This window comes from Hippocampus guttulatus, chromosome 6, assembly GCF_054856545.1.
Source record: "Hippocampus guttulatus isolate MCC_2025c chromosome 6, RoL_Hgut_1.0, whole genome shotgun sequence".
NCBI lineage: Eukaryota > Metazoa > Chordata > Actinopteri > Syngnathiformes > Syngnathidae > Hippocampus > Hippocampus guttulatus.
In genome coordinates, this window is record NC_141266.1 from 7362477 (window position 1) to 7424440 (window position 61964).

Here is a 61964-nt window from a genome sequence, read left to right on the forward strand (position 1 = left end):
CATGAAGAGATCCTCGCGGCCGTCGCGTGATGGGATTTGTATGTTTTTCTGTCTTGCAATGTCTTCATGTGGACCATTTTATTTATACCTTTGATTTTTTTTTCAGTGTGCAAGGGGAGTGACCACTTCAGATCTAACAATTAATCAAGGGGAGTTCCATCAATTTCTACCGATTTAAAATCGCAAGTTGGCATATCTATCTATCTATCTATCTATCTATCTATCGATCTATCTATCTATCGATCTATCTATCTATCTATCGATCTATCTATCTATCTATCTATCTATCTATCTATCTATCTATCTATCTATCTATCTATCTATCTATCTATCTATCTATCTATCTATCTATCTATCTATCTATCCGCAGCTTTGTACATACATAAGTTCCTGGAAGCAAGGCTAAGTAAATGACTCCTGATGACATTATTTGCAGCAAAAAGGGGGTGTAGGTCACACAGTATTTCGAAATGAGGTCACCATTCAGGGCAAAGGCATATTTAATTCTGATGGTTCAAGTTGTGGTGCCCCCGCAAAGGCCATTCATAGTTGTCTGTTCAGGAGCAAAGGTCCAAGGTCACTGTCCAGACATGGGGTTTGGTCGATGCAAAGCACCAAGAAGGCGTCAAGGTTTAAGGGTGAGAGAGAGGGTCACAGGCGTAGCCGTTTTTCCAATGGCCACCCTCCACCATGTAATCCTTATCTCTTACCATGTCTAAGAGGGAGATCGGCAATCGGTTCTGTAAACTCTTCTTTCTTTGTTGCAAGAAAGACAATTTTCACATTTGGAAAACTTAAAATACTTTTATTGAATTGCCCAACTTATTTTTTATTTTTATTTTTTTTAGCTTTGTTGCCATGAAGTTTTGAATTGTCACAATTTATTTTTTATTTTTTTTAACAGTGGATTTCTTTGGCGCTGATTCATGTTTTGGGCTACCATTTTGAGACCTACTTCTGCAATGAGAAGTCAGATTCTCAAATTAAATCTAACTATATGTTCATGATATTCATCAGAGTAAAGAAACTGATCATGTTTATGGTTTCTTCCAATAAGCCCCAATGACTTTCCAAGTTATCACAAGACCAACAAGAATAACTACCCACAGTGCCACACTGATAGATAATCCATCCATCCATCCATCATCTGAACTGCTTAGCCTCACGAAGGTCACTGGCATACTAAAGCCTAATCCAGCTGTCTTTGGGCAGTCGGCGGGGTACCCCCTGAACTGCTTGCCAGCTAATCACAGGGCACACATAGACAAACAACCATTCGCACTCACAATCAATCACACTTAGGTACAATTTAGAGTGTTCAATCATCCTACCGAAATTAAGATGAAAGCCATATATAAATTATTTCAATGCCAAAATATCCAAATCAATTGAAATAATAAACAAACCTTTTCAATCAAGCTTCACGATATACCCTGTACTATTCCTGCATACTTCCATATCCCACCTACTGTATGGAAGTATGGGGCAACTCGTACAAAACAAACACCTATTCTGTCTTCACCCTGCAAAAAAGAGCCATTCTTATAATTCATAAAACACTTTACAGAGAGCACATAGACCCACTATTGATCAATTTGCAGATACTAAAATTCCATGATCAAAGTTGCCATGAAATTCTCCAAATCATACAGAACGAAAAAAATAATAATAATAATAATAAATAAATGTTACCTACCAGCCGTAAACACAACCACCGTATTTCATCCAAAAGTGGAAGCCGATGGAAGAACAGCAATATTGAGATTAAGTCATGTGACCCCTTAACCAAACGAAAGAAAACATTAAGAAACTCAGTACTGAAAAATATGAAATGTAATAGTGAACATGGGATTGTTTTGTTTTACATTTGCTAGACCCAAAATCTTGGTTTTCTTTTTGAGTCATATATACTGTATATATACAGTATATCCATCCATCCATTTTCTGTCGCGCTTTATCCTCACTAGGGTCGCGGGGGGTGCTGGAGCCTATCCCAGCCGTCTTCGGGCAGTAGGCGGGGGACACCCTGAATCAGTTGCCAGCCAATCGCAGGGCACACAGAGACGAACAACCATCCACGCCCACACTCACACCCAGGGACAATTTAGAACGTCCAAACAGCCTGCCATGCATGTTTTTGGAATGTGGGAGGAAACCGGAGCACCCGGAGAAAACCCACGCAGGCCCGGGGAGAACATGCAAACTCCACACAGGGAGGCCGGAGCTGGAATTGAACCCGGTACCTCTGCACTGTGAAGTAGACGTGCTAACCACTGGACTACCGGGCCGCCCTATATATATATATATATATATATATATATATATATTCAAACTTATTCATTTATTGACTTTTCAAAACTTTCCTTTTTCTTTCCTCCTCGTTTCTTTTAACCTTCATTGTATAATGATTGATTGGTGGGAAAATGATGCATCATGATGCAATTGTGATGATTTTTACTCCTCTAGACAGAGCTCTCAGTTTAAAGATAAAGACAGGTGCATTGGAAATTTACTACATTCCCACTACATCTTGAAACCAAGAGTGCTATCGAGAGGAGTCAAAAATGATCACAAGTGCTTCATGAAGCTACATTTGTCCATCACTATTGGAAATATAAATGGTTTTTTGAGATGTGAGCTGTCATTCGGTCATTTTTTCTCTCCTTGATTTGCGAGTGCACATTTGATTTACCTGCACTGTATGGTAACAGAGACCTTGACTCACTTCACAACAAGCAAGAATTTGGCAGACAGAATTAAAATGCAATTATTCAATAAAGAGGCTGTGAACGTGAATGTGAATAATCGTTTGCCTAAAAGCACCCCGGGATTGGCTGGCAACCAGTCCAAGGTGTATCACGCATCTTGTTCAAAGTCAGCTGAGATTACAAAAATGCCTGAACATAAAAGCTGAAGTATTTTCGTCATACCTTGATCTCAAACCCCACAGCAAAACTCGAGGAATTGGCATCACTTGTCACCGAAGCTGGTTGCAAAAATAGAGGGGATGTTGCAACACCATTAGGAACCAATTTCTCTATAGCTTGCTGGGACATCTGTGAATTGAATAAGCCATCCTTCCAACCATCAACACAAAGGTTTCACCAGATCCACACTACTTCTAAGGTTGACACAACGGCACGGGGCATTAGCCAGAAATGATGATCAGGCCTCGGAAAGTCAGAGCAGGGAGTATAGATGCAAAACTGATGTAATCTGCTCTGATGGGTGGAGGGACTTTAATTGAATGCCAAGCAGAAGCTGGAGGGTGACCTGATGAGGGCAGTGGAGGGACAAAGAACCCTGGCAAGATTTGACACAAATTAGTACTTATTAGTCTGGTCTGTTTTTGGCACATTAAAATCAAGAGTTTGCAGAAATGCAGAAAAAAGAAAATGGAATTAACTATTACTGAGGGGAAATAAGGATGCAGAACATGGGGGTGGGTGAGTGCAGTCTGAATTTTACAGTTGACATAGCACAGTGATATGAGGGGAGAAAATAGTGGTCAGGCCTGCTAACGGGGATTATCTATTGTTACCTAAAGCATTACTTGATCAACCATTATACAGCAAGCAGTCCTCTTAGCCATCCTTTGCATAAAACACTTAGTTGTCTCTGGATTAGGGCGAAAATATCATAGAAAACAGTGGCCTCCAAAAATGGTTACCGTATTTTCCACACTAAAAAGCGCACTGGACTATGAGGCGCACCTTCAATGAATGGCCTATTTTGTCATTTTTGTCATATATTGGATGCACCACTATATATATATTGGATGCATCACTTTATAAGACGCAATCTACAATGCATACAAATCCACTAGATCAAGCTACGCTCAAGGAAATGCCAACAGATCACTACACTACACTACACCCTGATTTATATAGTGACGATCAGATATCATTAAAACTTATTTAATAAAGAAGCGACACAGTTCACTTAACCAACAGCAAGTTATAACATTGACTCGTTAACATTGAACGCTCTTGCCGCTGCTCTATTTCCGTGTTCAACTGCGAAACCGATCGCCTTAAGTTTGAACTCTGCGTTGTAAGCATGTCTCTAGCAAGGAGCCATTTTGGGGTTGACATATTACCGTAATGACCATACACAAAGTGCATCGGATTTTAAGGCGCGCCGTGAGCTTTTAAGAAAATGGTAGGCTTTTAGGTGCGCCTTTTAGTGCGGAAAATATGGTATATCTGAATTTGACCAATGCCAGTAGGTTCGCTCAACGTACCAAAGCAACAGCTATGACATTACTACACTTGTTTGGGATTATCACATCCTTTTGGCCTTAAAGTGTTTGACGTTCACACTCATCTTCCCATTTACACTTTGGCCCTTCTCAGTACTTTTTGGGTGAATTCCAGCTTGACCTTTGCATTCGGAGTGATTTGCATCTCTTGGTGAAACTTTCTGTGCTTTTGTTTCCAATCTGTCTCAAAACAATACATTGTGATATACCTTCACTCTTGCCCCCTTGACGTTATTTCTGCAGACAGGTTGATTTGAGGCCTTCTTCAGAGCTCTCAAATTTGGAATCAACTGCTGCTATTTTTTTCTTACCCATTTGTTGTATGTTGCTGAGTGTGTTTTTATTGTTTTGCTCTACAGGACATTCATGACACTGTGGCTGTGGGTGTACTGGCTAAGGACAATATTTTTGTTATATAGCTACAGTGTATCATATGATTGACTTTCCATCTTCTCTGCTTCCTGATTGTTTATTTTCATCCATAGACAACTCTCAGTGTTTTCTTGTTGCTAAACCCCACCTTGTCCACAGTAAATGCATTCATCAAAGGCAAAATCAAGGTGTAAAACTAAGCAGAGTTAGTACTACTTATTGTTTGCCTGATCAAACTGGCAATAATACATGCTGAAACACTTTAAAACTATGCATCCAGCTCAGATACCTGGAAATAAAAACTAGTGATGGTGATTTTTACTCCTCTAGACGGATTAAAGATAATTGCTAGTGCAATGGAAATGTATGGCATTTCCACTGCATCTTTACTTCAAGCGTGCCATCTAGAGGAATCAAACATCATCACAAGTGCTTCATGAAGCTTCATTTGTCTATTCATAATAAAAATGTCAAACTTGTCTCAGATAAATCCTTTGATTTCAAACCCAAATGATTTCAAGCTACAGCAGAAATAAATGTATTGGTCTTCCTCATCCACTAGTTTTGGGAGGAACGGCCACTTCGCTTCAGATCTTTCAGCAGCATCAAACTGAAATCAGACAGAGTCTTTTCCATCTCCCTTTGAAACCTCGGTGAGAGCAGTCCATTTAAAGCAGTAGACGGCAACAATTTCAAGAACAAGTGCAGGTAATCATACAGGAGATCATGAAGCATTCATTAACATTATCCGAGTGTGAGCAAGACAGCATACATTATCACCGAGGGCCAAATCCATAAAGAATGAATTTCAATCATTGGGCACGAAATGATCCCTTCATATTGCTCTGTCAATGCGTCCCCTCGCTAATAGACGCTTCAAGTGATAATTTTACACCAGATTTCTGTAGACGTTGTTTGCGCCCCCCAAACGGTGGGCCAAATCCACAAAGAATGAACTGTGGTCGCTGATAGCATCTTTAATTGTATTTCATTTGCATTGCATTTCATCTGCACATTGCTGCGTCTTAACATTCTATTCACAAAGGATATTGCGCTAATGATATACCAACCCAAAACATGCTAATTTAGGACCTCTTGTACTTTGTACATGTCGAGCGTTACCTCACATTGCTCAGATGTTGCAGGTTGTAATGTGTCCCCTCCAAAAATAAAAATAAATAAAAGATGCTTACACGGGCAACTGTCAAAGTTTATTTGCATTACTCACACTGCGTGTGACTTTCAACACTGGCGTTCGTGAATTAGATGTTGTTTTGTTTCTTTCTGCTTGGCTCTCGACAAAGGCGGACGCTTTTTGCACAGCTCCTGCCCTCACCCCCACCCTCTCCTTGCTCGCCACTTAGTCTTTGTGCTGTCTTTGTCTAACTTTTCCTAGCCTCCTACCGTATTTTCATCGGAAGAACTAACCATGGAATCAGTTGGCTGGTCTCTCGATGCAATCGACAAAATTTTTTTGACGAAAAGAGCAGGCAGTGGGGAGCCTGCTTGCCCTCCGGGGACATTTGCTGCCAGATACGCCCTGGATCCATGGAGAAAGTGGAGACCGGTGTGCCTGGCAATACTGTCCGTGGAGGATGTGGACATCTACATTATTGGCCTTATGATAACAGGTATGCTGCTGTTTGGTGTTGGCAGCTTTCTGTTCTATCGCAAAATTCAACCGACGGGAGCGGCTTTATTGGAAGTGAAGAAGCTGCCGGTCATTCTGGATGGTTTGGCGCGAATGTCCAACACTCAGACTCAAGCGGTGACTGAGCTCAACTGCAATGATGTGGTTTTGGAGCGACTCCGCGCGATCGACAACATCATGGAGAAGTTGGAATCTGCGCTGCGGAAAGAGTTTTCGGATTCGGCTGATCGGCGCCAGTGAAGAGATACAGACCAAGGACTCAAGGCTGTCTGAAATTGTTGGCGGCCATCCCTCCAAAACAAACAACACTATCTGGCCCTTTCCCCTGGATGGAAGCATGCATGGAATCTAGGGCCCCCACCATCACCCCCCTCCTTCTCGGCCATGGACTGATAAGCCGGGACTGTCTTCATGATGAGCAGACCTCGACGAAGCAGCTATGACCTGTACACGCATACACATACACAACTGGACAACCACACGCGCATACACATCCTTGTTATCACCGTCTTCATCGCTCCGATTCTTTTTCCCCCGTGATGTGGTTCGACATGCAGAGTGCTCGTGTCCGTGCAGCTGGTCATTTTCGGACGCGTCGCGGTCACCCCTCTCCACCCCCCCCCCCCCTTCCCATTCATCCTCCCCCTTATTACATGTTATGTCTTGTGACTTGTTGTAACTGTCATATGCTTATTTATGTGCTAGGGTCTTTTTTTATTCTGGACTTAAATTATCCTCAGAAGAGGATAGTTCGAGCGTGGTTTTTTTTCCCCTCTCCCTACTCAGCGTTTTCCTTTCTGAATTCTGATTGTAATTTCCCCATTGCGGGACAAATAAAGGATATCTTATCTTTATCAATGAGGATCATTTGCATGGAGGTGGACAATTTCTCTGCCAAATATACTGCATGCATATAACCTAATTTAAATAATACCACCGGATGACCGAGACGCATTCGGCTTGGTGTCTCAGTTAGTGATGCATTTCAGCATCTGCTTTCTGTTCGCTCAATTTTTACCTGTGAGCACCACGCAGTCCTTCAGTGAATCCGGCCCCGAGTGTCAAGAATTGTCTTGAGGTAATAAAAATATATATAATTAAAAATTAAAAAATAGCAGCCAACAACGTTTGGTGATTTTGAAAAAAGAATCATAAAAATGGGGGGGGGGGGGCGGGGGGGGGGAGACACTGAAAACCAATGAAATTCTTTACTGATGCATGTAGAAAGATCAGACTCTTTCATTTAACATTGGCATAATCTATGTTGACATTTGCTGGGAATTAATTCAATTCATTATAAAACTGAACAACAATACATGATTTTTCTATCCATTGACTTTGCGCTTGCGGATATGTTTCATTGAACAGAAAACAAGGTCCTTGGTCTCACACTTACAAGCGATACAGAAATCTGCTGATATTGCATTAAGGGTTGGTGGTACAGTAGTGATCATTCAACGTGCATCATAAATACACTCATCTCAGTTTTCAGAGTGTGTCATCTGAGCCAACAGAAGTGGGGGTTTTTTCCCCAGTAAACAAGCTATCAAAAACATAGTGTTGTGGGACAGAAAGGAGAGAAAAATCTTTTATAAATCAAAACTTTAATCATTCAGAGGTTTACAAATAAAAGAACAACCACATTTTCCAGCACAGCATATTTACATCAACTTGAAATTTAGAATTGTTCACAATATTCAATACACCACTTTATTTTAACATTGCATAGTGCACCGTTGTTTAAATACCTTGCATTATTTAAAGTCCAGGGTAATAAAACAAGGGCATCTTCTGCATATCATATATTAATATTTAATAATCACCAGTCTTGAATGTTACAGGTAGTAAATGGATTGTCAATAATTAGAGATCACACTCAATTCACAATATTTCAAGTATTATTGCCGTATTGATTATTAAGGCGATCATTCGGAAAACAAGCTGATGTGTGTTTAGCGAATAAATCTGTTTTGGGATTCATAGATGGGAAAAAAAGTGACCAAATGATAAAACAAGAGAGGGAAAAAAAGTTAACGAACACTATTATTCCATACTGTATGTAAATTACAGATAACTGTCAGCCAAAGAAAACAATGGAAAAAAAACCTTGAGTTTTCTGCTGAACTTTTAGTTTTGGTGTTCCTTTTTTGCCCAGTCTTGCCATCCACCCGGGTAATGCTGAACACTGGAATAGGGGACAGAATGAGATAGTGAAATGAGGGGTGGGGAGAGAAGTCATGGGTTATAAATACATTTTTTCCCCCTTTAGATAGTACAGTAGTAACATTGTGTTGGCATTTGTGAACAACTGGTTGACAATGGGAACTGTGAGCATAGAACGTAAAACTTCTCCAACTCCTCCAACTCCTCCAAATTATGGTAAACTCAATTGAGATAGAAAGAGCGTATGAAACCAAGTTTCTCGGATTAGTAATAGACTCAAAACTATGTTGGAAGCCACATATCGATAACGTAAAAAGAAAAATAGCCAAAAACGTAGGGATCCTCTACAAAACACAAGGATTATTTAGCACAAGGAAGTGCTAAATAAGAGATCTTTGTACACATTATACACTTCATTATTATTACCATATATGACCTACTGTGTGGAAATATGGGGAAATGCCTGCAAAACAAACACACTCCCTATTCTCAACCTACAAAAAAAAGCAATTCGAATTATTAATAGATCAAAATATACGGAACCCACAAATCCACTATTTATCAAATTAAATACGATGAAATTTTATGACCTGGTTGACTTTAAAATCGCCCAATTAATGTACAAAGCACACAATAACCTGCTCTGCCAAAACATTCAGAAGTTTTTCGAAATTCGAGAAAGCAGCTATGATTTAAGAGGTACCAACTTATTCAAAAAACTCAAAACAAGAACAAACATCAAGCAAAGAAGTGTATCTATCAAAGGTGTTAATCTGTGGAATAATCTCGAAACGGACCTGAAAATGAGTAAATCGCTTGCTGAGTTCAAAAACAAATTCAAAAAAATAGTACAAACAACCTACATCAATCAGAGTTAAAATGATAAATTCAAAACATTAAATATAATGATAAATCAGAACTAAGTTGATAAATAGAGAAAGGTATATAAATATCCATTATGAATACAAGAGAAAATTGACACAAGAGTGTCAGGGTGTGGAAGTATATAATCCCGATACAAACCAAAAGTTGTAAAAATATCACGGTTAAGGGTAAAGTATGAGCCTTAATGGAGACTTCTTTCTTCTTACTTTTTTCTTTTCTGATTGATATAAAAATGATTTATTAGATACAATCACATAACGGGGTAGGACTAGATAAGTTTTTTACTTCTTCTTACTCCCTTGAACATAATAACTGTGTTGAATGTTGAAATTTCTTTCTTTTTACTTTTTTTATCTACCTTATTTTCTGTCAAATTATTACTGTATATATGTTTTATGTTCAATAAACAAACAAACAAACAAACAAACAATTGCTCCCTGACAAGTTGTGTCTTTAATATAATATCGTGTGTTTGTTGTACTCTATGTCAATGTTGTGACAGTTGAAATCAAATGGTCAAATTCTGTGCAATGCATTTAGGAGCTACAATGTCTTAGCTTTAATCATAAGAGTTGAGTCTTTTTTTTTTTAATACATTAGTAGTATGTAAGTAAAGCAAGCATGGTGGAGAAAATGAACACTTCCTGAAATAATTACCGGGTGCAATGTTTTCATTGAGATTATAGTGCAAGATAAGATCAGTAACATTTAACCTCCTTGTTCTAATAACAATTTCAGGTTCCAAGGAGTCACACTCAGTTCCATTAACATCCAGATTTTCCAGAATTCTGCAACACAACTAAGGAGTCTTACTCTTTGTATCCAAGTTCGGAGGCCATGTCAAGTGCATTCTTGCTCCTGATACCTGCCAGGCAGGTGAACACAATGTTGTCTATCTTCTGCGGTATCTCACCACCATACTTCTCATTGAACTCTTCCGGATCTAGCTGCAGAGCTGTGTTCACCTGACCCACTGCGAAGATGTGAATACACAAATGTTATTCTCAATGTTTGGCAACTGATGGAATGAGAACCCAAATGTAAGTGATAAACCTATTTTGGGTGAGCCACGGACAAGTAGTAAAAAATTGCAGGGGGTGGATTTCCAATGGCTCTGACATACTTAGATACATTTTGAGGTTACGAACGGCACACAATAAACTGAATTGCTGGAGGGGGCGCAAGAAGGCATGCTGGGTTACTCATCGTTTTTACATTGACGATGACACTGGATGGATGGATGTTTCATTTTTATGGGCCAGAAGTGTTTTTCATATTAATAATTACTATCATTGTGACTTTACTAATACATTAGCGTGGCCTGGTGGTCCAGTGGTGAGCGCGTCGACCTCACAGTGCAGAGATCGTGGGTTTGATCCCCGCTCTGGCCTCCCTGTGTGGAGTTTGCATGTTCTCCCCGGGCCTGCGTGGTTTTTCTCTGGGTACTGCGGTTTCCTCCCACATTCCAAAAACATGCATGGAAGGCTGAATGAAGACTCAAAACCAGCACTGATTTTTTGATTGGGAGGAATGTCGGCGCCATTTGACTGTCGTTGCTGGACATCCCCGGGGCGCTTGTGTCTTGCGCCTGAAGTAGGCAGCATTTTCACAGCCCCGCTTTGTTCAGCAAAAAGGTCGGTGCTGATGGACAGTCTGCGACTGGATGGATGCATGGATTGAGGAGCCGACGATGAGAAGAAAGGAGCGTCAGCGCAGAGCGCCGATGCGTATGTGGAACTGGGAGTCGCAGCTTGGAATTGAAGCGGACTTAAATGGGACAGGAGAAGAGAGCCAATCTCTCTTTTTCGTTAATGGATGCTCCAGCTTCTTGTTGCTTTCAAGCTTAGCTTGTAGCAGACATGTGCACATTGCAGCATGACGTCTTTGATCCACTGGTGAAAAGGACACTTTGATTCTCTCCTCTTTCATCTATAACTGCTTCAGACAACAAAGTGTATGCAGGAAAGTGGTTAAGATTGCACGATTGTCTGTGTCTCATGTGTTGTTTTGTATTATTTTGTCATTTTTTAACTTTCTTTTGATGGCGGCGCGGACACCCGTAGCAGCTCCTCTTGTTTTATGTTGTCTTGAGAGGGAAGAAATTTCATCTGTGCTGTATGTGCACATTTGACAATAAAGTTGTATCCAATCCAATCCAATCCAAAATTGTCCCTAGGTGTGAGTCTAAGCGCGGATGGTTGTTTGTCTCTATGTGCCCTGCGATTGACTGGCAATCGGTTAAGGGTGCCCCCCGCCTACTGCCCGAAGACGGCTGGGATAGGCTCCACCCCCCCTCCCCCCGCGACCCTTGTGAGGATAAAGTGGATCGGAAAATGGATGGATAATATCTTAGCATAGGTTTGTAATAGACTTCGGTTGCGCTCTGAGTTTTGAACAAATTTGGGCTATATCGCCGTCTACAGAGTGGAGCTTTGTCGAAAACTGAGGAACCCCACTACAGTGAAATAGTTAACATCTCCAGTTGGACTGCCTTTTATTTGGAAAATAACATAAATTAATTTTGATAGGCCTGCTTTAGACATGTCATTACTTGTGTGGTAATGATATATTCAGTATTTGCTACACCTCTGGCCCATTCTGGGGTTCCCACACGAGGGGTGTGCCAATTTGATATTGATGTGGCTATCGGTCCAATATCAGCCCCCAAAACTGTATCGGATTCTTCCGGTCTACATAAAAAATCTCTGATATTAGCAATCATATACAAGCGTCCTTTCCAGACTCCGCAGTCCTTTCCAAACTCCGCTCCTGCTCTTATATAATTTATGCAACCCAAGTGTTTTAAATAAATCTGTTATATTTTATCATACCTACAGTTGCTGACTATCATTCTTTGTTTGAATAGTACCACGTAATCGAGTCTAACATTTCATACAAAAAAAAATACATTAAAGCATGTGTCATTCCTGCTGATATCATATCTGACGATATCGTATTGGAGAGTACCTGAGGGCACAATATTGGTATTGTATCTGGAGTGAAAAAAGTTGTATTGGGACACCCCTATCTCAGACAGCATTCGGTAAGAGAACGTTTAATTGCTTCACACACGAGCTTCATGTTTATTTTGTAACAAACATGGTGCAGCTCAGCCTCTGGCTAGAGACTTTATGGCTAGATATACGTATTTGAGATACAGTCATTAACTAAATAAAGTGTTCCATTTTATATGTTAAGATGCAGTCATTAAATAAATAAAATGTTCCATTGTATATGTTAAATTGTGTGATGTTATGAATGAGAGGCAGTGTTAAAAATTCAACTACACTTGTAAGCGTATGCGCACTAAATTGTCGATGGAGGGGCAGTGGGTGCCATATAAAATTTAGCCTCGGGCGCCACGTTGTGGCTTGGATCCATTGGACCATCCACGGTCCACGTCTCTGTTACAAATAATTTCAATTATGGGAAATCAACACTTACAGGGGATGTTAATTGCGCCAGGGATGGAGCCGTATTCTCTGAGCTCCCATGGCTCTCTGACATCGATAATGACAGACTTCCCACCGGCCAAGAGCTTCTTCAACTGCTCATAAGACACATCCGAGCTCGGTGGCACCGAACTGAATCTGCGGCAACCCAGCCACGACTCTGGAGCTGAAGGACAACCAAACAACTTGCCACATATTGGAAATGCATGAGACAAAATTATTGTGGGTTGGGGTTTTTTTTGTCATGTACGTGCACCAAAACTGAGTGAACTGTTAATAGAGGAATGTAAAAAAAAAAAAAAAGCTTAACGTGACTGAATTCCGAAAACTATGACAAATTGTTCTTCAAATTCACTTGAACATCTCTACTTATGCCCACTTCAACCTTTGAAAATACCAAAGCAATCACCACATTAATTTGAATCTTCTGGGCATCGACCGGTAGCTTGTTCGTCCCATAGATGTACACTATAGAGAAAAAGCTAGAAAAAAAGACAACCAATCATCACCAAATTAATGCCCACATGCCCATCCGTGCCCACAATAATCTCTGAAAATATAAAAACAATCACCCCAATATTTTGGATTTTATGGTCATCAAGTGTTTTCCTCTTCTCTAAAAACATTTCAGCGTGATTTTATGTCATAAACCTACAACCAATCGCCACAATACACGTGGACATCACTAACTAACACTACGCCCACGTCAATGAAAATATCAAAACGATCGCGCTTATCTCAACTCCACACAGTAAGGGCGGAGCAGGGATCGAACCCTCAACCTCTGCAGTGTGAGGTCGACGGGCAAACCACTGGCCCACCGGGTCGCCCGCTTAGTGTCCATATAATCCAAAATACTCAGGCAACTGTCCATATTTTCGGAGATCAACGTGGGCATGTGTTGACATGTGCACATGAAATTTGGTGGCAATTGGTCGTAGTGTTCTAACATTGACACACGTTACGATTTTTTTACACGCACATTAAGCATTTTTAAGACTGTTCCCTGTTGACAACGCATAACAGGACACTCACTTGTGTCAAGACCATGAGTGTTGACAAAACCTGCCAGGTGGATTCGGCTGCTTGGGACCAAGGCACGATGAAGGACGTTACTGTCCCACAATAGTCGTGGGGCGACTCTGGAAAATCTCACGCACATTCGGAGAGCCATATGCAATAAGCAGCGTCTATAAAAAGACGAATTTCGCTTACAAAACACAAACACATTACTAACTGCGAGCTGAGCATGCGCATCCGCGCAGAGTACGAATCGCGTAGAGGACCAAAGAAAAGAGCACCACACCGTTTATGATCCTTACAACTTTAAACAGTTATATATCCACTATATAACTGGGTGCGTACTAAAATAGTGCATGATATGATTTATTAAATAATCTCGAAATACAGAAAAATCTAAAATTAAATGATAATGTTACTCAGAGAAGCCACTGCGCATTTCTACAAATGTGGCTCGTAACTTGATGAGTTGGCGTTTGAATGAAAACTTTGAATGGAACGCGTATTAAATTATTCTTTACTTTTCCGCCCATTTTATAAATCTTTAAAATTGGTGAGACAGTCAAACTACTTTCACAGAGACTTCCACTTTTCGGATGGGCGTTGAATGCAACACTACCGATTGCCATATTGCTTCCGAGTGCGTCACATGTTTACGTATTTGGATTGCTCGTTGATGCTATAAACTCTGGCAGCATTTAGTCAAGGTTAACAGTGGATGTATCTTGCTTACGTGTTATTCCACGTGTTCGGCTTTAGTTCTCAATACCTTTGTTTCCAAGCATATAGAAAGAAAACAGTTAGTTGCATTATTTGTGGCGGAAGCTTGTGGCTCGCCTATTTGCTAGCCAAGGAGAGTTAGCATCACTGGTCTTTGCTCACACTGTCCATCATTGGGACACAAAAAAATAAAGAGGTGAGTTCCTTAAGGCTCATGAATACCGAGTTTAATAAGCAAAGGGTCACTTCGTACATCTTGGGCATTAATCTTGGCTATTATATGCTTTAAAACTCATCTTAAAACTCATTATTTGGCTTTTGACTCAGAATGAGACTTGATTTTTTGGTTTGACTGTTTTTGTGCTTTCTGCTGTCTTCTTTATTCATTTGTTGTTTTATTGTTTGTTGCTGTATGAATTATTTTTGGCCTATGTACATTACATTGTATACAGCGGTGGTTCTATAAAGTGCTCTACAAGTACAGTTGAGTTGAGTTTAATTCAAATTGTGCTAATTAGGATCGGTAAGTGACCTTATTTTCTGAAGCACTTGGTGAATGCCGCAAATTAAATTTATGTTCCAGCCGAACAGAAAGTAATATGTAATGCAGTATACAGTATCTTGAATATTATCCAGATATCCGTTGTGAGCATGGATTAACTAGGAAGATTCTTTAATTAGTTAGATTTTTAAATGTTCTATTATATTGAAGTATTTTAGATTCATCGTTTGTATGTTTAAATGTCAAGAGGGTCAAGAGTCAAGAGGTAAATTGCTGTGGTGGACGTTGAAGATTCTTTAATTAGTTAGATTTTTAAATGTTCTATTATATTGAAGTATTTTAGATTCATCGTTCGTATGTTCAAATGTCAAGAGGGTCAAGAGTCAAGAGGTAAATTGCTGTGGTGGACGTTATGTACCAATTCTCAAGTTCTACACATTGTTTTTGTTGTCTGACATGACAAGTAAGGCTGGGTAATATGGTTTTCCAAATACAGTAAATCGCAGGTTTTGTTTTCCTCTCTACCAAAAATCTACCCACCACTTCACTTATATAACTTTTTTTTCTTTGTGCAATTTTATTTCCAAACATTAGCTTTACTCACTTTATCCAGAAATTATAGTGTTGTTTTTTTCTCTCTATAATATTATACTAAATGTTTCCATCGATGATCTGAATCCCTTATATTCTTGAAAAAAAATCATATTTGTCAAAACACGTATGTAGACATGATTACTAATAAATAAACAGAAAAAATGATTAACAAAATAACATCAAATGACCTGTCTGGCTCCATTTATTTGTATTTTGCGAAAAAAAAAATACCACAAGCAGGTGACCTCTGCACAATATATGTGGCATGGATGCACATACTGTCAGTCAGTCAGTCAAGTTTCCAACATATTAATCATGCACTGTTTTTGCAATGTATAAATGGACACTGTCTTTGGCATTGTTAAGCGCAACTGGCTCCGCAATATCCTATTGCTTTTTTGTCATATAGAACCTATTGTTGAAATGATTACTCATGTTATACAAATGCTTATTAACAAGAATTCAAGTCACCAGTTGCTTTTTTTTTCTTCCTGACAAATAGTCACTTAACATTTTGGAAAAGTCACTAAATATAGCAACAAATGTTTTGACACTGACTATACTTTTGCAAATCCGCTCCACTCTACTGCCACCCATGATGTCAGCGTAAGCTGCGCATGTTAGTGGGGATACACTTTGAACTGTGGAATCCGTTTAATTAAAACATACCGGTATATATAATAAAAATCATCCTGGTGTGAAATACTCTATAAAATTAATCACCCAGCCCCAATGGCAAGGGGAAAACAGCAATTTAGTACAATGTGCTTGTTTTGTGTCATAATGTCAATCTTAACCTGCAGAGTTCCAAATGCGCCTTAAGGAGCCCCTGCCCTTGACAGCCGCCAACATGACTAAGCGGACAAATAAACCTCGAAAACCTCGAGATGACGAATCATCAGATGAAGTCAGTGGTAAGTCACTTCAGTACAACATGTGTTTTTCTTTTTTTTGTTTGTTTTTTAAATAACTGATTATTGGCGATGCTTATTCGACTGTTTATGGGTTTGGGGTACAAAATATAATGAATATTTGATTAATGCCATGAAAAAAAAAGATTCTGCAAACAAATGAGTCATTTTCAGCCATCTCGTTACCTATGCGTCCCGCATCCTAGACGCATAATTTTCCCACGGGACGCACAGTTCCAAATAATGTGCGTTTTTGGGACGCAAGGAAATTTCTCAGTCAAAACAAAACAAAACAAAAAAAGCTACGGTACATCTTTTTTTCCAGCAACGATTGCAGTTTGATCATCACCGCCATTGTTGTTTTGATCTCGCGTGACGAGATTTCCGTTCTCGCGAGACGGGATTGGCGAGATCGGCCTTCACCTCACGGGAAGCAGACGATTGCCAAGTTGTGTAATGTTAAAACAAGTGTTTTGCGAACCAGTGTTGCGAAAGTTTATTGCCGAGATATCACAGAGGAAGCAGCTAAAGTTGGATAGCTTTTTGCGATGATAAATTGACTTTGAGAAGGCTTGCATCATTGGAAGCAGAGTAAAGAAAGGAGAATTTATGAAATCAAAGGCTGAACCATGGGATGAAATAAGAATCTATTTCCCAGCAAATCTTGTATGCCTGAATTATTTACATTTTTGCAGCATTTGTTTGTAAGAAATAAACCTATTATCAGTGTATATTGTTGTTGTTTGTGTTATTATCATATGCAATTGAATAAGTAGACCATTTCAGAATTCGAAATTTGGGACTCATACTTTATGATCAGCGAGTCCCTGGGACTCGCAGGGCTCAAACTGTAAAATTTTCACTGCATTTTTATCATTTGGTTGATCAGTTCACTTTTCACAAATGAAATATACTCGAAGTAGTGGTAAAAAAAATGAGTTTGTTGTTGCAATGTCTTGTTCACATGTTATGTATTTTAGTGTCACCATTGTAGAGGAGTTGTTGTTTCTAGTAGTGTATGGTGAATGTTTTTGATGCTTTTGTTTTTTGTGAATTTGGCACCCTTAGGTCCAATGTTAGTGAAATTATGATACTCTGGTTGGGCCTTGTTTGAATTTGGACCATTACGGTTCTTTGATTCAATTCCATTTCCTAACATTTCTCAATTTTGATTCTTTAAAAAAAAAGTCAGCTAAATGGAGATATTTTGGGGGTGAAATCATGTTAACCTCTGCTTTTTAATTTCATGAACTTTTTGCTGTGTGTGAAATTTACAATGAGTTACCTTTCATCCAGTCTATTCATGTCAAACCTATGAACATGATCTTTTCACAAGAGAACTTTATTTTTGAGAACCTCAAGAAAATACACTCATGCAACACAATTCATACACAAAGCATGTTATTGAACACCCATTGAAGTGCTAACCTAGTGTTTTTATTTAGAGGTAAAAAAATATACATGACAGACACAAAGCTGCATTTAATGGACATGTAAGGACACTCTGTATACTGTATTTACAGTATTCGTGTAAGCCAGAGGTGTCAAACTCCAGTCTGCAAGACTTAGAAGTTTAAGATGTTTCCCTCCTCCCACACACCTGATTCAAAATGACAAGCACTCCACTATGCAGAAGACTGGCTTGTTTAAAAAATATATTTTATTATTATTTTTAAACGAAGTTCAGCAAACCTTTAAATGCAACCGAACCGACCTAGTGGAGGGTGACGGCCGCCACCGTGGGGTCCCACTGGGCACCCCAGCTGGCGAGATCCACGTGAAGGGTCCGATGCTTGTATAGAGTTGCTGCCAAGAGTGCCTGGTAGGATGGAGCAGCAGAGCTGGGTGGGAATAGGAGTAGCCCGAGGGCTTAGGCATGCAGACTCGCTGAGCATGCGCATTTGCGCATGACTTGGTGCAAACAATTTTTTGAAACAAGGTACTTTTTATCACTAGTACATACATTTTTAACATTAGTTAGACATGAAATATAATTTTTTATAAGCATCTAGGTATGTGCATACATCTGTGATTTATATTTTTTATTTATACCTGTATTTTATTTTTTTTTCTGAATCCATGTACAATGCGGTGGGTCGATTTTATAGTGCGGTTACTCAGTGCAATACATGCCATTTCTGATTCTATGGTTATCACACGAGTACCCTTCTGTGGTGGCTTCATAAAAAGTCAAAGAAAACTGATAATATTAAAGAGTATACTAGTAGATAATTTCAGGTGATTTTATGCTCATTTTTGTCTGTTTTTCAAAGTTTATTTTAATGTTCTACGTTTCTGATGCAGGGTTGACTTGCCAACATGTGACGAAGGCAGTGGACTTGAGCTTGGTGAAGAAATCTGTGTTGTCCAGCTTGTGGTTGGTGTGTTCTGAGTGCCTGAAGGAAAGAACCATGATCAAGAGTGAGCCAGCAGCATTTCAAGACATCGTAGTTTGCCTCAAGTGTGGTTTCCAAGTAAGACTTCCATCAGACACACACTGGAGAGACTGACGAGTCCCCCCCCATATATTTACCACTTCTAAAGCGTCTTCTTTTCGCCACTGACCATTTTCGACTCCTCGGTCCGCCATTGCTTTTTGCACTTGTCCTGTTGAATAATTGTGACATTGGTTGTCTTTCGAGGACATGAAGGTTGAATGAGCGCTACCCGAACGTCCATACTGCAGTCACATTGAATGCATATCCGATTTACTTTATGTCCACCAAGGAAAGGGGGCTGGGTTGGATTTGAAAAAAAAAATGGAATAGTACTGTTCAGATTAACATGAAAATATCAGATGCATGTCATGTATGGGCAAAAAAATCTGAATTGACCTGCAGTGTGAACATGGCCTCAGAGACATAATTACTGGAGATTGGACTCTCTGTTTTTGAAAGTTTCAACATATGCCGTTTAGTTGCTATGACTAGCGTGCAGTGAACTCAGTTAGTGCCACACTTACTGTTTTTCATTCGATTAGTTTATATTTATAGCCTACAAGTTTTTGAACAATGACTTTACTCCTGCATTAGTGTGGGTCAATCCAAACTCAGGCTGCTATTACTGCCTACCTATTTAATTTGTTAGTGACCTGTATTTTAATGGTAAAGAATCAAAACAAAGCGTTCCTTATTCTCCACTCACGATTTATGCACACTGCTTTGCAAATACAGTATATATGGAGCACTGATATTAAAACTGTTCAGTATTTGGAATTGTTGATCGTGGTCTCATGTGCTGATCAGTGTGGGGACGTAACGTTTTGGTGGGCCTTCGTGGATTTCAAATTAGGTCCCAGTACTCTTTAAGTTGAAGTCGACATGCTTCGAGTTTAACTCACAGCATGTCAGAAAAAGAGCTAAAATGTTGATCCGTCCGGTCTCCATTATTGTCTTGTATTGCTTAAAACACAAATATGATAATAATTATAATAATAATAATAATCATAATATAAAAACACCTCAGTATCAGCCTCATGACAGCCCATCTGGAGTTTGCCTAGGAAACCAGAGGCACTCTGAGAACATGAGAGACAAAATCTTCTGGTCAGATTAGACAAAAATTGAACTGTAAACTGTGAGTGCTAGACAACATGTCATCTCGTAAGGCTAAGGCCATGCCCGCAATGATGCATGTTTTTCAGCAGCCGTAATTGGAGACTTGTCAGGAAGAGTAAGGAATTCAGCAGTTTAAAGAGACATCTTGGATGAAAACCTATTTGACTCGAGACTGGAGTGACCCTCGGCACACAGCCAAGATATCAAAGAGGTGCCTTCAGGACAGCTCTGTGAATGTCCTTGAGTTTCCCTGCGCCATACTCAAATCGGAATGTGGAACTGGCTGTGCATCCTACCTGATGGCGCTTGAGAGCTGCTCCAAAGAAAGAATGAAAGCAGATCTTCATACTACTGCATGGAAGTGTTGTTTCTGTGCTATCATTTTAATAACATGCAGCGTATAATTTTTACAGGGGTGTAACCACTCAGGGATTGAACATGCTGTCAAGCACCACCGAGATTTCCATCCCGAGTCTCATTGCATCACCATAAGCTTGAGCACCTGGAAAGCCTGGTGAGAAACCTTCCAAATTCAGGCAAAATGCTCACACAAGATCGAAATGACTTCTTTTCAACTGTCATGACAAATTCTACAAAATGTCGTATTGAAAATGCCATTTTTCGTTGTTGCAGTTTCTTTGGAAATTTCTCTGTATTTGTTGTTTTAGTTCGTGTCAGCTGAGACAAGTTCAGCGATTCTTCGTCAATGCTTTTGAAAACATTTATGTGGGGGTTATCAGGCCTGAGGATTTCACGGTAACGATCGTTTCCGGTAGCGTGTCGTTTCCGTGGGATCATTTGTATGGTACCGAAAAATCGTTTCCCATAAAAATCACGCACACTAGTTGACTGTATGCGATACAATCTCTCCTGTGTGATCGTGATTTCACTGTGCCTGAACGTGTGCTTGTGGTGTGGAGTGTGAATGCTTTTCTTCTATTCTACTTTCGTTTTGTTTTTATTAAGTGGGGGGGGGGGGGTGGGGGGACAGAACATTCTGTGCCCATGCGGGTTGCTATTTCAGTCTGCACACTGAGAAAGCACGTGGATGATGGACAGAGATGGCGGCGAAAAAAAACACCAAAAGTTGTATTAGTTACGACATTTAAGAAATGGGAATGCCAGTCAGATATATTTCTTTATAATCATCCGAAGAAGGGCATATTTGTTATTTTTTTGTTAACTTTTCTTTTGATGGCGGCGCGGACACCCGCAGCGGCTCCTCTTGTTTTGTGTTGAGAGGGAAGAAATTTAATCTGTGCTGTATGTTCCACATACAGTACATTTGACAATAAAGTTTATCCAATCCAATCCAATCCAATATTTCCAAGATGACGTGTGATGTATGCACAAAACACGGAAGAGAAATACGATGGGAGGCACGATTCAGAGGCAAGTACCGGTACTTGAAGTTGGTCATTAGATCTAAAGGCTAATCGCTATAAAAAAGTATTATTAAACAGTCTTAGTTATTCTCTAATTTACTAGTTGTAGACATGGTCACTTTATGAATAAAACATTCGGCACAGGGGGTAGTAATACTCATGTTAACTGTCGGTAGGCCTAATGATGACGTGTGGTCGATTATTTGGTCGAATTGAGAGTAGATTACACAGTACATCGTCTTGGGGTTGCAAAGAGGACGTCAAGCCATATCAATACTATTAGTCTATATATAGTAATAAGGTCATTTTTAAAAGACTCATCACGTGATTTTAATCATTCAATTCCTATTACATGCTTTTGTATTAATAAAGGAGGTGAGTAGCCATTGATATGTTTATTTACATCAATAGTACACATACACATATTATCATGTTAACAGTGTCAGGTTTACTTGTGGCCCATGGTATATAGCCAGGACTGAAGTATTGTGTACACATACATTATGTGTTACTAATGGCCATAGTATTTCATAGTAATTGATATATTAATGATTACTAGCAAGTTAATCTTTGCAGTGTGAGACTGGAAAAAATACTCAGATTTTGTGGTATGCTGTATTCATGATGCCAAATGAGTACAATAAAAGTGTTAAGCAACATATTTTTATCCAAATATTCTATTGAATAAACCTGGAGTACACACCTGCTGATGTAATTGTGTTCATTGTTAATGCATAATTTTCAAACATCTGCCCTTGAAAGATTTTTCTTTTGAGTATCAAAATTCTTGATTATGAATATCAGTCAAAATAGATAAATGGGTTCCCATGATGAATATATACGGAACCCAAAATTAGTTACAGTGGTTTCCCATTGGATAACCTAACGGAACTGAAAAACAGATTGTTAATTTCTGAAATCCTCAGGCCTGGGTTATTGAATTATAAAGTAGCTCAGTAAGAGTTTTTTTTTTTGTCTGACTACTCCTTTTTTAACAGGTGTTTTGAATGTAATGAGGAGCTCTCCACTCACTGTAACAAAAAGGTGTTGGCCCAGACTCTGGATTTTCTACAGAAGCACTCTGTCAAGGTGACATCAGGTAGGGCACCACAAGTGCTGCACATAATTACAAACAATCTTGTTGCAATTTCATCAATGCTAAATTTGTCGCTGTCAAATGTATTCATAAACACCACTCAAACATGGGAACAATTCCCTAAATTAAAGACAAGGACCTTTAACAATGACAATCTATATTCATAATCAAATGCAGTCATTCTATATCAATTATATGAGGCACATGAATTTTCCTAATACTGTACTATAAATATGACACTGTCACTGGATAGTGTCAAGATGCCGAACAGATTTCCAGAGTTGATGAACAATAATTAATGATTAATGCGTACGTGCGCGTGTGTGTGTGTATACAGTGTGTATATATATATATATATATATATATATATATATATACAATATATATGTATGTATGTACACGTATATCCATCCATCCATTTTCCAATCCAGGTTTATCCTCACAAGGGTCGCGGGGTGGGGGGGGGGGGGGTGCTGGAGCCTATCCCAGCTGTCTTTGGGCAATAGGCGAGGGACACCCTGAACCGGATGCCAGCCTATCGCGGGGCACATCGAGACGAAGAACCATCCTGCCATGCACGTTTTTGGAATGTAGGAGGAAACCCACACAGGACTGGGGTGAACAAGCAAACAGCAAACTCCACACAGGGAGGCCAGAGCTGGGATCGAACCCACGACCTCTGCACTGTGAGGTCAAAGCGCTAACCACTCTAATATATATATATATATATATATATATATATATATATATATATAAATTCCTCGTCTCACCCCTCGGGTGGTGTCCGTCCCTCATTCAGCTCGGGTCCTCTACCAGAGGCTAGGAAGCTTGAGGGTTCTGCGCAGTATCCTTGCTGTTCCCAGCACTGGACTGAGATGTCCGATGTTCCCGGGATCTGTTGCAACCACTCATCTAGTTTGGGGGTCACTGCCCCGAGTGCTCCGACCACCACAGGCACGACTGTCACCTTCACCTTCCAGGCTCTCTCCAGCTCCTCTCTGAGCCCTTGGTATTTCTCGAGTTTCTCGTGTTCCTTCTTTCTGATGTTTCTATCACTTGGGACCTCTACATCCACTACAACGGCTTTCCTCTGCCCTTTATCTATGATCACGATATCTGGTTGGTTCGCCATTACCATCTTGTCAGTCTGGATCTGGAAGTCCCACAGCATCTTTGCTCTGTCAGTCTCCAATATATATATTGGAGAATGACATATACAGTGTGTGTGTGTATATACTCACACACACTGTATATGTGTGTGTGTGTGTGTGTGTATATACACGTACACACACATATGCACGTGTGCATATTTATATATAAAAATAAAATTCCTTCAGAGCGATGTGAAAGACTCATTACCAATTCTGGCAAACAGGGGCAATTACTTTTTCACAGAGGGTCTGAGTGGTTTGGATTTTTTTCTTTTTTTTTTGTATTTCCTTGGGTTGTCTCTGAGTGATACTAAAATTGGGTTGGTGATTTGAAACCTTTGTGTGTGATAAATATGCAAAAAAAAAACATTAAAAAAAGCTAAACAGAAATCAATTGGGCGGCAAATACTTTTTCACGGCAAATGAAATCAGCCAAGTCATTGGCATGATTGGCTAACTAATTTTTTTTAGATGGTCCACCCCAAGTCGAGTTTGAAGCATCTCGAAGTGTGTGTCGACCCTAAGATTTGTATTTGCAGAGCTCTGTCCTGTGGTTATACATGCCCACAGTTTGTCATGCAAATACTACGGTGTCCATTTACCAGTGTCCATACACTAACCAGCCATGCACATTGGGGCTGGTCTTGAGTCAGTCGCTCAACCACAGCTGAAGAGTTGCAGGATTGATGCTAAAACTGTCTCCCACTCTCTCTGTACTTGTCGCATGAGTGCACACGTTAGCAGAATTAGGCGCTTGAGTGATACTTCCCGGCTGGGTTCCCTGAAGAATGTGAGCAGCTGTGAGGGGTTCGGCCTCCTCTCTGTTATCCATTGTCTTTCTCACTCTGTCGCTTGTCCCTTGTTCTGTTTTCTGTCTTGCCACCTCTGGGCCTCTGTGCAGCACTAGTAGGATTCACAGTCCTGATCAAATTAGAGAAACTGGATCATTCTCCACAGCTGGAGTGCACAAACTCTTTGGTGTACTTACATTGAGATTTTGTTGAGGAGAGCATTCATTGTCATTATTTAATTGTGAACTATATCACACATTTGCTTTACATTCCAAACTGGGCTAAATTTTTCACTCACAAACTGAAAATAATAATAATAATTTTTCCCAGGCTCCAAAAATACAGATTTAAAAAAAATGTTTTGCCAAGTACCGGTACATGACTAACATGATGTATTGTGCATTATTTTATTAAAATGTGTATATAGCATGCTGTTCCTTCTAAGGCATCAAGGAACACCAATTTTTCAGAACAAACAACAAACAGGACACTGAAGACAAGAAGCACTTTAAGTTCTTTGTTTGCGTGTTTGTTGCAAATGGGCAAATTTCACTTTTTAGACAAAACATCTAAAAAATTATGTCCTATATTCATTTGGATTCTTTTTATTATACAAAATTATCATTACAAAGAAAGAATGTGTTGGATAAGCACTTGACATGTGTAGCATGTAAATTTAAAGGACTTTTGTGGACTGGTGTTATCGTGGATCTATGCTAACCCAGCTATATGTTTTAACTGAGGTGGATTAGCCTACCTACTGTTTTGACTCTTTCAATTACCTGTCACCCTTCCTACCACCCAATTGTCCCACACCCGTTGGCCAAATGGCTATAGAAATAGACAGCTATTATTTTACAAAATAGACTGTTGTTGTCGGTTGAGGAGCTTGTAAAATTGCATTTGAGTCTGAAGGCCAGATTTTTTAGAGAGAGATGTTGTGCTTCTCCCATGCTCCCCAAAACACAAAGGAGCCCTAGCATGGATGTTTTTCAGAATCCACAATGATTTGTTCCAACAGCTCATTGAAGACTAAAAGTCGATTAACTATGCTCTCTCACCATCAAGGTCTTTGGCTCAAGCACCAGAATTCCACTAAAAGGACGGTTTACCTCAGGGAGCTCGACTCTGTCCTACAATGCACCTGGGGTGTCTTTGTGAAATAAATGAATGGGTTCTCAGGAGACATAAAACATTTCCCACCGTAATCCTGTAATTCCGTCTTGTTTCATGGTATTTATTGTAGTGAATAACTGTGTGAATGTTATTTTATGAATTATACTTGATCGGTCTTAATTATAGAAAATATCTGTTGTTAGATTTGAAAACGCTCGCTTCCAAATGATATATTATAAATATTTCCTTCGACTGTCTTAGAGTCATACTTGCTTTGTTTAATGTGTGTTTTTCCCCACCATTAGTCAATTGTAACTTTCAGGACTTGTAAACTATTACTTTTTCTTTGAATTAAAAAATGTTCAACATTTTTTTTTAAATTTGATTTTATATTGTTTAATTGGAATGATTGCTGCTTTTCCACATTTGATACAGTGGTCAAGTAGCCCACAATCGGTGTCCATCAAGTTTCTATTTTGGATAAGTGTGCCAAGGAGTGATATGTTTGTTAGCATTGACTGTCTGACGGATGACTTGTCCTTACTTAATGTGTCTAGACGAGTCATTGGCCAACAAAATGCTTGTTCCCTGGTGGTGCGTTCATGGAGGTAATCAAGGGTGATCCTGTCTTAATTCCCACCATTGCACATGAAAGTAGGCCAGTATGTGCACTTTTTATTTTTATTTTTTGGTCTGTCTGTCTATACTGCCATACAGTCTTCCATACAATCCATAAAAATCTACAGTCAAATATAGTCTTCTCAAATTCCATCATAAGTCTTCTTTTTGAATCAATAAGTCGAAGCAAAATCACAATACTGAGCATTAATTTCACGAAGGTGCACTTAATATATTGGCATGTGTATGGAAAGTAAAACGTCACTGAGCTCGTCTGGCCTCAGATGGCAAGGAAGTAAGCTTTTTATGCCCTGTAGTCACAACAAATTAGTGAATTAATAAGACATTTGGTGTTGCTCGTCCTTCCTCATGACTGCTTGCTCTGCATGAAAGGAGCTGGCTTTGCTCTGCTGCACTGTAAGCAAACATGGAAGCATAAACCTGACTGGCCAAACGATTAGATTGTCATATGAGGAATCATACAAAGTGCATCTCAACATTATTTTTCCGTTTGATGAATTGTTTGCAGTAATTGAGAAATATGCTGTCCATACATACTCCTTATTCATCACTGAACTTGGCGGTAGTAAAAATGGAAGAAAACGTTGTTGCTCTCTCATTGCTGCTAAAAAGGCATTTGCTCCTCTTTACAAAATGCTGGAGTATGTCTTTGGGAATTGAGTCCATTTTTCCCGTAATTATATTAGAGCGCTCCAAGGTCACTGATGTGTTGCTTTATTAATTTTCCTTTTGTTTTTTTTTGTTTTTTTTTTAATCCAAATTTTCTCAAAGTGTAAACAATCCCTATGTTTCTTTGGATATCTCTTGTGTAAGGACGAGCAAGGGAGTGCAAGAGGTGTTGATGTACATGCGTGCATGTGGATGAGTGTGAGTACCGTGCTGCTTTTCTCCACCCTGGGGAAAGGCTCAACTCGAACTGCTCCTGTTGCCCGTACTCGTTGGCTGTGCAAGAAGAGCCAGGTGGTTGTGCTTAGTGCAGCACAGTCAAGCGTGGACATAGCGCATGCTGACATTTTCCATCGTTGATTGCTGCAGGGAGAGAAAAAATCTGCTTTTCCATATGCTTGTACTCATTGCAACCCTTCCCTCCACCCACTACACCCCTCAACTGTCCTCCGCTGCCCCCCCCACCCCCGACCCGCAGCTCCCCCACCCAGTCTCAACCAGATGGCTCCGTGAACATTGTTTACCTTGGGTGACGGTCCCAGATGCAGAGTGTGTCCATAGGCATCCCCATTCCGCCCAGTTAGTTCCCTCGTCCCTCTCCTCCCTCTCAGCTAGTGCCAGTCGCATCTCTTTGACTCAAGCTGCATTAGGGCTGTTGACTCTGTGACCTTCATTCTCAAACACTCACCATAGATAGATAAATAATCTGCTTCTTATAATGTGTTTATTATTTTATTTTTTTTGGGGGGGGGGTAAGTTTGGGTTTTACTTTTTAAAATATCTATTGTGTTATTTTATCAGTGTGTGCCTTGTCCTCTGTGTGCTCCTGCTGCAACATCAATTTCCCTAGTCAGTAGGTTCTGATTCTTATTCTGGAAGAGATGCTCTGTCTTTTCACTGTTGTTCAATTCTCACTTGCACATGTTTTCAATGTCAAATGCAGTTTGGGAAGGCACTATATGTTGGCTACTTCCCTACTTCCACACTGTCTGTTCTGACATATGGGAGTTCCCTTATGGCTCCATGGAATAGCTGGAAACTCCAGATGTTGCCAGCATAGGGGGGGGGGCAGATGTAATTAGTACTACTTAACGGAGTGCGGCAACAGACTGGCATCTCACCAAGCTGAACCTTCAAATTCCAAAAACTATGGAATGGGCCTCAAAAGTATTTTTTCTTGTCAGCGCTTAAAATTTGTCATTCAATTTCAGGCCACATTGAGTCGCAATACTTGGAGAAACATTGAAAAGTCCTGCACAGTCTGTTATTCTCCTAGCAAAATTATTTTTCAAATTATTGTTGTTGTTTTTTTAGAGTAGACATGGTGGATATAGTTTAGTTTTGTTGCTAAATATTTTTTTGTGATTAATCAATAGAATAATAGATTACAAAAATATTCCATAGTGAGAGGCCTACCCAGAATTGTAGGTTACATATTTAAATGATTTTTTTGGGGGGGTTAAATTGACCAACCCATTCTGATGGAACAGGTTCATTACTGTTGGGATGCTTCTATAATAAATCAGCGGGTGGGTTGAAAATAAACAAATTTGGGTTATTTATCTGAGAGTGAGAGTGAGAAGGTTGGAATTCACATGATAAACTAGTCAATACAGCACCATTTTCTGGAATCATGTCAATTTGTATGTCTTCTCATGTTCTAGCAACATCGATCAAGATCCCGAAATTGAGGGAGGAACCCTCTGATTGTAATGACCCCTCAAGATGCAAAAGCTCACTCATCAACAATGGCTTCGTTCCTGTTAAAGGCATCAATAACCTCGGCAACACCTGCTTCTTTAATGCTGTTATGCAGGTTGGTACATTTCTCAACTGCTTTTGCAAAAACATCAATGTCCTCCACAATTCGATGTCTACAATTTACTTTACTATGCATTTTAACTGCGAGGGTTGAGAATGGCTTACTTTGAGAGGGCAGAATCAAATTTTAAAAAGCAACACAAAAATCCACCCACCCATCCATCTTCCGAACCGCTTAATCCTCACTAGGGTCGCAGGGCGTGCTTGAGCCAATCCCAGCTGTCTTCGGGCAGTAGGCGGGGGAAACCTGAACCGGTTTCCAGCCAATCGCAGGGCACACAGAGACGAACAACCATCCGCGCTCACACTCACACCTCGGGACAAATTATGAGTGTTCAGTCAGCCTGCCACGCATGTTTTTGGAATGTGGGAGGATACCTGAGTACCCAGAGAAAACCCACATAGGGAGAACACGCAAACTCCACACAAGAAGGCCGGAGCCGGAATCGAACCCTGCACCTCTGCACTGTGAGGCCGACGCGCTAACCAGTTGACAACCATGCTGAACACAAAGATCAAATACAGTATTACCTTGGCCGAAAGCAGGGGGCAATTAATTTTGCAAAGGGGCCACATAAGAAACTGCGATGCTTGCTCAAGACCAAGCCAACATGGAAATCTCTACTTCCATCCATCCATCCATCCATCCGTCCATTTTCAACCACTTATCCGGGGTCAGGTCGCGGAGGCAAAAGCCTTAGCAGTGAAGCCCAGACTTCCATCTCCCCAGCTACTTCTTCCAACTCTTCTCGGGGATCTCGAGGCGTTTCCAGGTGTTTTCCAGCATGTCCTGGGTCGTCCCCGGGGCCTCCTGCCGGTGGGACATGCACACCACACCTGACTAGGGAGGCTTCCAGGAGGCATCCTAATCAGACGCCCGAACCACCTCATCTGGCTCCTCTTGACGTGGAGAAGCGGCTCAACTCTGAGCCCCTCCCGGATGACTGACCTTCTCACCTTATCTCTCAGGGAGAGCTCCGACACTCTGCGGCGGAAACTCATTTTGGCCACTTGTATCCAGATCTCGTTCTTTCAGTCACAACCCATAGCTCGTGACCATGGGTGAGGGTACGAACCTTGATCGACCGGTAAATTGAGAGCTTCGCCTTTTGGCTCAGCTCCTTCTTCACCATGACAGACCGATACAAAGTCTGCATCACAACAGACGCTGCACCGATCCGCCTGTCGATCTCCCGCTCCCTCCTGCCCTCACTCGTGAACAAGACCCCAAGAGACTTAAAACTCCTCCACTCTTATGTTTTAACATGGTGTTTATTATGGACAATCCGTGACAAGCACAGAAGTCCAATAACAAAACATCAGTTGTGCTCTGACCAGCTTTTGAGGTCACTTTGATATATTTTCAAAACAGTGAGAAAAGCAGTGCAAACTTGGACATGTTTACCTGCCCACACATGAGTGGCTTTCGGTTGGCGCAGAGCATGATCACAATGCAATTCAACCATGCAGCCTCCCTAGTCTCTCTCTGGTTGTGTCATGGTCACTGCAAACTGACATGCCTCTTTAACAATGAACCTCTTTTTTTCTGCCATTTTGTTAATCACCCCTAGGACCTTCCTCTTTGATAGAAATTCGAGTGAGTGCGAATGCTATTCCCTCTCGCTCGCTCACTCTTTCTCTTTTGTATTCTCTCCTTGAAAACTGCAATCTTTTTGGTGAAAACATATAATTGTTAGAGGATGAGCCGTGTCTGCATTCACAATGCTGGCTCCATTGTGCCTTTTCCATAGCAACTGTCTTCATTGCCAAGATGTGACCAAACAAATCTCTTGATAGCAACGGAAAAGATACTTCTCTCTCTTATGGGACACTCGCTACTCCTCACCAAGACTCTGCTTTCATTTTAAAGCAACACGCGAGAACATGACCATCAGTACATCGGTGCAACATTTCACAAGGATATTTCAAATGACCACATGGAATTGCAACAATCTAAGAATGGTTGAGTGGATATCCAGTATTGGGTGTCGTGACGTGATTTAAATGTAAATGATAGGAATTTATTTCTTGCAGAATCTGTCCCAAACTCATATGCTCATTGACCTCATCCAGGAAGTGAAGGAGAAAGGGTATAAACTAAGGATCTGCCCCCCAGTTGAGAGCAATCTGGTAAAGTTCAAATGTCCTCTTCTTGACTTCTGGAATTCTTTTTCAAATACTAATTGTTAAGTTACTGGGTCGGTATTTATTTACTGGCAGCAACTGTATATATTTCTACTACACAACAGCTTGCTGTAGTGAGTAGCAGATATATTGAGATGTATGTGTTTGTTTACATGTACCTGTATATAGAATGATAACAAGAAACTGAGCAGTACCATAATGAATCTAATCATAATCTCACTGAATTGAACCGAATTGAATCGTTCCTCTTGAAGAATAAACTGTCCTTGACTGGTATTATTGTATGGATCGAGATGTGTATCAAATTAGCTTTTATTGGACTGATGCACACCCTAGTGAAAACCAATTTGGAATTATGTTAATTCAAGGTTATGACATTTTCTTTTTTTTTTTGCAGGCCCCATTAGTAGCAATGCTGCCCAGTCCTGAGCCCCTGACTGCAGCCATGCTTCTCTTCCTCCAGTGCATGAAAGAACCAGGAAAAGGTCCAGTTAATCCCAAGATCCTCTTTAATCAGCTCTGCCAGAAGTAAGGCACTTGTCTTCTTCACTTTCCTTTCCTTCTTTTCTTCTTGTTCTTTTCCTTCCCCTTTTTCCTTCTTCTTACTCCCTTTTCTTCTTAACTGTGGTGATATAAGTCAGTCTGCGAACACAAGCAATGACAATAAAACACACCAGGTTAAAAGATTAATCTGTCGCTAGTTGTTTTCAACAAAGAGAGTGTCGCTAAAATGATTAGAAGACGTCTCCAGTTCAACTCAGAACAGAATGAGAATTGAAAAAATGCTCTCACGGATGCCTACACCAAAAGATCGGTGATTGGCTCATTTCGCTGTCAATCAAAAAGAGATTCAGCCTCAGACAGATCATCCAATCATCATGCAGTAAAGCTGAGCGTCCGTGCCAGCCGATAAACGACGACTGTCCATAGACTCCCAGAGACGCTGAGCGTCCAATGGGCGGGACAAAACCTGCATTTATCCAATGACTTGTCTCGTTTCAATGCATTGGGACAACGGGCTCTGAACTCTCTAGACGCCCAGCGTCCGCGCTGTAGACGCTCAGCGTCCACACAGTTTAAAGCACAGTGAAGCTACGGGAATGAATGAGAAGAGAGTCGCGTCGTAACCAGTAATAAGAAGCTGATTCGGAACAAAAGTTTAGCGCGTTGGAGCGCATATTTAGTCAATGACATGTACACACAATTGTATGTATACACATATATTTGATCACTTATTTTTTTTACATTTTAGGGGAAGCTGAGCTTCCCTTGCAGTCTTAGAGCGATCGCCTTTGCCAATGCGCATGTGTAAACCAGTGTGGTGGTTGCTGTTGCCGTTTCCGAAGGAAGCAGTAGCGGTCGCTGTGGCATGCTGATGTTGGATTAGCGTTTTATGTAAGGCTTGTTTTAGTTGTAGTGAATCTCATTGTGAGGCAAGAGCAGAGAAAAAGATTTTGTATAATGGAACAGGGGGACTTTTCGTTGTAGGGGGAGCAGAAAAGGGGGAATGGCTTTCATGCATGAAAATATTTTCACACTAGGGGGTATTTTCGCCCATGTAGGTTTCGTTGTAGAGTTGTTTCACTGTATCAGTCTACTACTTTGCTTGGTACTCATTCTAAAATGTAACCATCACAATATAAATGACCCACAATGTGGATGCATCACAAATAATAGAATCTTTAGAAAAGGTGTTTGCACGGTCCTAAAAATCGAACAGGTTTTCATTTAGATTCAATATATTTCAAATTTCTCCCCGTCCTAGGGATGTCAAATTTTATTTATTTATTTATTTAGGGTTTGCCACTTGTTTGGATTTAAAGCTGCAATTATGCTCACCATGACCATTTTCTCCTTGGATAGCCAGATAGCCATGTGATAGGTCATACGACTCCAGAATACATGCCTTCGAAAGAGGAGACTGCAAAGTGTAACTTCCGAAAACAAATGAAAACAGAATGATGTTGCAGTAAAAGTCTATGAAAACATCACAAAAGAAGACTGTTTGCTTTTTTTCGTGTGTGATTGTTTAGTAAAATAAGCAAATTGATATTTATGGTACAGTACTTGTGCATATGATTGTTTGACGCTGGCACCTGTGGGTGTATATAAACGTATTGTTTCTCGTGTCCACATCATAAGAAAAGAAGACTGTAAAAGTTTGGTGATGTCAAAGGGCCGTACGCTTGAAGCGGTTATTTTAAGCAAAGGATTTGCAACAAAGTATTTGGTCTTATATTGTGGTCAAGTTGCCCGGGATGGGTTCTTGTTTAAGCATGGTACATTGCAGGAGTTTGGTATTGCACTATTGTGCAGGTGGGTGACCAGGATATTTGATGCTGGGTGACTTGGTACATCTCTGGTGCGGCTTTGACATTCATTCTGGTACCTAACTTTCAGCGAGCAGGCGTGAGCATTTGTTCTCGTGTGTGTGTGTGTGTGTGTGTGTGTGTGTGTGTGTGTGTGTGTGTGTGTGTGTGTGTGTGTGTGTGTGTGTGTGTGTGTGTGTGTGTGTGTGTGTGTGTGTGTGTGTGTGTGTGTGTGCACTCTGCAACCTCACCTGGTACCATTTCAGCCCACAGCACTCATGCAGCCTGTGTGCATTCAGACAGTAAGCATTGCAACCACCTGTATGCAATCAAATGTAACTAATTTTACATTGGGCTCATTTTTTCCACTCCCGTGCGTTTGAAATGAAAGTTATTGTGTTAAGCCTCAGTACTCATTTCTGACATGCCACATTCAACCCCCCCCAAAAAAAATTATATATAAATGTTTTGATTGAGATACAACTATAACACAAATGTGAGTATTCTCATTTAATTGTAATCACGTCATAAATCAAGAGTTCAAATGATTCTTAAACTTCTATTTGTGCTAACGGTTTTGCATTCAGTCAGAGATGCATCTCCTTTTTTCACTGGGGCTATTTTCAAGTGTGTGTGTGTGTGTGTGTGTGTGTGTGTGTGTGTGTGTGTGTGTGTGTGTGTGTGTGTGTGTGTGTGTGTGTGTGTGTCTGCATGCGTGTGTTTTACACTGATCCTCGAAAGAACCCAGCCAGTGTCAAATTTAGTCACCTGATGAGTCCACATTCTGTGGCATCTGTGAGCAGTACCAGTCAATACTTATAATAATCGTAAGTACAGTGCATACACTCAAAGGAAATTCTGGACTTTTTCTCAACATCCTTAACGCTGGAACACCATGAAATGCCATTAGTTTTACCTGTCTCGACTCTCAAGTATTTCTGTTCGATTGACTTTTCTGTATGGCCGTAGATACCATATGGGTGACATAAACCCCTGCAGGTTGTAATTGTCACATCACTGAAACTTTTGAGCATGTACAGCTTTAAATAAAAGCAAGCAAATATTGATCATGTTGGTTTACTTTGTTACTGTGCCTTAGGTCTGGACTTTGCAGTGTTTTGCGTCCATCTCTGCTTTCTTTTTCTCTTTTGTTGCTACAGTTCTCATTCTGTCTGAAGTGTTTAACACTACTTTTTTTTTCAATTTCCTGCAATACTATTTTTGAAGTGATCAATTTAAGATATGAGAATCGTGGATGAATTATTGAGACAGTCTATTCAATAAAATAAATGTTTGCACAATATTTTGAGCCACAAAACGTATCTACCGAACAGCAATTATCATCAACATAAACCGTGGTGAATTTGGAGAGGCCAAATGTGAAATTTTTGACATTACATGCGGTCAAGTCACGCGAAGTGACGTCATGCGGCCTTTGGAGGACCCCGCCTGTGAATTTGGACATAGCCCATGTTTCAAAATGCACATCACTTCAGCCCATTGTTAAATAGAGGGTTGGCAGGAGTTTTGCATAACTGTGCGAACAGTAACACCACACTCTAAATGTACAGTTTGGACCGTTTTCACAAACCTTCCCACCCCTAGTTAGGTTACTTAGGGATACTTAAACATTCACAATCACATATTTTTCACTGGTCGCAAACCATTGTTCGTATCGCTAGCTCACCTGTGATATTAGCTTACCTTTTTGTAGGTTTGTAATGACAAATGAAGTTAGACATTGTCATTGCTGTGTGTTCATACCGTGCGTATTACCATCCCATTTTTGCCCATGTCATTGACAAGATAACCATTCATTCAAATGAATGATCCTCCGAGTTGCTCCCATCGTCGCTGTTGTTGTTCAGGTTGCTACTTCACACACTGACTAGGTTGCCACTGTGGCGTGAATTAAACCCCTCTCCCTTGCTTTCCTTCCTGTGAAACTGTGTTAAAATGTAGATTTCAAACTGCAAAACAATATGACTTCTTAAGTCATGTAGGTCAAGTCCTAAAAATATCAACTCAAGTCTGACTCCAGTCAAGTCATATGACTCGAAACTCCCATCTTTGCAGTACTGCCTGTTGCGAAAGAATACAGTTGCATCCTCTAATGTAATTAATTCTTGCGGAATCAGCCAATTGATCTGAAGCCGTTACCTAGTTCAAAGATATATTCACCTGTGGCAAATTGTGAAAAGTGTTGGAACAGTCAAGCGCCAAATGTTTTCTTCCAACCTTCCACCTTAGGAAAAAAAACTCTTCTTTTGTTTGAGGTGTAGCTAATTGTTGTTGAAGTGAGTTTGACTGTCTTACCACTTGTATTGTCCGACCCCTTATGTGTCTAATGACAAGTTGGACAAACTGGACAATAACATGTCACCCAAGAAACATTCATCTTCATCTTGGGCTGCTTAATATTTTAGGATGGCCAATGTGCACTTAATCCTGTTGGGAGAAAAAAAGAGATTCCATTTTATTTCCTTTGTATGTATTTTGTTTTCTAAATGTCAACTTACCCACATCTTTGAAAAATATTCTTTACAATCCTTTTTGAGAAGATGCACTTGCTCGATGGAAACAGCCAAAGATGAAAATAAATTCTATCTCTTGCTTTGACACGCACACAAAAACACGGACGTGCACTACAAACAGCATCAGGCTGGGTGGACATGTTTGTCTGCGCAGTAGGCAAGACATCTTTCAGTTTTGATAAGAAAGATATTCACAGTTGTTTGAAATAAGTACAGTATAGGTTTGCGTGCTTTTGCTAAATTTCAAGTCTTGGTCAGAATTGTCTCTTTGTAGAGTCTTTTTAATTGAGCTCTCGCTTCTGGAAATACAACAACAAAAGGCAAACCTGCAAATGCACAATACAGTGTAGCCAAATGGAATCTTTTCAAATGTTCGCATTTTTTGAATGTACGAGGGGGGCCAGAGTTGGGCCTGAACAAAGATTCGGAGCCGCAGTCTCTGGACTGTGAAGCAAATGCACTAGCCACGTACAACAATCTGCCGCCCAGCCAAAACCTATCCATTCAAAGCCCAAGTTCATTTTTAATGTTTTTTTTTTTAAATGTTCAGCGTCGTCCCATAATTACCCGTATAGTAAATCTGCTCAAAATCTCTTTAACTCAATTAGTAAGTTACTTTTATTCATCCCTTGATTGAAATTCTGCAAATTACTGCATCCTTATCTGGTTTAGGTGGATTATGTTCTGAATAAATTTGGCATACAAATATTAATGCAAGTTTTCTTTTTACTGATGTGTGTATCCAATATTTTGGCTGAGTCTGGAATGCAAGATAAAAAGGGCATTTGCTGCTGATGTATTTACACTATTTAATATGTCTCAATATCTATCTCTGTATTTTCTTTTTGCATGTTTCGGTGACCATACTGTAAGGGATTGAGTGTTTATGCCTGCATGTGAGTAAGTGCAGGAATAATTCATTATTTGCTTTGTTTACGGGTGCATGTTGCTCATACGTGTGTGTTCAGGGTATGAGCTTGTGTGGCCTTGTGTCTGGTACTAACTCATCCGGCTATTAATTGTGTTAGCACCGCAGCTGTTTGCATTGACCAGATTGAGAACAACGCTACAGGGCCCTTCTGCTTCCCTCCATAGGGACGAGCTTCCAGACCTCCTCTTTGCCACTTAATTCAAACCAATTTTTAACTTTTCTTTTTTTTTTAATTGTTCCATTCCCCCCTCCCCACTTTTGCTTCTGTGTGACTCTGATATTCTTCATTTACTCTGGTCTGACTCCATTCTCAAAAGGTGGACATTTCATTGCATGCAGTTGCTTTTTAGGTCTTGCAAATATTTCCCCCTCCACCCACCTTTCTCTTTTGAATGTGCGGCTAGGGATCAATATTGTGTCAGTATTTAAGGGTGGGGGCAGTTGACTTAGGACAAAACTAGACCTCCTGCAAAGCACAGATTGTTGGCCGGCAAATAAAGTATCATACCACAAGGACTTTGTGTTAAAGAGACTCGTTAATTTCCATGTTTAACACACTAGCCCAACACTCGGACTGTTCGTCTCTTAACCCAGAAGTGTTGTGCTTCTCACTTTGTGTCATGCATATGAGACCAGCCTGTCCTCTGGTTATGTGGCTATTTGGGCCCAACAGGTTGATGTGGCTCTGTCCTTTGCTGCCCATATGTCCCTGACATCTGTCCTCACATCTGTTCAATGTGGACAGCCAGGGGACGGATGCAAAAAGAGCCTTTCCTCTCCACACGTAGTCATTAACGCTTAGGTTGGATGACTGTCGAACAAGAAAAATACATCAACAGGCCACCTACATGTTTTGAGTGTAGAGTACTTGTGTCTTATAAATAACTAGTGTATTGATGCTCTCGATGGGATTGGTGATCGTTTGTGTGTCTCTTCAAATGATACATGTTCCACAGACTTACAAGGTAGCAAGGCAGACATTCATGAAGCAGAAACAGTAACCCAATATTCACAAATTGTTTTTATAACTGTAATTGTGTAAATTACCAACAGCATCACAACACCTGATTCCGTATAGAAATATCTGAATATTATTCCATGTTAAATAGTGGAGAGCTGTTTAATCACTTCATATTAAATATGAATAAAATGATTTGCAGCAGCTTATTTTCATTTGTGTTTCATGTATTTTATTCATGTTTTTTGTTTTGTTTTGTTTTTAAATTAGGGCTTCACGCTTTAAGGGGTATCAACAACAGGACAGCCAGGAGCTCCTTCACTATTTGCTGGACTCCATACGAGTAGAGGAAACTAAAGTGAGTAATATCCATTATAATACGTTTCCTTTCTTTGACGAACAAAGAACAGCCCCGTTTTATCGTGTTTTTTTCTACACCTGTTATTATATTCTAAATCAGAGATTTGATCTGACGTTTAATATCGTGTGTACTCCTGTGATCGTGTGCACGTGTATGCCTGCGAGGCTGCAACACATTGCCACCCCCAAACTCTTCACAGAGTAATTAGCAGACCCAAAGCCGCTTTTTGGAAGGCTGAGATGTTCCCAGTTGCCCCACCAGTGGCTACGTGAACCTAGCAGGGGAAGTTAGCGGGTGTGTTTAGTGGTCAGCCCCAGGCTGCACTGTCTCGGATCCCATTCAAACTTGTGAACATTTGCAGTTGTGCCACTTCAGGGACTTGCAAGTGGCATAGCCTGCATCATTGTGTGATCTTGGGAAACCCACAGCTGCTGAATGAACTCTGGGGCTGCCCCATTGTGCTTGGGGGTCACCCATCAGCCCCTCCCTGACACACGCGCACACACACACACACGCACACACACTCATCATCCAATTTAATCAAGGACGCATAGAGGAGGAGTTTCAGTCTTTATTCATGGAATCAAATGCTTTTAATCAACCAGGCATGCTCACAAAATACACTGGCATAATAGCAACTCTTCTGTGTTTTAAATTAAAATGATCACACAATTTTGGAGTACATTTTTTTTGCTGGAAAAAAAGCCATCAAAAATCAACAAACACTCCTTCCACAAATTAGTCATTGTTCATTTGTTTGTGGTAATTTTGACATATTCTGTAACATTTGGAGTGTTTTAATCATACATTGAAGGACAATGTGAATGCACACTGACTTGTGTGTAGCTGAGCATGAGAAGGTGATGGCGGTGACCATCCTCTCAAAGGCCCTAAATGTTTGTGTTCATTGGCCATTAGTATCAGGGAGCTAAATATGCTAATCTGGGCCCAGTCAATTATCACCAATTAACGGAGATGGTAGTTATTACTCTCTCAGGGCATGGACTGTCCTTCTTCACCCCATCTTCATTTTTGGTTCCACTCCTACACCCTTTTACCAGCAATCCTGCCCACCCCCTCTCCTTAACCATGTGGGAGCGCGCATGCTGTTACTTTGGAGAGGAAGGGTGGGGGTTACTGGTAATTAATTAGGAGAGCTTCAGCCTCATCTCACTGTGCTGTGCTGACTGAGTGGTCTGAGAGATTGGGTGGACTGGGATTAACAAGGTTTTTTGACCTAAATAGCCAGTCCAGTGCGTGGGTCCTGGGACAATGGGGGTGACTGGTCTCAAATACAGACACAGACCACGGCCAATTATGTATTGATTGGTGCTTTACTGTGGCTGTGCCTCTTCACAGCTCTCTCACCAACAACTCACTGACCATGTCACCTTTAATCAGAGGAGCCCTCCCTGTAAAGAGTTTTCACACACACACACACACACACACACACACACACACACACAAGCACATAATACACTGAAATGAACCTCATTTTAACAATTTCAGACAAGGACAATAATTATTTTACAAATGATGCTTATAATAAATAGAACTGTCAATCAGAGTGTTTGCGGGGAAGTTGATATTTTTGTAAAGGATGTAATTAAAAGAATATAAAGAAACACAAAGGGAATCTACCATGGTCACTAGATTGCAACATTTCAAGTTTAAATTCTCCAAGGGATCTGATGTGAAATCACAGTTGTTTCTTTTTATTTGTTTTCCAGAGGGTGAAGGCAGGAATCCTCAGGGCTTTTAACAATCCCACTGAGAAGACGGCAAATGAGGAAACCAGGCGTAAAGTCAAAGGTTCGTGATGCTGAACGGACTAAGAACCATAGTGCCATCTACTGGCCGTTCAAGGAAATCATATTACTAAACATGATGGCTCCGTTGTAAAAAAATATATATTTACAAATCAAAATCTGAAAGCTGCAGTGGCAGATCATATGAATCACAGCTTCATAGTTTTGAGTTTCAAATTGGGGCGTGAGTTTGTAGCTTTAAAAAACGTCAACAAATAAAGCTATAATCGTGAAGATTCAGATTCAGAAATGTACAAGAGATGAACTGCATTGTCTCTGTGAATGTGGGTTCAATGTGGCATTTTCACCTAATAGTCAATTACAATAATCAATTACAATAAAATAAATGCACACTGTCTCATCCCACCAGCATATGGAAAGGAAGGTGTAAAGATGAACTTCGTTGACCGCATCTTTGTTGGAGAACTGACCAACACCATTATGTGTGAAGAGTGTGAACATGTAAGTGTGGGTGGGTAAACATGATGTATGAACCAGTCACACTGCATTAGTAGCATTGACAGTGAGTCTTTCCTAAAATGCATTTTATTGCAACACATACTTAGGATTAAGGATTAAGATCAGGGGATGTTGTTAATATTTGTCAACTGTGGGCTTGTGAAGCCCTTTGGGACGTTTTGTGATTCAGAGCTGTACATTTGACTTGACTTCACTGATTTGTCTTTCAGATCTCGACAGTTAAGGAAGCTTTCATAGACATCTCTTTACCCATCATAGAGGAACGTGTAAGACGCTGAACATTTTCTAGAAATAGCGGTTTTATGGATTCTTAATTATGCTTAAAATTAAAGATTTATTTATTTTTTTACTTTGTGGCAACGATGTTGTTCACTTGCCACAGATATCAAAACCATCTAACAGTGTCAGGCCAGCGAAGGGAAGTCGGGAGCAGGAAACCAACACAGTGGTCCTTTCCACTACAAACTCAGCCACCAAAAACACCAGGAAGCTGAGTGGACAGGTGGGTCACCGCTACTATTCAACACTATTTTACACATCAACATTCAAATGTGAAAGATGGCAAGATGTTGTGGGTGTTTTTGTTTTTTTTCTCCAGAAACATTGTGGCAGGAGGTCTTCCAGTTCTGTGGATGGAAAGGGGGCAGGCTGCTGTGTGGAACAACCCCAAGAAGAGGGAATTGCAAGTGGATCAGCCCGCTGTGTCTCTGCTCACAAGATGGGCACTTGCGGAAGCCTCTCAGATGGCAGTGAGAGAGGCTCTGGTCCTCAGGACAGCAGTAACGATGCCGACAGCGAGGCTTCAGAGACCGAGTGGGCCCCGCACACTTCCTGCTCCAGTCATGTCCAATCTCACCCAACACCCACTTTCAATTCATCCACTGTATCTGTTTCTACCTCACCATCATCCTCTTCCAAGCAAGTTGATACTGTCGAGCCTCTTGTAAGTAGTTTGTCAAAAGTCAGCCTTGGCTGTAGTTCAGGGGACAGCACTCCCTCTTTGCGATGTTCTCTGGAAGAACCAGAGGAAACAAAATCCCGAGAGAATCTCCGCCATCATTACCACCAGGGGGCATTCCAGGCACTCTCCCAAAGTTACAATCCCGGCTCCAAGGAGTGCTCCATCCAGTCCTGCCTCCACCAGTTTACCTCGGTGGAACTTCTGATGGGCAACAACAAGTTGCTTTGTGAGAGCTGCACTGAACGCAGACAAAAGCAGATGCGCAAGAGCAGCTCAGCTGGTGGGCAAAAATCTTTGCATGTCCCTGTTTATCCTGCAAAGGATTTTAAAATGGTTTTATTGCAAACAGGTCTCCAGTCAAACAAACGGGTTGAATGCATTTGATACCTTAAATTCTCCCTTTTTTTTGATGTTTTTGTATTGCTGTTGTAGAGAAAAAGGTGGAGAAGATTTATACCAGCGCAAGGAAACAAATGCTCATTTCCTCACTTCCTCCTGTGATCACGCTGCATCTGAAACGCTTCCACCAGGTTTGTCTTTTTTTTTTTATCATTTCATCATTTTTATCACAAACCTAATACGTGAAGTTCTGAACCTTTTAAAAGTTTGTGTGGTCTGAGAGTCAGATATCTGTCTGCTGTCATTTTGTCTTCAAAGGCTGGGATGAATCTACGAAAAGTGAACCGCCATGTCGACTTTCCTTTGATCTTAGATCTGGCCCCATTTTGTTCAGCATCATGCAAGGTAGAAATGTATTTCATCATTAAGTACAACTGCATTATCTATGCCCAATCGTTTCACTCTTTCTCATTGCCTGTATTTTTTGATTCATATTTTTTGGGTGTACTGTTGTTGGGGACTATTTACCTTTTTTTTAAAAGTAAATTATTATTATTATTATTACCTTTTTTCTTGTTTTCCTGACTGCTAATTGTATTTCCTCAACTTTAGCAGAACCTGCTGCATGGCGACCGTGTCCTTTACAGCCTGTATGGGATTGTAGAGCATAGTGGCTCAATGCGTGGCGGTCACTACGCTGCGTATGTAAAAGTCCGTGCTCCCCAGAAGAAAACAGAGCATCACAGAAACTTGTCAGGTCAGCGCTCAGCAGTCTCTATTACTTTCGAATGGTTATAACTCCCCTTTTTGACCTCTTGTCCTCAATGAAGCAAATGTTGCATTGGAGTTGTGTCAAGCTGAGACAGACGGCTTTGCTTGTTACTGAGGTGTGCTAATGAATGGTCTGTCATCGGAGACAGAGGCACACTACTTTGTTTTTTTCTTTCCTTATGTAATGTATATTTGTCAATCACATCTGCACATCGCACCTTTACTCAGAAATTCACTCTGATGCCCTATCGCCACTCTGAGAATGTGTGGGCTCGGAGAGGCAGATCGCAGATCGCACTCCCCCTCCCAATAATTATCAAACTCAGCCTATGCTATCAACCAGGGATGCCCATTACGTCGATCCTGATCGACCAGTAGATCTCAGACAGCTCCCAAGTAGATCTGAGGAGTGTCGAGTAGAAAAAACAAACCATTTGTGTCTTTTTACATGTTAGTAATATATTTTTTGTGTTAATGTACGCTGTACCCTAATCATCCTCATCAGTCCCATTTTCACCCAAAATAAATAAATAAATAAATAAAATAAAGCAGGTAAATCTTGAACTTACGGTGGCGAGTGATTACGTCACCGGAAGTTGTGAGCGCTCAGCAGTCTTCAATTGCAGCTTGTGATTAGAGCTTCTTGCGCGATATCTTTTATCGTCATTATTCTCATTCAGAGTTTGTTTCGTGTACAATTCACCGAGGGCATGGGCAAAGAATAGGAATCTAGGAGGGCCTAGGGAAGCACTTTAAAACGGTACGTTTGAGCTACGATAGTTAACAGGCTGCAAAAGTGCACCGCATGCCTCGGTTTCAGGCTGTTTCTCATGTGCGTGCGTGCATGTGTGTGCGTGTGCGCGCGCGCGCGTGCCAATTAGGGGCGATCCCGGGAGGTTGAAAGTAGATTTTGGGCACCCCTGCTATAAACCAACAAGCGGTTCGTGCCCGAAGTTTTTCCATCTGTACTGCCTGACGCACTGGGACTGAGACATTCTGAATAAACAAACGGCACATTTGAACAATGCTTTGAGGTCCGGAAAGGTCAGACCAAGGCAATGTGTGCCCAGAGCACATTTCAGAGTGCACCCACGATTAAGGGTTTTGGGTGCGAGACTGAGCTCGGCTATAATTGGTCTCATATTTGTAAAATAAATGTCCCCCCAAAATGGATTTATATGCTTGAATGATTTATGATTTTCTTCTAATCCATGACTTTTTGACTCGTGTGATATATAATCTGAAAAATATGGTCCTTCTAATTAGAATTTAAAGTTTTTCGATCAATTTAAGAAATCATTACTGTGAATGGGATGGCAGAATATGCACCAAGGCATAGCTGCAGTTCAGTTTCAATTCAATAAAAAATTATGTTTAGTACTGTGCAAAAGTTTAAGTTCACCACTAGCTTTGTTTTTATCATATACCCATTTTCGCCTCAGTCAGTAACTTGTAAAATTTCAACTCATAGGATATAACAGGTTCACACAAATGAATGCAAAACCAATGTGCGCTAAAGTTTTTATAGGAATGGTGCATGAAGAAACAACAACAAAAAACTTTTAAACTGTTTATACAGTAATCCCTCATTTATCGCGGGGGTTACGTTCCAAAAAGAACCCATGATAAGTGAAATCCGTGAAATAGTCATTTATTTTTTACAATTATGACATACACAATACTTTATTGAATGAAACCAAAGATTAAGCCTTTTTTCAAGAACAGGCGTTTAAAATAAAACTAAAATATAAATGTTTTCTTACAAACAGCTGACAGATTATAGAAATACTGAATGTAAAGTTTCGTCGACATTGTGGGGTTTGTCATGGAGAAAATGTGGCAAGATGACCACTGATGAGGCAGGGAGTCTGTTGACATTAGTCTACAGTCCCTTAGCCAATCAGGATGCTGAACACAATGCACTGAAAAAAAATGTAATACGATGGCCGAAAAAAACATCTGTGAAAGACGCACTGTGTTTTAGTGAGGGATTGCTGTATTTCAATCCGTTTTGGTGATGATGTGGATAAGGGAGATGTGAGTAATGCTGGTACGAATAAACCAGTAAACAAACAACATTCCACTGCCGCATACCTGCAAAGAAAGTTTCTTGTGATTTAGCAGCTAAGCTTTTGTCAGTATCGCAGCCTACTGCCTCCATCAAATTAAACTTTATAACCCCGTTGTTTTTACACAATGCTGTATTTGTTTGTGTATGTGTGTTTCAGTTGCAAAGGACTATAGCAGCAGTTCCCAGGGCCAGTGGTTCTACATCAGTGATACTACGGTCCAAATTGTCCCAGAGTCCAGAGTTCTTCTCTCTCAAGCATATCTGCTGTTCTATGAGGAAATGATATGATCTGACAAATGTCATACAGGACATTTAATCTGACTAGTGTCATGTTTTCATCTCTTAAGGATTGGAAAAGGGAAATGTTTTTTCTTCAATCACATTTGCAATTCTTTCATAAATTCATACTTCTAAATCGTGAAATTATCTAGATTAACATTTGAACATGAGGTTACGTTGCGATTGGCTTTTGGTTTTTAATTGCTTGTTGTGCTCACTGGTCGGATGAGTCTGACACCGTTAATAACACAAGGTGTCAGAGGTTAATTTAGTAAACATGACGATCAGATGCTACCATTTGAGAAAACAGCTTGAGCCATTTATTCACAGTAATTAATACCTAAGATATAGTAGTCAAAATTCACATAATACTGTTTGACTTGCTACACATAGCAAATTAAAGGATTTGCAAAACAGTTGTAGAAAGGTCGTACAATCAATTTTTTCCTTTTTGCGCAAAAATATTTCAGTGCATCACATTTGCCAAAGATCAAGTCATATCCGATCAAATCAAATCAAAACCAAAGTATTTTTCTGCCTTAATTTTTTTTTTGTCTATTTAAGGCAATCCTTTGTGGCACATGCAAAATACTGTTGATCATTTAAATCTGATTGCCTTCATTGCACAGTATTTGACCTCTACTGTAGTAGCAAACAACCAGACACTCAAAATGTCGACCCAGCTACTATTGGTAAGGTTTTACCAAACAATCAGTCAATGATAAACTGAGGCTTGAAGCCTTACTAGTAAAACAACATCTTTGTGTAATATGCATGGGATCAATGTTCTAATTTATTTATTGATTATTCTTGCATCATAAAATGAGACTTTATATATATATATTTTGTCTAAACGTTTTTAAAATTTGCCAAAAGGGAGTTGATTGGCAGAATAGAGATTTAGAGTTTTTTTGTTAAAACATAAGATTCCACAAATTCAGTGCCTATGCCAATTGTAATGAAACATGCATGGTGAAAAGAAACACATGCAGAATTAAATGCCCTAATGGCTACTGTATGTGACATTCATCTCCATTGAAGTTTGTAAGTGTGTACTAATACACTTGTGCGTTATGTCGCGGCATGCAGGGTTTCTCCTTGAGGCAAATATTTTTTGTAGGACATTTCATCTTGAAATAATGAACTCTTGTTATACATTGAAACCATGGACATAGAGTATTACAAATTAAATAAATGTATGGACAAAATCTTCAGAAGTCTGTATTTTAGCCACAACAGCCTGAATAAAATGCAGGGCATGATGAAAATGATGTACTGTGTTGTCTTGGCACTTGAAGTTGTTGTCATCCTGTTTTTTGTTCCTTCCTTTTCTCTGAAATTGCAGCGACAAACGCTCTGACTGTCGGTCTGTGTCCCATGGTGCCACATTTGAGCCATCTTGCCTGCTGATACGCCCTGACAGGCGCAAAGCAGGACTGCTCCACAACATGTCGAGAGCTGGTGATGAGGAGGTGGGTGTGGAATCAGGAAAAGGGCAACGTTCACAAACATTGCCATGTGCATCCTCTTGTTACTACAAGCTGTGACACACAAGTCACGCTGCTGCAACGTAAGAACAGGTTGTCAAGCTGCCACCAATGAAAAAGCTAATCTTTTCTGAAATGTGTTTGGCTATTTTTATAATACGGGGGTGGCTGGCATGGCCTTTGGCTCAGAGACATGCTGCTGATGCATTAGACATGAGTTAATCTCAGTTAACAAAAATACACCCCACCCCCTTTGAGACAGTTGTAAGAAACAAATGGGTTGGTGCTGTAGGGCTCATCACTGTCGACCAGCAGTGCAGGTTAAATTTTGCTGCTCTCACCACACATGCCATCATCACTGCCAGCCTCGCCCGGTTTGACGCCACAGCTCACATATCCAAATTAATAACGTAAACACATCCCTTCGTGTAAAGCTCTGCACATTGACTTTGGCTTTTCTCCTCACAAAGCATACGCACACACCAAGACCACAACCCAATTTAAATGTTGCATGAAATTGCTGAAATACTGAAATATACATTCATGTAGCGAAATGTTCTGTAGATTTGCCAGTTAAACTTTCAGTAATTATCATGTTGGTAACATAAAATTATTTACAAAAAGGTGAAGGGGAGCTACAATTGATTTAAAAGGTCTGCACACCTACTCGTGTTCAAAATGTCATGCTTTTGTGACAGAAAAAGAAATGAGCCCAAAATCCCATCTTTTTAGTTTTTGTACCCCCGCTAGAGAACGTTACATCGACAATTCATTTGAAAAACGAAAAAATAACCTGCCACCTTTTGACATTCCTCTGATTAACCCCAAACACAAATTCAGCAGTTCTATGAGGCTTTTTAGTCACATCTTACAGCACAGTGCCATGGGCTGCAGAGAACTTTCAAAGAATGTTGAAGACATTAAATGGAACACAGTGAAGACGATCACCAAGTGGCCAAATCTTATGGCACAACAATGACATGACCGGGTGGTCCAGTGGTTAGCACGTCGACCTCACATCGCAGAGGTACCGGGTTCAATTCCAACTCCGGCCTCCCTGTGTGGAGTTTGCATGTTCTCTTCGGGCCTGCGTGGGTTTTCTCCGGGTACTTCGGTTTCCTCCCACATTCCAAAAAAATGCATGGGAGGTTAATGGAACACTCTAAATTCCCTCTCCCTACCCAGTGTTTTCCTTTCTGAACTCTGACTGTAAATTTCCCCATTGCGGGACAAATAAAGGATATCTTAAATTCTCCCTAGGTGTGAGTGTGAGCGTGGATGGTTGTTCGTCTGTGTGTGCCCTGCGATTGGCTGGCAACCGGTTCAGGGTGTCCCCTGCCTACTGCCCGAAGACAGCTGGGATAGGCTCCAGCACCCCCCACGACCGTTGTGAGGATAAGCGGATCTGAAAATGGAGGGATATTTGTATTTAGCTCAGTAGTTATTTTACAAACCAACAGACCAGGGATGTGCAGTGACCTTAGGAGGGGCAGGTCCTCAGAGTAAAAAGAGGGGCACGTGTAAATGATGGCGTTCCTGCGCCACCTACCTCCTGGGATTCAAACCTGCGCCACCTGCGAAGTGAAGAGGAGGATGCTGACTACTGAGCTTAAAGCCAGCAAAAGGCCAGCCCCCTCTGAGAGCTCAGAGGAGTGAGGTTTTACTAACATACAGTACAATATATGAAATTTTTATTTTTCACAAAGTTAGAACATTGAAAAGTTACATATCGCTAAGAATGACCCATGTAAAGAAAATGACACTCTCCAACAATATAATACCAATGTTAGAAGAAGGTAAACAAAGGTAAAAACTTGAATAAGAACATGACTTGTCTCACTACATTTTAATTTAAGATAGCTCACAGTGTAACAATTAGACTCTGTGATACGTCTACAAAACCAATCAAATTTCTTTTCATGTTTTGCATGAGTTTTCCGAATTAAACATAACAATGTCTTTGGATTTTTGTGTACTGTGAGACTAGTTAAATTAAGCCACAAAAACGAGACAGCAGGTGCAGCGGTGACCTGCCTTTGAAAGAGCGGCGCGTCGAGAAGTATATGACGTAATCTGTGTTATAATGATAGTATCATTTAAATTGTTGAGTTTTATTCTTGAAAGGCAACAAAATGGCTTTCACATGTACCTCAAAATAAAAAATAGGACAAAGGGACACTTTGGGCACTGTTGCCCACAGTGCTCCTTTGTCCTGCCTGTGTCAGCGTTTCCCCTCGAATTCATCTATTCACACAGATGCGTGTTATTTGCTGAAAGACTTGCCAAAGCCCTGTCCTCGACAGCCAGAACATTTTCAGTGGAGTGGCCAGGATAACAAAACATCTCAGTGAGGAGGCAGCCATAGGCAAACGTGTGCATTCATGTGTACTTTTACATGCTTGTAACCCTCTCTGTAACTGAGAAGTCATTGTCTATCATCGGGGTCGGCAACACACGGCTCTCAAGCCGCATGCGGCTCGTTAGTGCCCCCGAGTGGCTCCCGAGAGCTTTTTCAAAAATGTTTGAAAATGGAAAAAGATGGGAGGGAAATATATATTTTTTGTTTTAATATGGTTTCTGTCAGAGGACAAACATGACACAAACATTAACGTTTTCCGATGCTGTAAAAATGTGTCGAATAAATTTTAAATGTCAACGAATATTTGCGTCATAGCCTGCGACACACGTTTCTATTAGCAGGGCGGGATGTCAGTCGGGGGCTGTTGTAAAAAAAAAAAAAAAAACCAAAAAAAAAAAACAACACTGCCTTTAACGTACAATTCACCGAAGGTACTTGCTCAGAATGGTAATCTGGGCGGCCAAGAGAAGCATTTTTAAATGGTACACATGAGCTACGATGGTTAGCACACTCTTAAAACTGTGTCCCGTGCGTCGTTCATCTTGGCTGTTGCTCATTACGGCATGCGTGTGCAGTAACGTGTCGATCGCGGGAGGTTGGTTGTTCGAAAAGTAGATCTTCCATCCAAAACGTTTGGGCACCCCTCCTCTACAGTATGAACTGCAGGGGGGGAAAAAACTTTTAATCATGAATGGTCGTTGTGTATTTTTAGCCAACTACATCATGTTGATAGCATGCTAATATAGCTCATATAGATACATACAGCATGTGTTGCCTCCCTTATAAGGCTTTTTTTTTCTTTCTTTTTTTTTTTTTGCGGCTCCAGACATATTTGTTTTTTGTTTATTTTGGTCCAATTTGGCTCTTTCAACATTTTGGGTTGCCGACCGCTGGTCTATCATATACCATGCAATCAGGGTTTACTGGATAATGCCATTATATTTGCAGTTGTTTTACTTGTGTGCACTAGCTCCCAGTCACCTTCTATCTCATGCGCTGATTTGCTAGCTAGCCAATCAGAGTGAACATTTGTCACCCATGGTTGACAACATTTTGTGTACTGCCAGTGCAGTAAGTGAAAAAAAAAAAAGCACTGGTGCTCTCCTTGTTCAACTGTTGCCAGGTAAATTAGGCATTGACTAACAGCAAATCATTAAATTAATGGATTAATAAATATATAATAGATAATAAATATGTATATTAAGTAATACAAAGTTAATTCTAACCTGATTCGGGCCTTTGACTGGCAGTCTGGCCATTCTTGTTCTGAGCAATTTTTGTTGACCTTGGTATCAAGCAGGGTGAATCTGAATCGCTATTACGTGACTGTTTGCTGTCTGCTCTTAATGTGTCATCTGTGTCATTGTCACCCGCTTCATCACCAGTCGGGGTACTCTTTGCCCCTTTTGCAGTCACCCCAACATTTATGGGTTCAATTGTTTTCAACCAATAACTGTATACGTAAGTCATGTCAAAGTTATTACTCGCCCCCATATGTTTACATTCTTGACTCTTCGAGTTGTTTTTCTGCCACACCCTCGACTCGCGAGACCGCCACACACCAGTACACTACGTAGCTCCGCCCCTGCTTGGTACCAAGTAACTTTATTGAAGTGAACGTCTTCACTGAAAGACAAGCTATGTATGTCAAGAAGGAATTCTCAATTCAGATTTATTTATATACAGTACATTACATTTCATTGATATGGGATTGGAGTTTGTGGTACAGTATAGGCCATTCTCTAGAATAGATTATATAACAGGCAATTATGAAACTGTTTTCCTCGTACATTACTACATTCGTTTTTCCCCCCTCTTCTTATGTTCGAGGAAAATAGACCCGGAATAATTAAGTGCTTTCAATTTATTATGAAATCACAGCTTGTCGGGCATGGCGTTGTCCAATGTTTTTCATACAAAGAACCCCAATTCTACAAACTATTTTAGATCAGTGAAGCAGAAGTCTAAACCCAGCAGAAATCCAAATCCGAAGTGTTGTGTCAAATAAAAGAAGTGGACAGGAAGCAGCGGAGTGTCACTCTTGGTCTCAGCAGTTTGCCCTCCCACGGCAGCCATTTTGGACCACCAGCGCCTGTCGCCTGGGATCAGTTGTTCGGAAAAGGTAAGCTTACGTTTTTATCCCAACAAACGTTTGGGATTTCCGCTTCTACAATCGCATTCTTTAATGATGTAATGTGAACGCAAAGTAAACATTGGCACCAGTTTAGCTGTAAGTGCAGTGGCTTGGTTAGCCATCGTTCTTGGTTTAGCTAAAGCGATCTCATGTTAGCTTGGATGTGCGTCCGAACGTGCAGTATATCCTCCATTCGAGCGCCGGTCTGCTTTATTTCTTCGTCTCTCGTTTAGTTGGTATGCAGTCAATGTGTGCGTTCTTTCCTACAATGTGCCGTTCCACAAAGAACCCATTCATGAAGCCTCACAACTATTGTAGCCAGTTTAGCACGACGCTAACGTTTGTCCCAGACGACTCTGATGAACAGTTCAGTCATATTGGCTGCAGCCAGCAACACTCATGGTTTAAATGTAATTCAGTTTTGGCTCTTTTAAAGAGTAATGTGGGACCAGGGAAGCCAGCCCTGGCCGCAGTGGCCTCTGAGCCAGCAGCAATGGATGCAGTCTTTCCAGCACCAGCAAGATCCAGGTCTGTGAGGAACGCACTGGCCACCTTCCACAAAAAAAATATTTACGAATGCCACCAAGTGTATTTCTTTGTTGACTGCTTGATGTCCATGCACAGGTCAAGTAGACTGGGCTGCCCTTGCACAAGCTTGGATAGCACACAAGGAGTCTACTGGATCAGAGCCTAACATTCAGCCCAACGGACAGGAAATCCCAGGTCTGGAACCACCAGCACAAGGCAACCATGGGTCCTTCCAGGGTGACTCTGCTTTTGGCAGAATGTGGCAGCCAGGTACATGTCTAAAAACACAGTTGGATCAATTTGAATACTGAAGTTTGTTATTATTGCATATTATTTTCAGCTATGTTTTTCTTCTAAAATTGTATCATCCAAGCAAGGGCTGGGCAGGATAAACAGATGCAGCATTAATAGTTTTGTTGCTTGATATTTGATCAACTTTTTAATTTTGTGTAATCACCAGCTTTAGAAAAACTGACCAAAAATATTACCACTTGGAAAGCAGCATGGAATGCAAATATTTCAGGCCCAACTAATCTGCTACCGCTAAAATTGAAACAAAATAGGTAAGAATCTATGTAACGCAGATATGTCAGGGTCTCAACATTAAGCCTTTTTGGCCCATAAGCCATCTTGTGTTGGACCTGCCTGAGCCACCACTGGCCCTGTATATTCATGCTGTAACATAAGTTTCAATGGGTATTTCGTATTTGGTATCTTTATACGGTACTATTTAAGACTTTAAGAAAATATTATTTCTGTTTAGTTGCGTTTTTTTTTGTTGTTGTGTGATTTTATTATTATTGTTATTTGGTGGTGTAAAATCAAACTGAATATTTAAAGGATCTGCAAAATTCTATTTTATGCTTTCTACTTTTGGCACATGGCAATGGAGTTCATAATGGCGATTTCTTATGAGATATGAGTTGTTTTGGTTGTTATTTTTCGAACATGGAAGTAGGACGCCTGGCTCGCTAAAACCCTGCCTCTCCCAGTGTGGCTGCTGCCCCTCTTTCATAATATTGTCCTAAAGCCAGCTGCTGCGCCCCACCACCCACGAATCAGTAACTAGCAATAATGGATGGAAGAACGTCGTGTTTGAGCCTTACACCCCCGACGCAGAGTCAAGTGGCAATCTTTATACAGCATTGATGTGCTATTCATACATGGTGCTGTGTGTAACAAGTATGTTTATTTTTTATTCAAAATGATGTGACTGACATTTAAATCTTGATCAAGCTATTCCTTATGGTAGGATTTAACCTGATGTGCAAAAAAATGTGCGCAGCACGTTATAAAGATCATTGATGATTGATCACTTTCACTCAAAATACCGAATATTAAATATTCGGAAAGAAAGAACATGTTAATGTTATCATATTTATATCTGAAATCTGTACTGGCCCAGTTGGCTTGTGTCAATGAATTCCAGCTGGCCCAATACAGTCATGCCCTGTACATATTGCAAATCGTCGTTTTGGGGTAGAATTCTCATATATTCAAAAGTCACTACTTTTCAGGGAAAATAAAACAAACAGACAAAAAAAACCCAACACCATCTTACTTGAGTTACCAAACAGCGCTTTGTTCAACTTGGCATTATACAGTACTATGTATTGCTGTCATATCCTGTTGGGCACTACTATGAACATAACAGTACCCCAACCCAAATCATGTTCTGTTGGTGTTCAAAATGAAAAAAAAAAAAAGGTACAAATTCATTCCGCTGTCATTGATTAAAATGGTAGAAAACGTCACAGGGTGCCATAGTCTGCTTCAATTTAAACTGTATGTACATTACAAAAGCGAACATCATCATCTTACATCATCGTCCCAAAGTTTTTTAAAATGGTCTTAGAGCCATGAGTGATGCAATAAACTGACTACCCACGTGTATTAGACAAATATTAATCTGCACGCAAACTTACCCACTTCTCATACAGTCATCCTTATGCAACGAAGCATTATTACGATCCATTTTGAACAAAACAGGCTTACTCAAATATATTTAACCTTAATATTTTCACTTGTTTTTGTCCCAAAAGATCCAGTCTTCAGTCTTGAGCCCCATGGCTCCCGCGGAGTGAGGGGAAGAGGCTGTGTTTGACAACACATAGCTATGTTCAACACTTTTTAAATTGGATAATGATGTGTAAAAATAACTGATCATGTGGAGACAGAACCAATAGTATTGATTTGTGGAAAACGTAAAACCCACCGGATTTGGACAAACAGTGTTTCCACCCGACAGCAATCAAATGTTGCATTAATGTGTGCACTTACATCACACACTGCAAGTAAATGTTTTCATCTACCCGTGCTTGTGCGACCTGTATATTTGCCATTTTAAAATTTTGTATTTTTACGTTTTTTGGTTGCTGATTAGCTGGTTTTTAACACTAACAACATAATGAGAAGTGAACAGAGTGAACAACAAAAAAAAGGAACAAATTTACCAAAAATGGACGGTTTTATCAAAGGTCAAACAGTGAGGAACACGCAATCCACTATTAAGTCTGGTTAGAGCGTGTTTAGAGGCTTTTGAAGCCAAAGCGAGTAGCAATTATTTCAGCATTTAAAATAGACACGTGGCAGCAAAATGTTTTTTCCGTACTCGACATGGGAATGAAAATTCCCACTAAGAAACAGACCTGAGCAGAATTATGTCACATATGTTTACTTATGCCAAGGAGGCCAGTAATAAAGGAGTTAATCACTCTAAACATTGTCAGAGTTGCCCATTTATACATAGCATAACCAGTTAGTTAGCCACAAAATGGTACTGATTTACTTGGATGGTGCGTGCAGCTGTTGTGATGGAAATATTACCTGTTCAATGAATGCCACATTCTATGTGTATTCGGAAGTACATTACAGATATTTCCTTTGTCATATGACAGTATACCACTATTTACACGACCACCATACTTGCGGTGATGTTACTGTACATCACCGCAAGTATGGTGGCCGTGTAAATAGTGATTTGATTGAGCTTTTCAGTGTAGGGATGACAGTCTGACAGGCCATGCACTATAAAGACACGTGTTGTTGACAGTCTTATTTTATTTGCCAAAGCATTAAAATGAGGTACCCTACCTGGCATGGACCAGGAGTGCTAGATAGCTAAATACTCATTGCAGGATTTTGTTGACCTTTTCAGGGACAAAGGTTTTTTTTGGGGGGGGGGGGGCTGTATATATCAATCGTGTTATGTTCAGTGATTGTTTAGTTGTTAATTCCATAGGGCATTTATTTGATGTTGCGTTGTTGAGCATTTAAAAGGTTTTATCAAATGTATTAAAGGTTGTGTTCAAAAGGTCATGTCAGAGAAATTAGCATTAGCTTCTGGAGTGATCCTCCTTCAGTTCAGCTGGATGTATTTCTCTGCAATCTTTTTGTTGTATTTCAAAATGCAAATAATGCTTGTCCCTCAGCTAGCTGTAGCCCTAGCGGGTGGGTAGGAAAGTGGGGATTGGTTGAGAGAACAGTCGGTAATGGAAGCCAAGTGAGGCTGGGAAAATGGCAGAATCAAGGATTAAAATCTCCAAGAAAGAGTCTTTATTTAATTTCGCGCGGAACACTTTTTATTGCAGTAGGAGTGGAAGATGACCACCTTGTCCTTATAATTCCTGGATGTTGCTGGGCCACTGTCGTCCTAGCCCCGATGGATAAGATAAGATAAGATAAGATATCCTTTATTAGTCCCACACTGGGGAAATTTACAGCCTCCAGCAGCAAGAATGTATATGCACTGCTGGAGATAGATGGCAGCATTTCATAAAACAAAAACACCAAGCACCTGAATTACTTGATACTAGAAGTCTCACGTGGCTGCTCGATTCCCATGGTCCTCCGTGTAATTGATAGCTTGCAGTTTAAACTGTGCCTCGTAAGCGAGCTTCTTCATATGTGCCATTTTCAGGATGTTGTTTTGCAAAATGCGAATACTATATACTATACAATATACATCTTCTGTCGCGTGCCTTTAGCATCGTCTTTCACGCCCACCCTTCCCACTTTAACATCCATATGCTGTCCTCCTCAGGTACGTTCGCCTTTCCTCTATATAAGCAGCGCGTCGGCACAACATTAGTCAATCAGACCCCTCATCGAACTCACACAACAGCATTCACAAATTTTGGAACTCTGTGCATACACAAGGGTGCATACACAAGGCGACCCGCATTATTAGGCGCCCCATCCATTTAGGAAAATTAAGACTTAAGTGCGCCTTATGGTCCTGAAACTACAGTGTGATGTGAATTAAGCAAAGATGCATGCTCTTGTTTTTCTGCCCACCCAGGTTTACCACATATTTATGAAATATTTTGTCATGAACAGAATGGGGAATGCATGGCCAACCGCCACCGCCTCCTCCACCACCTCCTGAACAAACCTGGATTCCTCCGGGCTCAACTCAGATGGATGTCACGAACCCCAGTGAAGATAGCAACAGCCAAGACAGTGCAGAGTTCAACTCTGAAGCGCACCGCGGGGTTTTCCCCCAGAACAGCCATGGGTATGGGGCACAGCCCGACAGCTACGCCATGGCCCCCATGGCCATAAACCAGTTTGATTATCAGGTATGCAGATGATGCAGTCAAAATTGTTGAAGCATTTGGGTTTTCCATAGCAACATTGCCAGGGCCAATCATCTAGGTGTATCAGTCATTGCCTCCTTGAGGCAGTTGAAAGGAGTCTATTGGCATGTTGAGGATCCAGCATGGTTTGGTATTCTTTTCATAGCTTTTGAGCCAAACAATATAACCAGCACAGGCGTAAGTCATTTTGGCTCTTACCATTCCAGAAGACAACGACCCCAACCCGGCATTCAGAATTTCAAGCCCGTGATTACTTGATGTAACTTTGAATTTTGTGCTGTCTCTTAACAGCATGGAGCTGCGTCAGCTTTTGCCCCGCCGCCTTCTGGGTTCCACGCCCCATACTGGCAGGGGCACCCTCAGAACAGACGGGATGCCCGACCACCTGGCTTCAGGGACCGGCCCAGGTCCCCAGTACAGCTTCCGATTAAACAGGAAACCCCAGCACCACTTGGTAAGCCCCCTCACGCTTAACGGGCTATGTCTGTGACACAAACTCAAAAATAAAACGCACGATCAATTCCTGAGCATTACTGTTACGGCTTTGTAAGTAATATCCTTTTTTGTATTTCTGAATGATTATTCAAATACGGCATCCGACTTTGGAATACCAACGAATGGAATATTGAGTGGTTTATAGATGTCAGCTTGACAAGTTAGTGCCAATGACAAGCATCATTTGAACCTTTGGCCATCTCCAGATGCAGTGAAAAGACGGACACTACCTGCCTGGATCCGAGAGGGCCTAGAAAAGAGGGACCGAGAAAATCAGAAGAAACTGGAGCGAGAGCGAATGGAGAAGGAGCGTGCAGAAATGTCAAAAGACGACGACAAAGCGCACGAGGTGGATGAAGGGGGTGATGGGCCTCGTGTTCCCCGTAGGAGTAAATTTGTAAGCAGACACTTTGATCCTCTCCTCTTTCATCTATAACTGCTTCAGACAACAAAGTGTATGCAGAAAAGTGGTGAAGATTGCACGACTGTCTGTGTCCTATGTGTTGTGTTATTTTTGTTATTTTGACTTCAAAATGGCGCCGCGAGAGTGGCTGCCTTTCCAGCAGCTCCTATATTTTGTTGTTCTACTTCTTCCTTTCATAACTTTGCTGCTGTGAATTGGGAATTTCTCCATTGCGAGACTAATAAAGGTTTTCTTATCTTTTTTCCAAGTGACATCTTATTGTCTAAAAAAAAATGTATGTTTGTTTGTTTTTGTATGAATGTTGATGAAAGGTATTGGGGGTCATGAACTAAACGTTTAAAATGGGTGCTACTGTCTTTATTAGGACAGTGATGACGAAGCAAATGAGGACCATGATGAAGAAAAGCCTCCTGTAAAAAAAGAGTTTATTGTGCCGAGCCCATCGCCTCCTGCAGAAGATAGTGAACAAGAAATGACTGAGGAGGAAAAGGAATTCCAGATGGTCTGTCCCGCATGACAGAAAATGTCATAGTTAGGAGCGCCTGACTGACTGGATTTCTGTTTTGTTGTTTAAAGATGATCATCACAAAAACACTCCTTACAGAGATCCTTCTGGAAGTCACCAATGAAGAAATCCTGCATGTGGCTAAAGAAGTCCACCGCAAAGCAACACGAGGTCTGCTCTTGTCTTGTCCAGCTAATGCATTTCTGCTTTTCACCCAAACAGTTAGAATTTGAACTGAATCTAGGAAGAAAATAAGAATGTCTGGTAAAGTAGCAGTGGCTGAGCACAAGAAGAGAATATGATATCATTACAACCATTCTCTGCTAATGCATCAGCTAGCACTGAGCATTCGAAGCTGCAGTGGTCCATGGCACGTAAGGTCCTGCTGCCCAACAGCCACCACAACGGATAGGAGCCATGTGATGCACTAGTACAAAGTGGTTCTTTCCCTCATCTCTGACTGCTTTCATGTGGATTGTCTGACGGGATTTTGTTTGTTAACCCTCTCTCTTTTCTCCCATTTTTTTATTTTTATTTTTTCTCCTGTTACCAATGGCAGCTCATGTGAATAGTGCTTTATCTGTGACCCCCCAACCCCACCCGACCCCAATCTCTAGCGACTCTTGCCTTTGAGAGAATGGCAATATGTGTTTTAACATGTTGTTCCTGTTGTTGATGTGAATCAAAGCTCCTGCAAAACAGCTGGCACAGTCAAGTGCACTGACTTCTCTGACCGGTCTCAGTAAGTATCCGTTTTTTTACGGTGGGTGGGAGGGCAGAAGCATCATTTTTTTTTTTTACTTTGTTAGTTATTTCGTTCGGGGGAAGCTGGCAGGATAAATCGTAGCACTCAAATATTCAACTTCAGATGTTGCAGTTTAAATAAAGCTCTCTGGTTTTTGTGAGTGTAGTTTTGCCCCTTTTATGATAGAAGCATGCAATACATGACCTATTTGCTTGGGCTTAACCTTTACCAATTGCCTCTAAATTAAACTTTGGGTTAAGAGTCATGATTTCACACACAGAATGCAAGAACTTGATGCTCGTCCTTGTTCAACACTTAATACATGGGAGTTCTGTTTTGGCAGGCGGGCTGGGTGACTATGGCTCGGAGGAGAGTGCGGACGAGGACGACGGCAGCGCCCGAGGGTCAGAGTCCTCCGACACTGATGAGGAGGAGTTGCGCCATCGTATCCGGGAGAAGCTGGATGCCTTCTATCGCAAGGAGCGAGAAATGCAACAGCTCCAAGAAAAACATGCACAAGATGCTCTACTTGCTCGTGGTGAGATTTTATTGTCCCCCAAATGTTTAATTTATGATTACTTTTTAGTCACATTAGCTGTAAAATCAGTCCCTTATGTATTCATTGATAAAATGTTGATTCCATTTTCGATTCTGGTTAATGATTTAATTCTTTATCAGTTCTCTTGATATTTTGTGAAAAAAAGGAGACTAAACAAGTATACAAGCATTCGCTTTGTTTTATGTCTTAATTGTACATGTAAACAAGATACATGACTTTACAAAGCCAACAGATGCGGCCTCAAGAGGTCCGCATCCATGGGGTGCCAAGCTAGCAGTAGACTGGAGTGAGTATTGCCAGCCTATGAACCAGTCAGACGCTGTCTCTCGTCTGGCACCAGGTTCTACAATAAGGTCGAAATGGCACTAACTTACCTGGACTATTAACAGCAGAAGACGTGGTTAAATTGCCGCCTCTACTGGGATCAAAAGCACAACTGTCATCTAAAAGTTATCGAATTCTGTGTGTGCAAATGCTTTTGCATGTTGGTAGTGTTACCTGCCTTCGAGGGAATATCGACTTTGCAAGTATTGCAAGTTTCCCGGTTGTTATCCTTCCTTGCCACGTTTGTTGCTAGCCGCACTAGTTCATGACATTGTGCTACGCAACGTGTGTGGTGATATAATTTGTCCCGACTGGAATTGGTAAGGGAATTGTTTGCAAAAACGGCAAACGATGCCAAGCTATTGAAACTGTGCGAACCGTTTTTCAACAAGAACCGGTTTTCGATTGCCATCCCTACTCATCTATGCGCGTTTTCTTCTCTTTGTCTTTGCAGAGGAGATGGTGAAGGAACGATTGAGTAGAGAAAGGGTTGAATATGATGAAGGCCAGACTGAAAATTATCACAAAGATGAAGTAAAAGAGAGGGAACCAGAGCCCTTAGTAGAAAGGCGGAAGTCCCGTAGTGAGGTTGAGAGTAGTGAGGGAAGGCATTCGGCCAGGGCAAGATCAGGCAGAAGTGGTAGCGATTCCCCAGCCAACGGTCACAGCAGCAGCTCTCGTTCTTCTTCCAGCCGCAGCAGCAGTCAGTCGTCCTCTTCATCTTCAACATCGTCTTCTCGTAGCTCCTCGCAATCCTCTTCCCCTCGAAGGAAGAGGAGACGTAGTCGATCTTCTTCCCACAAGGCCCGCCGGCGTAGTCGCAGCCACAGCTCTCGTAGACGTCGTAGTGAAAAGGTCCAGGACAGGAGGAGAAACAGCACGGAGCAAAGAGCGAGACACCGCAAGAAAGACCGCAGTATTTCCAGAGAAGGAAGGAACCGCAGGAGTATCTCCAAATCAAGAGATCGGGGCAGGGCCCGGGCCCGAGATAGCCGCAGTAACAGTAGAGACAAGGGCAGGGAGAGGGAGAAAGACAGGAAAAGGAGCAGAGAGCGCGGGGACAATAGTCACAGCAGCAAACACAAGCAGAAAGCCTCCAGCAAAGATGAGGAGAGGAAGCGAGATCGAAGCCGTAGCCATGAAAAAGACAAAAAAAAGAAGGATAAAGATAAGGAGAGAGATTCTGAAAGGAAGAAGGATAAATCAAGAACTAAAGAAAAGACCAATTCTTCTGTTAGTGAGGAAAATGGCAAATTAAAGAAACGGAAAGAGATGGACTCTCACGCTGAATCACAGGGTGACAAGTATTGCAGGCCAGATAGCAAATCCAGTAAAAAGAGCTCGGCCAAAGCTAGCAAGAGATTGTCGAACTCAGAGTCAAGCAGATCCCCAACGCCGGAACTTAGTAAGGAAAAGAAATCGAAGAAATCCAAACGTAGTCGCTCACGGTCAGTGGAAAAATCGCACAAGTCTGGTAAGAAGGCAAGCCGCAAACACAAGTCTAAGTCGCGATCAAGGTAGTATTCCTTTTTTTTCTCTTATATTCCTATTCTGTGTTCTCATTGTTTGTCCAATTGTGATTTCTCTCAAGTCATTTTAACCAACATGTTAAATCTAAGGGAATGAATGATCCTTTGTTGGACAAACGTGGGAAGCTGGCTATCAAATGCAATTGTGTACATTCAACTATGGCCCCATGTTGCAGTGCGCCAGGCTCTTCTGCAGTGTACCTTGCAAACACTATGAAGCTAAAGAGCTTTTAATAGGGCAAAAGGAATCCAAACCTAAGGTCCTACAGCAAGATTCGCAGGGTAGACTTTCAGAACAATAATTTGTGAATTAAGTGATTGTTATTCTAAGAATATCTGGTGGGTGAGGCACTGTAGGTATTTACTGCATGTTCCTGTTTGTTTTTTTGGTTTGTTTTTGAATCTCAATGAATGTATCAGTGCATTATTAATCTGTTTTTGTGCATCCTTTTTCAGGTCGGCTTCACCCAGTCGCCGTAGCAGACACTGAGGATGTGATTTCCCCATCTCTAAATTCCACGATTCAAGTGGCATGTCTCATTATAGAGGCACTTGTGTAGGTGGTCATCCCTTTACAATTCTTTCTCCATTGTAAATATGTTATTTTTAAAGTGTGTGTGTGAGGCGCAAGACAGGACTAGTTCCAATTCTTTCTTGTATCAGTGGCAAAGCATCAGCCTTGGCTGACACTGAACAACTGAAGTTACCATTTTAAATCGTAACAGGATTCACAGATTTCGCCACCAAACGTTATTGTGAGATGTCCAATAAAACTATTTGTCCTCGTTTTGCCGCATTGATCTCTAATGTTGACGAGCATTAACATGCATATTGTATTCATCAATTTAAAATGGAGCACATAAGAATGATGTGATTGTCATATGTTGTGTATTTGTGTTTGAGGTGGCACGATCACAAATGTAAGGGAAGTACTTGAGGTTTTGAAACCAGAGAGTCACTGTCTGAGTCCTGCTGTGGACAAAAAATGGCGACCACGGTAGTTGCCCTTGGCCAAGGCACTGCTTACCATCTCCGCTCGAGCTCAAGAGTTGCATGCAGCACTGTTTTCGCACCCCTTTCACCCAGCTGTATCTGCTTGCGTGTGTGTGAGCTGGTTCTTTTATATGGTGTTTACAACATAACAGAGTACTAACAAATACAAGGATTTTTGCTGATCGACCTGCTACATATCCTTTGAGAATAGTGGGGATATACTACAATTTAGTGTGTACATTCAACTTCGTGGAGGATTAATAAATACTCTGTTTACAGAAAGTTAATGTAAATTGGGCTTTTGGAGTGACATTTTAGGATCAACCTAAAATGCATCACCTCTGCAGATGAGCTTCATTTGAGCTAATCATTTAATTGCACGTGTCCCAGCAGTTTAATGTTCCAGTATGCTTTGCACAACTTTCTATTCTTAACAAGGAACTGAATGGCAAATTGATAAACATTTCCGAGCTCAATTAAACATTTCTTTAAGCAGTCATTATCATCCAGTTCACATATTGGCATGAGACCAGGAAGGCCTGACAAGTGATACAGTAATTTGCCATTGTAAACCAACAGCATGT

General features: G+C 40.8%; 3 protein-coding genes across 4 annotated transcripts; 2 read left to right on the forward strand and 1 right to left on the reverse strand.

Moving 5' to 3' along the window:
- Positions 1-7869: 7869 nt before the first annotated feature.
- On the reverse strand, positions 7870-14052 carry tstd3 (thiosulfate sulfurtransferase like domain containing 3). The gene is made up of 4 exons (XM_086114669.1): positions 13820-14052; positions 12777-12950; positions 10146-10305; positions 7870-8469 (listed from the first exon to the last, which is right to left on the reverse strand). Exons 1-4 carry the CDS (start codon positions 13956-13958, stop codon positions 8412-8414), a joined length of 531 nt encoding a protein of 176 aa, XP_085970795.1. The 5' UTR covers positions 13959-14052; the 3' UTR covers positions 7870-8411.
- A 389-nt stretch (positions 14053-14441) lies between these two features.
- Positions 14442-45991, forward strand: usp45 (ubiquitin specific peptidase 45). 2 transcript variants are annotated; one of them, XM_086114671.1, is made up of 18 exons: positions 14442-14720; positions 16424-16534; positions 18836-19005; positions 20502-20602; positions 22472-22572; positions 28597-28748; positions 30788-30883; positions 31296-31426; positions 37901-37988; positions 39722-39803; positions 40170-40261; positions 40489-40545; positions 40662-40781; positions 40878-41520; positions 41673-41770; positions 41898-41984; positions 42192-42336; positions 44579-45991. In XM_086114671.1, exons 2-18 carry the CDS (start codon positions 16432-16434, stop codon positions 44707-44709), a joined length of 2397 nt encoding a protein of 798 aa, XP_085970797.1. In that variant the 5' UTR covers positions 14442-14720; positions 16424-16431; the 3' UTR covers positions 44710-45991. The 2 variants fall into 2 exon arrangements, with proteins under 2 accessions (XP_085970797.1, XP_085970798.1); XM_086114672.1 differs by having other exon boundaries at positions 42195-42336.
- Positions 45992-50522: 4531 nt separating this feature from the next.
- On the forward strand, positions 50523-61174 carry pnisr (PNN-interacting serine/arginine-rich protein). Its single transcript, XM_086114670.1, has 12 exons — positions 50523-50668; positions 51117-51208; positions 51305-51478; positions 55547-55788; positions 56098-56260; positions 56508-56698; positions 57090-57227; positions 57302-57401; positions 57919-57972; positions 58319-58513; positions 59313-60375; positions 60844-61174. The coding sequence occupies exons 2-12, from the start codon at positions 51121-51123 to the stop codon at positions 60875-60877; spliced, it is 2442 nt and encodes an 813-aa protein (XP_085970796.1). The 5' UTR covers positions 50523-50668; positions 51117-51120; the 3' UTR covers positions 60878-61174.
- The last annotated feature ends 790 nt before the right edge of the window (positions 61175-61964 follow it).

Bases quoted from the DNA above. Each gene is read 5' to 3' on its own strand.
- usp45 (XM_086114671.1), top strand. From the start codon at position 16,432: ATGCGCCTTAAGGAGCCCCTGCCCTTGACAGCCGCCAACATGACTAAG. The intron at 40,782-40,877 runs GTGGGTCACCGC...TTTTTTCTCCAG, and splicing joins CCAGGAAGCTGAGTGGACAG to AAACATTGTGGCAGGAGGTC. The intron at 41,985-42,191 runs GTAGAAATGTAT...CCTCAACTTTAG, and splicing joins TTTGTTCAGCATCATGCAAG to CAGAACCTGCTGCATGGCGA.
- tstd3 (XM_086114669.1), bottom strand. From the start codon at position 13,958: ATGGCTCTCCGAATGTGCGTGAGATTTTCCAGAGTCGCCCCACGACTA. The intron at 10,306-12,776 runs GTAAGTGTTGAT...ACATCTTCGCAG, and splicing joins TGGCGCAATTAACATCCCCT to TGGGTCAGGTGAACACAGCT. The intron at 8,470-10,145 runs GTAAGACTCCTT...CCCCTATTCCAG, and splicing joins TCCGAACTTGGATACAAAGA to TGTTCAGCATTACCCGGGTG.
- pnisr (XM_086114670.1), top strand. From the start codon at position 51,121: ATGTGGGACCAGGGAAGCCAGCCCTGGCCGCAGTGGCCTCTGAGCCAG. The intron at 57,228-57,301 runs GTCTGTCCCGCA...TGTTGTTTAAAG, and splicing joins AGGAAAAGGAATTCCAGATG to ATGATCATCACAAAAACACT. The intron at 57,973-58,318 runs GTAAGTATCCGT...CTGTTTTGGCAG, and splicing joins GACTTCTCTGACCGGTCTCA to GCGGGCTGGGTGACTATGGC.